General features: G+C 48.1%; 1 protein-coding gene across 1 annotated transcript; it reads left to right on the forward strand.

Moving 5' to 3' along the window:
* The first annotated feature begins 33256 nt into the window (after positions 1 to 33256).
* On the forward strand, positions 33257 to 57923 carry LOC119391583 (neuroligin-1). Its single transcript, XM_037659255.2, has 6 exons — positions 33257 to 33451; positions 40998 to 41373; positions 44893 to 45185; positions 53864 to 54136; positions 55385 to 55662; positions 57779 to 57923. Exons 1-6 carry the CDS (start codon positions 33257 to 33259, stop codon positions 57915 to 57917), a joined length of 1554 nt encoding a protein of 517 aa, XP_037515183.2. The 3' UTR covers positions 57918 to 57923.
* The last annotated feature ends 14166 nt before the right edge of the window (positions 57924 to 72089 follow it).

The raw sequence follows: 72089 nt of genomic DNA on the forward strand, positions 1-72089 counted from the left end.
GCTCGAGATCGCGGTCTATCCTACTCAACAAAATATCACTGAGAACAGGGGCAACTCTTGAGCCTATGCAGACACCCGAGGCCTGAACAAACAAATCCCCTTGCCATGATACAAATGCAGAATCAAGATAGAAACGGAGAAGTTCAAGAAAACTTTGCACTGATATACCACATTTATTAACAAACCGCGTCTCGTCATTTAGTTCAGTTATGGTTTCCTTAACACACTGAAACAGAAAATTATGCGGTAAAGAATAAAACAAGTCTTGGATATCAACACTGAAGGCAGTCATTTTTTAGGGGCGAAGCTCCTTAAGGCGGCACCCGTTCGTCCCTCGTAGTCGTAGTCGTAGTCCGTAACCAGTCTTACGTCTTGACCTCCAAGGTGGTGCCGGTGGGAGATTTTTCCTGTGCGTTGTTGAACAATAAAAAATTCGCAGCGGTAGCTAAAAGCCGACTTCTTCTGTCTCTCATTCCCATTAGCAGCCATTCTTTACCTCCAAGGTAGTGCCTGGTGAGATTTCTCCTGTGCGTGATTAATCAATAACAATTTTGTTCAAAACGCTGTTGATTGATGAAATAAACCAACGAAAGACGCCAGATGTTTTGTAAAAGCAAAACGGAAGAACGCCAGATGTTTCTAAAGCAAGAGGAAAAGACGCCAGATGTTTTCTAAAGCAATGGTTTTCTACACAATGAAAATTCACAGCGTACATGTAAAATTAAAGTGAGCTGCAAGTCGTGATAACTCATCGAACCTTTAGTATAAACGCGCCCTATCTCACGTCGGTGATGATGTACTGGGCAGAATTCACGGAAGATTCGCGGTTTACCGATGAACCTCCGCAGCTTCGCCCACTCATCATCATTCACTCCGTGGATATGCTGTGATTTTTTTGTTCTTACTGCCCAGGAAATCAACAACCTTTTGCGAGTTGCTAACCAAGAACGGATCTACAACAGTTAACGAGCTTAGGTGGGTCTGTAGATAGCCCGAGATAACATGCTGCCATGAGCCATGCTCCGACACGATTGCCCGAAAAGGAATTTCAGGTTTGTGTGTCTTGGCGGTGAAGAAAACCTGCAAGTGCAGGCTTTTGGAATTCTTCACCAAGGGGACCGCAGCCGTTCAAGCTTGAGTTCCGACAACAAAGCAAGTGCCTGCTTTTTGACAGATCCCGGCTTGCAGGCGACTGGTTTGAAGTTTTTTTGAATTGCGAGGACAGCCTTATCCTGAAACATGCCCGCAGGCATCACAACGGATGGCAGCCGGCTTCCCCACTTCTTTTCTGGCAACTACCTATGAGCGTTTGCTAAAGAGAATAAAATCTAATGCGCAATCTGACAACAAGATACCAACTTCACAATGCGACCGAAAACGGTTTGCTGTGATTCCGTATGTACATTCCATTTCGCATAGATTAAAGAAACTTGCGGGTCAGTATGAGGTTGATGTTGTTTTTTCGGGTGGCATCAAATTGGGCAGCCTGTGTGGCAAGATTGAAAGACGCGCAAATGGGGTTGCAAGGGCAGGTGATAATGCCTGCTCAATCAGACATGTTAAGAAGTACACCGCGTGTTCAGAAGGGGTGGTATATAAGATTCCTTGTACCTGTGGGTCTGTCTACATCGGACAGACTGCCAGATGTATAAATGTTCGGCTGCGCGAGCATGCGAATTCTTTGAAGGGGGGTGTTTCGTCTCACCTCGCCAGCCACTGCCGGGATTGCGGGTGCATGCCTTCCTTTGAGCAAACGTCCATCATCACTCGCCATCATAATCAACGCACATGTGAGATTTCAGAGGCGTACCACATGGCTAAGTGCGATGGTGTTTGTATAAGTCAGCCATCAGTCTTATTATCGGAGCAAGAAATCCGTTTCATTGATCGAGTGTAATCTTGCGTGGCACGTGTGTTTCTATATATATATATATATATATATTTGTCTTTTCAAATAAAATCTTTCAGTTGAAGATCAGCGCTTGTCCCGTCCTCTTCTCTTGTGTCCTTGTCAATTTCGTGCGCTGCGCAAGGATGGATAAGTTCCAACTCGCCCGCCTATCAATCCTACCATACCCGAGACTCTTGAAACTGGCTATGTAAAACTCCATGTCCGACCGTTCATTCCAAACCCGAGGCGTTGTTTCAAATGTCAGCGATTTGGCTATGCATCCCAGAGCTGCCGAGGGCAGCTGACGTGTGCTAAGTGTTGCACAACCGGTCACAGTGCTGATGACTGCAGCCATGACAAGGTCCTCTGTGCAAACTGCGAAGGTTGTCACCCCGCATATTCCAGAGCGTGCCCAGCCTGGATGAAAGAAAAAGAAATAATAACTATAAAAGTTAAGGAAAATATTACATTCAGAGAAGCCATACAACGGATCCCTTCATCATTCGCACTAAAAATATCTTTCGCCGAAGTGGTGTAACGAGGGGCGGCACCACAAAGGCCCCTGGCAGTTGCCCGGACCACCCCTAGCGTGGCGAGGCTATCGCCACTAGCCCCTACGGTGGGAGCAGCCAGCGCTGCCCTGCCCACATCCAACCTGTCCACACCAGTGGCCTCCACAAGCTCTGGCAGAAGCCAAGGCGATCACGAGGCCAAGGGGGTCATATCGACCTCCAGCTCGGGGGACAAAGACTTCGTCGACCGAGGCGAAGTCTCAGCGACGCACAGCTCGCTCTGTGGACCGGGCGTCCAGTGCCTCGCAAGAGGCTATGGACATCACTTCATAGCCAAACGGCGCTTCTTGCGCCGTTTGGCTACGACCGCTCCACCGACGCAATTACAACGGCAACGGCCGCCAATTGCTACTAGTAATACCCCGCAGTCTGCGTTATGACATATGCGAGTCGTTCCACTATGATCCGCAGTGTGCACACTCTGGGGTATCGAAAACCTACCACCGCATTCGCCAACGTTACTTTTGGCGAAAGATGTACCGCTACGTGGAGAAGTTCGTTCGCTCCTGCATCGATTGTCAGCGCCGCAAAACTTCAACGCACCTGTCGCAAGCAGGTCTGCAACCTCTACCTTGCCCTGGCCGACCGTTTGGGCGCGTTGGCATCGATTTATATGGGCCACTTCCCCTGACGTCCGCTGGTAACCGCTGGGCCATCGTCGCTGTAGACCACCTCACGCGATACGCTGAAACTGCTGCCCTCCCTGTGGCTACAGCGAGCGATGTGGCCTCCTTCCTGCTCCACCGATTCATGCTGCGTCACGGTCCACCCCAGGAGCTGCTCAGTGATCGAGGCCGTGTCTTCTTGTCGGAAGTCGTCGAAGCCATTCTCAAAGAGTGCAACGTTGTTCACCGCAAAACTACTGCTTACCACCCGCAGACGAATGGCCTCAACGAACGCTTCAACCGCACGCTAGGCGACATGCTCTCGATGTACATCACCGCCGACCACACGAATTGGGATGTCGTTCTGCCCTTCGTCACGTACGCCTACAATACCGCTCCTCAGAGCACTACTGGTTTCTCACCATTTTTCTTATTGTATGGCAGGCACCCGTCGCACACCATCGACACAATCCTTCCCTACAAGCCGGATCGATCTGAATGTGCGCCTATTTCTGCCACAGCCAGACTTGCTGAGGAGTGTCGCGAGCTCTCCAAGACCTTTACTACGCATAACCAAGAGCGGCAGAAAAGCATTCGCGGTGACACCACCAGTTCTGCGCCCACGTTCCTTCCTGGAGCGCTCGTATGGCTCTCGGTCCCTAACTGCACCTGGCCTCTCTTCCAAACTACTGCCCAAATACGAAGGTCCCTACCGTGTCATCGAACGCACATCCCCGCTGAACTACCTGATCGAACCCATCGACCCATCTTCGGATATGCGCCGTCGAGGGCGCGACATTGTCAATATGGCGCGTCTGAAGCCCTACCATGACCCGCTCATAGTGACAAGTTGCTAGGTCGCCAGGCGGCTCCCTTTTCGTAGCCGGGGTAATAGTAGCGAAGCGTTCCTACTCAGTAATGGGTCGTCCTCTCGAGCGCCTTCCAGTGGGTCGGTGTCTTCTCTGAGAGCACGCCCCTCGTGCGAAGAGTCGGCCCCGCTTTGACTGTCGCTGCAGTGCGCCGTCGCTGAGTGCCCGTTAATAAACGTCTTGACAATATATATATATATATATATATACCCTTGCTGCAGGCCGGCTGTTCTATTCTCCCCGTCGTCTTTCTCTTCTTCCCACTAGCTGAGCATCAGGCCCAAGCTACGTTGGCGCTTATCGTCATTATACACTCGGCCATGACTGCGAATGAGCAAAGCTGCCGAAGATGACTCTGGTGGTCGGTGTTGGCTCTGTCGCTGTGGACGCTGGGGCTTGGCTTTACTCTTTGCCGAGGATGGCTCTGGTGGACGACATTGGCTGTGCCGCGGCGGTCGTCCTGGGCAACGCTGCGATTTTGCTTGGAAAGTTGCCTCATTCTCCTCTCGCGGACAAAATTGGCGGCTTCGTTGTAGTCGTAGTTCCAGGTCGTGATGATACTTCACCTGAAATTTCTTTAGCGACGGTTCTGGCGGGCGGCCTTGACTACTTCGACATGGTCGCAGGGCCACCCCAAAGTGCTGAGCTATGTCCCGTCGCCGTTCTGAAAATAGCAGAACACGCGGAACTGATGAAGACACAAGATGTGCAAATTGCGGAAGTGTCGAATGGCGGATTACTTGGAATTGATTGCACTCTTCACGGTTGGTCGAGCTGCACCAATGTGTACAGCGAGGCTTCTGCGTCAGCAAGTGCGGGATTTCTCGAGGCGAGCTGCGACGCAGCCTATGGTCTCGCAGCATTGTCGCTGTAGTGCTATTTAAGGTGGTCGAGCTGGCGAGTCTTGATGTGCCGCGTGCATTCCAGCTGTCCCGCTAGAAAGCAGTGTTGCCAGCAGGAGATTTGGTCTGGCCGGACAAGTCATCGATGACTGTAACCTCAACCGGGATAGGCACCTCTAAGGAGACATCGTTCAGTAAATGATGAGCGTCCGCGCGCTCGTCCAATAACTGCGACGTTTGGACATATGGCTGATACTGGTCAGGGCCGACCTTGTTGGCATCACTGGAGAGGTCTCCTTTGTGGAGCGGTCCAGCGTAAGCCTTGCTGTTACAGGCATTCGTAGACTGGAGAGGTCCGTGGATTCGTGGCTTGTCCTGCACGACAGGGGCCAACGCCTCCATGTGCCCAAGTGCTGTCGAGCTTGGAGGCGGCATCGCCAACTGCTGTGTCTTCAGTTTGGTGTTGTAGTCTGTCATGGGGCTGGAGGGAACTGATGAATCATCGACGTGTCGCCCGAAATGAGCTCTACCTCCGAGAGTGGGCACGTTGTTTACCACGGGCACAACAGCACCGTGCCCTTCACGATCTCGGTCACCGAGAGAGGGCAGGGTGGTGGGGGCCCAAGCTACATCGTCGGGATTGTGCGTCTCACAGCTTCCATCCGCGGTAGACAGTAGGCAGGGGGTCGCAGGCATCAAAAAACGCCAGGCCTGCGCTGTCGTTATAGCTCACAGGATGTCGGAACGAAATGTTTTTCGTTTCGATTTTAGTTTCGTTCCACCACAAAAATTTCCGTTCCGTTTCTGTTCCGGAACGAAAAAAAAATGTTCCGTAACGGTTCGTAACGTTTTTTTTATATGCAAAAATTTGAAGTTAAGTTCATCATAACAACATTGCATTTGTGTTGCAGTTACTTGCCCTCCTCTTAAGAAAGTGGGACAAGGGTAAACCACGTTCTTTAGAGGAGCGGAAGTAACTGTGCCACGAATTCCTACCAACTAGCACAAACAAGTATACCTTTCAAAGTCATAGTATTTATTTTCTCAAAAGTCAATTAGATTTTTTTTAGTGGGCTTTGTGCTTTGTGTCAAGGCCGTGAGCACGACCTCAGAAGCAGCACGTCATTGAGTGTACTCTTTTATGTACAAGACCGCTGTTCTGATGAAGAAATCGCCAGGCCTGCGCGGAACACGCAGCACAGTCACAGCGAAAGCTGGAAGAGCGGACTTTGTAAAGCCCGTTGTAGAGTCTCTTGGGACAACTAGTACAAGTACACATGCAAGGTACCCACTACGCCGTAAATCATCGTAATTTTTCTGAAGTAGCGAAGGTCCCACTATGCCATTTTTCGTCATTCTTCGGAGAATCGTGGTACCCGCTGCACATCTGTAAGGCACTATGCGCACTTTGCGATGTGGCTGATAATGATGAATTATGGCTGAGCACTTTGCAGTGGGTGGGAAGCAGTGTTGCGGAATGGGCGCCTCCATTCCATTCCAATTCTATACCGGAGAATTAGAACTTCACGCAATTCTATTCCTTTCAATTCCTATGAATGAACAAAGTTAGGTTCTTCTTGTTGTTTCTTCCACTCGCCTCGCTGGTTGCGCGACATTTGCTGCTGCCGCCAAGGAAGCTGAAGACGAGAACTTTTCATCTGCTGGCACCTTGAGGAAACGACCGCTCCGACATCATCTGGATAGAGACGTTTATTCGTTTCTCTTCTCCCCTTTACTGTCGCTGCACCCCTCGTTTTATTCCCTGTCTCCCCATTCGAACACTTTACAGTCCAATCGGAAAGCAGGAATAACTCTCTCCTTGTCTCCCGGTCGGCTGCCGCTGAAAACACCAGGCCCGGATTCCTTCTCTCCACCTCCTCGCAGGAATCACCGCCTCTCGCCCGCTCGTCGGTTCGCCGCCGCCGCTCAGCTCCATTCCACCCCGGTTTCCAGAATGTTCGGCCTCAGGCGTTGACGGGTCGTCAATACAATAGGCCCGTGCCTCATTGCCGCTACCTTTGGCTGTCACAGCGAAGGCGCAAGTGTACCTTCCGTCCCTGTAGCCCGGCTCGGCCACGGTCTCCTGTAAGGCACCATAATTGAACCCCTCGGGAGACGTGAGTCCTTGCATCCTTTGTGACCAGCAGACAGTATTCGTTCCACCAACCGGAACTACCGCTTCCGTGTTGGCGCGGGCACGCCGGCCGCGGGGCGGGTAACAATATGAAGGTATTCGGCGAACGTACGAAGTTCGGCCCCAACACCTACCCTCCAACTGTGTTGCACTGTATCTATGACATGCGACACACACACAACCGCATATTCACACATGTTCACTGACTCGACACGTGAGGCACCACTGTCACTCGTACCCCATTGACTCTGCCCAGCGCACGCGCTGACAAAGCATGTACCCCCCCCCTTAACTCGCTGTCCCTTTTATGCATCATCGTTAGGAGTCACCAACCGCGACATTGCGTCAGCATTAGCGTTTAGACACCCCTTTTTGTGTTCAGTTTCCAGGTTAAACTTCTGTAACGCCAACGCCCAGCGTGTCAGCCTCGCGCTCTGCGGAGTGGTTAGAGTCAGAAATTTGAGTGGGTTGTGATCGGTAATCACCTCGATTTTAGCGCCAAAAAGCCAAGCGTCCAACTTCCCCAGTGCCCAAATGATTGCATAAGCTTCCTTTTCTATGGTGGCCCATCGGGTCTGAGTCGGGCTAAGCTTCTTGCTCAGAAAAGCGATAGGGCGCTCCTTGCCCTCCAGATCCTGCTGTGCCAGGCACGCACCAACCGCGTAATCGGACGCATCTGTGGCGAGGATAAATTCTTTCCTCGGATCTGGGGCTTGCAACGCCGACGCCTGCACTAGACAGTTTTTCACCTTGTCAAAAGCTTCCTGCGTCTCTGTATTCCAAGGTAATTTCTGCGGAATACGTCGGCCAGTTAGGTTGGTCAGAGGCATAACGACTTTGGAGTAGTCGGGCACGTAGTCCCTATAATAGTTGGCTAGCCCTAAGAAACTCCGAAGTTGTCCCTTCGTTTCGGGAGCCGGGATCTCCTTTATCGCCCGAACCTTCTCTGGATCGGCCCCGTGCCTGCCTGATCCCACAATATGCCCCAAGAATTTCACTTCTTGTTGTGCAAACCGACATTTGCTTACGTTTAGCGTCAACCGTGCCTTCGCCAGTGACGCAAGCACCTTGTCCAAATGTTCCAGGTGCTCGTTCCAGTTCTCAGAGTATATCGCTACATCGTCAATGTAAGCGCAAGCGTAATGTCTATGCGGAGCCAGTACACCATTGATGACTCTCTCTGTGGGCTCCAGATGAGCTATTTCATCAGGCTGCAGCGTCGCCTGCGCCTCTAGCCCGCATGGTGGGACCGGAACCTCTCGAAATTCCTGATCGCCCTCGAATATCACTCCTACTGCAGTTACTCGGGTGTGGTATGAGCGAAGCTTGTTCGCGTGAATGGTTCTGCGTGCACCGTCATCGAGCTCAACTAAATAACTGTACGGTCGCAGTTTTCCGACTACAGTCATCGGTCCCTTCCACTTTGCCACTAGCTTCCCCTCTCCTTCCTTCTCGAGCCATAATACTTGGTCCCCTGTGACAAACTGTTTGTCTGTGGCCCTCAAGTTATAGCGTCCTACATACTCCTTCTGACTGACTTCACTCTGACGGGCGGCTCCTTCGCTCGCTTCTTTCAACCTACTTCGGGGCTTGGCAAGATATTCCGCTGCTGACATACCCAACGATTCCGGAACTTCCCAGTCTCCTGACCAAGTCCTTTTTAGAATGGATAGGGGACTGTTCGGCACTCGCCCGTACATGAGCTCGAACGGTGACCGCCCTGTAATCACGTGTGGAACCTCACGATATGCCCATAACAAAAACGGAATCATCCTATCCCACTCGCGTCCTACGTACTCCTTCACGCCTCGCGACACCTGCGGCCAGTAAAATGAGCTTTTCACCCGTTGTAGTGTTTTCCGCCCTCCTAAATGACCTGCCCATGGTGAGTCATGAGCCATTTTCAGCACTTCTTTGTGCCTGTGCGATGGTAGCACTAGCTGTTTGCAGGTGCGACCCGCGAGGTGTTCCTGATGATATAATAGCTCGTCCTGAACGAGCATACCATGCGTTCCGGCCTTTGCCTGCGCCCAAGCGTCTCGCAAAGCCGGGTCTGCTTCCTGAGTCTCACGAAACTCCTGTCGTTTGCTTTTGATCGGCTCGGATCCTTCGCTGTTGCTCTCCGCGGTTATGACGCCCACCATCGCCCGTTGCTCCTCGCATGCCCCATCTGACAGCTCTACTACGGTTTCGGTCTCCTCGACTGCTGAACACTCGTCTGACACTATGTCACGTTTAACCCTTTCCTCGAGAAGTTGAGCGTAATCGTTGGGCGTGATCAGCGCGTCCGTGCCGTCTAGCAGCTCATCTGTGATTGCACAAAGCACGGCAGACTGCACCGCCTCGTACATCACGTAAGGACTTACTTCAGTAGCTATATAAGCGGCACGTAAGCCAACTCAGCGGTTACCTGTTGCCCGAACGCTCCCGTCAACTTTATCTGCGAACCCGTACCATTGTACTGAGGTAGCACTGCCTTTCTAATGACGCTCACTTCTGCTCCTGAGTCTACCACGGCGTTTAATGAACGACCTGAGCTCTTATGCTTTATGGTTTCCAGTGAGGGTTGTTTCTGCTCTTTACACTGCCACAACCTGCCTGTCGTTGCTATTCCTAATCCGAATGCAGAAGCCGTCACTCTCGCGACCACTGGACCGTTTTGTTGTCGTCCTGCTGGCCCAGTACCTTGCCTTGCACCTAAGCCCTTACTTGGGCAATTCCTGGCAATGTGGTCGGCTCCTTTGCACTCAAAACATCGCCTTTTCCACTTTCCGTCCGTGGGTGTATCTACAGATGTTTTAGCTTTCTTTTGCCACTCCTCGACATTCGCCTTCTTTTGTGCTGCCTTGCACTTTTCACTCTCCTCGAATCTCTCCGCGAGCCTAGCCACACCACTGGGTAGCAAAAAGGCCTCCTGTTGATTACAAACGACGTGCGCTCTCGCTTCCGGGCTCAAACATTCTTTCAAGCGATCCACGACAACTAGCTGCTTGAGTTCCTCGAACGTGCCTACCTTTGAACTTTGGACATATTAGTCGAAATAATTCTCAAGGCGCACGGCGAACTGATCCCAGGATTCCTTTTCTCCCTTTTTCGATCCCGCAAATAGCCTCTTGTACTCCGCCGCCGAAAGCCTGAGACCCTCCAAAATGCTTGACTTAAGCTTAACGTAAGCTTTTCGCTCTTCTGCTGTCAGCCTGCACAGCAGCCCACGCGCCCTTTCGCTCAACTGTGGCAAAACTAGCCCGGCCCACCATTCGCTCACAACTTCATACGACTCGAGCGTTGCCTCAACGTCCTCGAACCACATTGGCGCAAGTGCCTCTTGGTTCGGCATTGGTGCCAGTACACCCTTTAACAAGCTTGCAAATTTTAGTCGCCTGTCTTCCTCCAACCTTCCGCCGAGCGATAGGCTGTCATCGCCCTCGTTGGACTCCGCCCGAACACGGGCTCGTAGCCGCTGGCTCTCCAGCATCAAGCGCTGCTTCTCAGTTTCCGCCTCAGCAATTTTCAATTGAAGCTGTAGCAGCGCTAGCTGCTGTTCCGACGCCGTATCTGACGTGCCACTACCATGACCCCCCGTGCCGCTGTCGGTGACTCCCAACGCCTGCAAGTTTCCTGCCCCGTCCCCGTTCATTTCTGAGTTGTCCCTTTCTCTGTCTCGCAAGTTGTAATGCTTTGTCATCGCCTGCGCCCAACAGAAAATCAAGAGGTACCCGCCTGCAGTAGCCTTGCGGTGCGCTCTTCCTCCTCGGAATCCGGTGGACTAGCCTTGCTTCGTTGATCCCGCAGCGCGGTAGTCAGTTGAAGGTGGTTGTCGTCAGTCTCGGCCGATGTCGCTCCCCGCTGGCCTCCTCAGTTCAGCCATGCAGATCCTGTGGACTGCGCCAGTTAGGTTCTTCTTCTTGTTTCTTCCACTCGGCCTCGCTGGTTGCGCGACATTTGCTGCTGCCGCCAAGGAAGCTGAAGACGAGAACTTTTCATCTGCTGGCACCTTGAGGAAACGACCGCTCCGACATCATCTGGATAGAGACGTTTATTCGTTTCTCTTTTCCCCTTTACTGTCGCTGCACCCCTCGTTTCAAATCAAATCAAATCAAACTTTATTCATCTTTCGAAAAAGGAAAGATAGGAGCTGTCACAAAAAGCTACTACAGTGAGTAGCTTGACGAGGTGACAGCCCCTCCTTGATAGGACAGCAGCAGGCAGTGAACGGGACAAATAATAATAACATGGAACAGATCAGAATGCAAAGGTACACAATAGTTATTGATACATATAAGCGGAAACTGTAGAACACTGGTATAACATGATAGAACGAAGAAAAGAAAAAAAAAACCCAAGTGCGAATTGGTGTTGGCTAGGTGAAAAAAAACAGCATTCAAAAAGAAAAAAAACAACGAGATAAGGTAACATGTATACTCATCGCGAACCATGTAAGGATGTATACAAATAAGGTGTCTAATAATATGAACAATATTTTGGCTTATTTATATACATATATCGCGGAGCTCTTTCATTGTCAACTTTTCAATATCGACGCCATTTGTTTTCTGCAAGTGGTTTAACAGTGAAGGTAGCTGGTAACGGACCATTTGCTTCCCATAGTTTGTGCGACATCGTGCCACTTCCCACTAATCTGGGTTACGGGTGTTGTATGCCACTGCATTTGTTTTTAGGTTGGCTAAGTTTTTCAAGGCATTGTCTTGGTTTTTTGTGCATAGTTTGTAATAACGACACATCTTATATTCGTATAATGATGTAACTCTAACGATACGCAATTTGGCAAACAATTGAGCTGTATGTGACAAATAGGGCACCTTACAAGTTAGTCTAATAATTCGCTTTTGTAATAAAAATAATTTCATGATATTGGCATTTGTGGTTGTGCCCCACACAAGAGCACCATAGTTCAAAGTCGAAGAGAAAAGCGAGTTGTAGAGGAGTAGATTTACTGCAACCGGAAACGTTGAACTGTTTCGCTGCAAAAGTCCTATAGTACGAGAAAGTTTTTTAACCAGGAAGTCAACGTGTGCATCCCATGACATTGTAGCGGAAAAATAGATGCCTAGGGTTTTGAAAGACTTAACGTATTCAACTGATGCACCATTAATAAATAGCGGATACGTAAGACATTCCTTATGACGAGGGTGAAACATCAAGGCTTTAGTTTTTGCAACATTCAAACCGAGGTGATTATCTATGGACCATTGCTGAATTAACTCAAGTGTGGCGTTGGCATGGTCCGCTAAATCACGAGCGGAGCGACCAGCGAAGAAAATGCTCGTATCATCAGCGTAGATGACATGCCGTCTGATCAACGCTGACAATGTCATTAATATACAAAAGAAATAAAAACGGGCCTAGGATGCTTCCTCGAGGTACACCTAATTTAACCTTTCTTGTAGAAGATGCGTGTCCATTAATTTCTACATACTGTGAGCGGTGTTGTAGGTACGATGATATTAAGGAGTGGGCATTACCCCTAATACCATAGTGATTAAGCTTCTGCAGAAGAATGTGATGGCTAAGGCTATCAAATGCCTTCGTGAAATCTAAAAAGACACCTAATACGAGGTTGTGAGTTTCGAAATTTTCAAGTATATATTCTTTTTGTGCAAGAAGGGCAAGCTCTGTTGATTTATTTTTTTTTGGAAGCCATATTGTACTGGCTTTAGAATCTTATAACGGTCGACGAAGGATGTGAGTCGTTTAAGTATTATTTTCTCTAGTCCTTTGGAAAAGACTGGCAGGATGGAAATAGGACGATAATTCCCATTCAAACACTTTACAGTCCAATCGGAAAGCAGGAATAACTCTCTCCTTGTCTCCCGGTCGGCTGCCGCTGAAAACACCAGGCCCGGATTCCTTCTCGCCACCTCCTCGCAGGAATCACCGCCTCTCGCCCGCTCGTCGGTTCGCCGCCGCCGCTCAGCTCCATTCCACCCCGGTTTCCAGAATGTTCGGCCTCATGCGTTGACGGGTCGTCAATACAATAGGCCCGTGCATCATTGCCGCTAACTTTGGCTGTCACAGCGAAGGCGCAAGTGTACCTTCCGTCCCTGTAGCCCGGCTAGGCCACGGTCTCCTGTAAGGCACCATAATTGAACCCCTCGGGAGACGTGAGTCCTTGCATCCTTTGTGACCAGCAGACAGTATTCGTTCCACCAACCGGAACTACCGCTTCCGTGTTGGCGCGGGCACGCCGGCCGCGCGGCGGGTAACAATATGAAGGTATTCGGCGAACGTGCGAAGTTCGGCCCCAACAAACAAATTTTGTCCATTGCCACTCAGGCAATGGCCGGGCAGTTCATTTCCATTTCTGTAATTCCCCAACTTAGGAAAGGCATATTGATAGTTTTATTGAGTTAAGAATGAACGGTGGGTTGAGCTATTCCCTTAAGGAACTAACCAACCACCCTTAAAGGTAATGTCATCGGATGCATTATAAGAACTGCAAAAGTACGCAAAACACGTTACCAAGGTCGAGGGACAGTAGCCTAATGACATATCTCGTGCAGTACAGCCACCCAACTAATCCCATAGGGGCAGTTCTCCCGCTACCTATAGTATTTGCATGGTCAGCATGTTTGAACGAATGGTGATGTTTTATTATTGGTTAAATTTAAACGTGGTAATGCTAAAATGACGGCATAGCGTATCTTTATGCTGACAAAAGTAGTATTCAAGAAGACTAAGCAGTTTTGCCACGCCTCTGGAGCGGTCGTGGTTATGGAGAAAACTAAGATTTGGTTAATGGGGAACAATACCCTCTATATCTATTGGTATTAGTTGGAACAGTGCACCGCTCGGGCACCTTGTGCCTTTGCATCGAATACGGAACACTGGGCCGCACTGATCGCCAGCACTCACGCTTGTCAATGGCGTCTCGCAAGCATGGATGGGGTGAGGAGAACTTTCTGTGTTGCCTGTGCGCAGGTATGCAATGTCTTCCTTGTCGCAACGGTTATTTACGTGTGTCAGGTACTAAACTGCTCGTGAGATAAAGATCAGGCTGTGCATAGAGTATTCGCCACTTTCTTGTGGGGGTATCAATGGGAACCAACGCGCAGGGGTAATTTGTTTCTCCCTTCAGTATCTGCTAGGATAATGCATTTGTTTGTACACTAACTTATACCTCGACTTGTTGTAGGCGCGTTGCTTATAAATGTACCGTGCTTGTAATCAGCCAAGTGATTTTAAAAATACCGCTTTATTGGTAATTTCGAGGCTCTAACTAATGTTCAATGTTCGAAAAACAGCACGTAGATGGAAATGTTCTCTATTTTAGGAAGAAGACGTAATTCCATTCTGATTCCAGTCCCTGCAAAAGGCGCTTAATTCTATTTCCATTCCATTCCGGAGTCGCGAAAATGTGGAATGATTCCGGAGTCATTTCAATTCTGGAGTGACAACTCCGCTACACTGGTGGGAAGCACTAAACCACACACTCTTTGCGCAGTTAGCATTGTGTGATGACTGGTTGTTATTTTACTCTTCTACCACGCTATATTGCATATGTTAACACGATTCCTTGTCCGACATGTCGCCTGTATAGAGTATTTTTGCGAAGGAGTTACAAGCCCCATCGTGACACTGTGGTTGAAGATCCGACTGCAACGCAGAGGGCGCGGGATTGAATCCCATCCGATCCTAGAAATTTGTTTCTCATTTCATTTTTTTCTTATTTCATGCGATAGCGATCACGGACACCAGCGGCGGCGGAAAACTATAGCGCCAAAATCAGCTGTTGTGGTCTCATAACAGCTTTCACAGTAACAAACTTCAGCGCCGACAATGGCCTTAATATAATATAAACATCTCTGGTTGCCACTCTTTTCGTTTTTTCGCACAATTTCAACATATCTTTGCTTTGGAATTCCTGCCTGAGGCACGCGCTAATATACCCTGAGATATGCTCACATTGCATGAGCACAGCTGTTCCGGATTGCGAAGTCTTCTCGTGAACCAAAAAACGATTAAAAAATTTCACCATCTCCCACAAAAGGAACCATGTGGGGATGCGAAGGAGCGCATGGGTCGATTTAAAGTTCCGTTCATCACGGGCACCTTGCCCGATGTTAACGCGTCCTTGCAAGTGGAGCACACCATAAATTCACTTTAATTGATGTTGTTGTTACTCGTCCCGAACTGCTGTTGGAGCACAACACGCGGGTTCATCGCGCGTCTGCAGAGTCTCGTTCCCCGACGCCATTCCATGATTGCAGAGAGAGTGTAAGGGGGAGAGGCCACAGCGTCTTACCCAGCCCCAGCCCCTTACACAGGCCCGAACGCGCTAGCGTGTGCCAGCACACGTGGTTTTGTCTGCGTTACGCCAAGCTAGGACAGCATACGGCAGCCCGGGCTCCTAAAGTGCTCTCGTATTTGATACACAAATTTTAATCCCTACACCCATCAGGAATAAATCTAGCTCGTGGTAATTTGGAATCGTTAAAAGCCATAGCATGATTAAGTACGCTCAGCTTTCAAAAACCTTAACCTATTCGCAAAATAAAATCCCGACCAGCTCCCATAATAGACTATCAATATTCTTTTTTAATATCTCTTAACCTTGCATGTATAAATGTGCACATACGTGTAGATATTATCCTCTTAAGATGTTTTCATATTCTAGTGAATTCGAACCACGGTTTCCTTCCCCCTTTCCGCGCTCCAAAGGCCGCTTCTGGCCAGCATTGTCACAGCCCTCGCTTTCTCAGGAAGTTCTACGAGTCTTATTCCGATTGTTCCCCCCCCCCCCCCGGCCGCCCCTCGTTCCTTTCAACTTTTTTTTTCTTCCTTTTCCCCCCTCTTAGTTGACGGGCGCCCAATTTTTGGAAGCCACCGACGACACTGGATGCATATGCCAGCCAATTACTTCACCCATTAAGCAGGAGCTTGCTTTTCAGGCAACCCTTTCAACATCACTTAAAGTAGGCAGGCGGCATTTTAAACGTTCGCCGCCCGAGTACCTTTTTTTTTTTTTAACGTCTGTAGCTGCCTTCCCCACCACCTTCTGCAGCTCCTTGGCGGACATTTAAACGTAAGCCGCCCGGTTTTTCTCCCCGCCTGTAGTTTCCTTCCTCATCACCTTCTGCAGCTCTTTGTGATGGCTGCACTCGCCCTCTCGCTTGGTTGTACCCGCCCCCCCCCCCCCACTTTTTTTTTTTTTTTTTTGCAGCTACCTTTAACTCTGACATGGCAGACCCGAACGTGTTTGCAACTCTCTTGAAATGTGGCAAGGGCTACACTCCTCTGCTTTCGAGTTTCTCTCTTTCCAGGCAGAAATTACCAACAGCAACAGACGCGCCGCCGCTGGACATGACGTCATCACTAACCCCATAAAACTAACACGCCAGGGATGACAAGGCGCCTTTGACAAAGATAGGTCCCCTATCGAAACGTCGGCCAGCCTGATCTGAGGCACTTTCTCCTGTTTTGAAATCTATAACGTGTATCCATCCGTCGGCTCCCTTCTTGATCTTGCACGTATCAAGGCGCTCGAAGAACAAGACGAAGGAGACTTCTCCTTGGCGCGAGCGCGCGCTCTGCACGTATCATCATCAAGGCGGTCGAAGAACAAGACCAAGAAGACTTCTCCAAGGCGCGAGCGCGCGCTCAACATGTTAGAGATGGCTATGGTAGGTTTTAGAAAGCGGACGGTCGCCAATGGAACTACGGACGAAGCCCAGCGCAAAAGCTGCTTCGCAACTAAAAATTTCGGTTTTACTCCGGAATGAAATAATAGATAAAGTTTCAGTTACGTTCTCGTTCCGGTCAAAAATATCGTTTTACAGCGAAAGCTGTTATGAGATCATTTCACCGGCCGTTTTTGGCGCCGTAGTTGTCCGTCGCCGCCGCCGCCGCTGCCGCCGCCGGTGTCCCTAACCACTATCGCTCAAAATAAGAAAAAAAAAACGAAATAAGAAAAAATTCCAGGATGCAACGAGGTTCGAACCTGGGCCCTCTGCGTGGGAGCCCAGTATTCAACCTCTGAGCCATGCCGGTGCTTGAAACTGCTTTGCAAAAAGGTCCTATACAGGCTTCATGTCGGGAAGGAACCACATTAACATATGCAATATAGCGTGGTAGAAGAGTGAAATAAACACCAAGTGTCGCACAACGCGAATTCTGTAATCAGGCGTCACACAATGCGTATTGCGCAGCGAGAAGTTTGTTGAATACTCCCAACCCATTACAAAAGGCTCCGCCATAATTCTTCGTCGTCATCAGGCCAAGCATGATCAAAGTGCGCATAATGCCTTACATGCGTTTAGCAGGTACGACGGCTCTCCGTAGAATGACGAAAAATGTCATAATGCCTGCTTTCCTACTTCTGAAAAATTACAATGATTTATAGCAGAGTGGGTTCCTCGCAAGGGCACTTGTATTAGTTGCCAAGAAGCCTATAAGGGCATGATCCATTTCCTCGGGGTCTCAGTAAAGTTCTTCGCCCCCCCTCCCCCTCTCTCTCCCACGTAAACGTATGTTATACAGCATGGCGGGAGAGGGACATAGCGACCGGGCGTCGCCTAATGCAAATTACATAACTGGTGGGCCGTTTAAAAAGGCCAACTCCGGCGATTTTTTGGCCATGTCAAAGTAATGGTGCTCTTATGTTCCTGAGATGCTCCTGTTACGGGCCCGATAGCAGAAATACTCGGCAAATTGGAGAATAATTTTAAATAAGCAAAAAAGCGCAACACCGAAACCGAAACCCAACCAAGTGTACTGCCTACGTATGACGTAGACGTTGTTACGAACGAACCGGTAGTCGTGCAAGGCATGCCGGTCACGCCGGCGCGGAGTATGAAAACTGTGACAGCCGGGACGACCAGCGAAGCGTCGGCCAAACCAACGCTGTCTGTCGCCTTGTGCACAGCAGACGCTCGCTGTAGCGGCCGAAGCGCCGAAGTTAGCGGTGCCCTCGGCTGCGTCACTTCCGCCTTCTTCCCAATACTGACGTCACAGACGCAATGTTGCCAATAATTTGTGGGAAGCCAGGAGGGCGTTTGCAGCCAATCTTTAAAATTCATTTGCAAACAATCTGCGCATGTCTCAAGCCTGTAATTTGGCATAAATGACGGAAACCTGCAAAGGAACGTACCCAGCGAATTTCATTAAGATCCATCGACCTCGAAACATCGCCGGAATTGGCCTTTAAAGCTTCCAACCCATTACAAAGGGCTGAGCCATAATTCTTCATCGTCATCAGTCGCCGCGTCAACAAAGTGTACATAATACTTACAAGAATGACGGATAATGGCTTAGTAGGTGATTCCGAACTTCACAAAATGTGTGATTTATGGCGTAGTGGGTACCTTGCTAGTGTACTTGTATTAGTAGCCCCAAGAGATCTTACAACGGTGCTTTAGAAACGCCGCTCTTCCAGCTTTCGCTGTGACTGTGCTGCGGTTTCAGCGCAGGCCTGGCGTTTTCTTTTTTCGTTTTTCGTTTTCGGTTTTCGTTCTGTTCCGACACACTGATAGCTCAGTCAACCAACTTTATGCACGCCATTACTTCATTACAGGCAGTGGCAACTAGGACTATGGACTGGTTTTCTGCTAATTAAATTTAAATTAATACGTCTAAGACAAAACTGATTTGTTTTGACAATCCTTTGAAAAAATTAGATATCAGTTATTCGTTTGTATTACACGATTCAAAATACTCTCCTTGTTTGTGTAATTCCGTAAACTACGTGGCTACTGTAAAGTACCTTGGTCTATATTTCGACAGCGATCTTTCTTGGAAATCTCATATAGACTATGTATGCAAACGTCTTCGTGCTGTATCATGTATGCTGTACAATTCGATACATTATATGCCCCTCTCTGTTCGAAAACTTGTTATACATGCGTTGGGCTACAGGGTAGTAAGGTACGGTAGTAACAGTATATGGTCATTATGCAACGCGCTGGCAAATCAGGTAAACACTGTTCTTCCTCATGTTAAAAAACGTCAACTGCAATGCTAAAAATAATGTTTTCAAAACTTTATGTATGCCGCACTTTACTCACTTACTGATGTAAAGTGGCAGCAATTAGGCACTTTTGGAAAAATACCTTCAAATTAAGTATGTTCCTGCTCGTTGTTGGCGTCCCAAGGATCCATTCCTAGTACCCAGGCGTCACACAAGGTATGGAAAAAGAACACGTGAATGCTACGTTCCTCATTATTTTAAAAAGTTGGCCCCCGAGTGTACAAAACATAAGTTAAAAAACGTTCTCAGACAAGTTATTTATTTATCGCCTTAAGAAAGTTGGTTGTTCTCTCTCCTGTGCTGTTTGTTTTTATTCAAATGCATAACTTTAAGCTACTGCTGTTTTCCGCTGCTGCCAGGCACTGCCGCTCAAACCCTATGTGGCTTTGGCATTTTCTTTGGAAATGAGAAATAAAGATTATTATTATTATTATTATTATTATTATTATTATTATTATTATTATTATTATTATTATTATTATTATTATTATTATTATTATTATTATACCTGTAATCTTGGAAGAATGCTAACATCATCTTAATCCATAAGAAAGGGGACGTCAAGGACTTGAAAAATTACAGGCCCAACAGCTTACTGTCCGTTGTCTACAGGCTGTTTACAAATATGGTAACTAATAGAATTTAGACAACATTAGAATTCAATGAACCAAACGACCAAGCAGGATTTCGTGCAGGCTACTCGACAATAGACTACATTCACACTATTAGTCAGGTGATAGAGAAATACGCGGATTATAACCAACCCCTATATAGGCTTCATAGATTACGAGAATGCATTTGATTCGGTCGACATATCAGCAGTCATGCAGGCACTACGGAATCTGGGTGTCAAGGAACCATATATAAAATACTGGAATAAATCTATAGCGGCTCCACAGCCACCGTAGTCCTTCACAAAGAAAGCGACAAAATCCCAATAAAGAAGGGTGTAAAGCAGGGAAACACGACCTCCCCAATGCTATTCACCGCATGCTTACAGGAGGCTTTCAAGGCCCTAGATTGGGAAGAGTTGGGGATACGAGTTAATGGAGAATACCTTAGTAACCTGCGATTTGCTGATGACATTGCATCGATGAATAACTCAGGGGACGAATTACAACTCATGACTGCTGGTTTGGACAATGAAAGCAAAACGGTAGGTCTGAAAATTAATGTGCAGAAAACTAAGGTAATGTGCATCAGTCTCGGAAGAGAACAGTGCTTTGCGATAGGTAGGTAGGCTCTGGAATTCATAAATACGTCTACTTAGGACAGGCAGTAACCGCGGAGCTGAACAATGAGAGTGAAGTAACTAGGAGAATAAGGATGGGATGGAGCACATTCGGCAAGCACTATCAAATCATGAATGGTAGTTTACCACTATCACTCAAGAGGATCTATCTATCTATCCAGCCGCCCAGGTCTGGGTGCTCTCATGATCGCCTTCTTAACTTGGTGTAGACCAAAGTTGGCATGGGATGGTAAGAGGATTTGACGAATATGACTGTCGGTTAATGACATGAATAACGTGAAAATCCTGTCGCGTACGTCGTCAAACCCTTTCCTCCACACACGTGTGGCACATACCCGTTTAACACGGGCCGCGGTGCACGGGTATGCGCCGCAGGTGATTGACAGTTTTTATCTACCCAGGTACGATTAGAACAGACATTGGTAATTTAATGCGAGAGCGTTAAGAAAAGCCGACATCGGCAGCGTTGACCCGATGAATGCAAAGAATAAAACTACCAGTTGTTCCGTGTACGAATACAAACGATGAGCGAAGCTCCTTAGAAATGGGACGCAAACGACTATGCGTCTGATCTCGCTGCTGACTTTCATGAAGGCGCAAGGGTGGGTAGCGGGTGGGAAGAGCGTCTTCTGCGCTCGGTAGCGGGAACGACTGAGCGAGTGAGTGCGGCGCGCGCAGCGCAAGGAAAGGAAGACAGGTGGGAGAGGGGTGCGAGCAGTGATTCGGCGGGGAGCTTCGACGGCGGCGACGGAACGCCACGCACGGTGTTGAGCGCTCGCAGCGTTTCATTGTCTTTTCGGTGGGGAGAGCGTCTGCTACAACCTTCAACAAAGCGCCCGTAGTGCGCTAGAATGATGGTTGTCATTTGACAATCCACGATAAAGGTGATGAAGACGACCATTATAACCAGTTGTGCACAGAGGTTATTTGTTTTCAACTCGAATTTCTGGTGTGCTAGAACCAAACCGCTCAAGGCCTAAACATTTCCTCATATATCACCGGCCACTGCAACCCAAAGCGATGCTTAAGATAAGGGAGCTTCAACGGTGACGGCGGGGTGCGACTCCTAATAAAAATTAGGATCCCAGCAAGAATCGAACCCAAGCATTCTGCGCGCCAGTCAGCTATACTACCACAGAGCCACGTCAAGTCATTACGCCATGCAGGTGTAATGTCGGTGCAACGTCAATTGTGGTTGTGGTGCTGGCTACCTAATTGTACAAGAAAGCAATAAACAGTACATTTGTACTCCTACGATACAGGCGTCATATCAGCTTAACCTCTGTGGTTCCAGTGTTGGCTCCACTTTTATAGCAGTCTAATAAACATTTTGTATTCCTATGGTTCAGCAAGCTATACTGAAGCATTGCTCGACCCCAGACGGATACATTAACGTAAGTTACGTATGATATTCACATGAGTGCACCATAAAGTGCACTTAGTTTGGATAATACTGACGTATGTTCTCTAACGTGAGTGCTGACGTTAAGTCACACCATAAGTTACCCTTTAAATGACAGTGTTGTCGAGGTGCCAGGTAAGACCACAAGGTGCAGGCGGCTACTACACTTACAAAAACACATCGATTCACCTCGTAACGCTTGGCTCAAAGCCATAAAATACAGCATAGGAGGACTCGCTGACTGCTTCGCATGAAACCGATTCCCACAACGCGTGGGATCTTCCGAATTTTTTTAGAAAACAATATGCTTTTTCAGAAAAAGCATTCTCTTCAAGATTACTTTGTTCGAATATTATTTGAATAGAACTTACACATTTCCATGCCTCAGTTTTTGTTTTAAGTTTTATTGACCTTCCGTCGCCTGGAGACGGCTCCAGACGAACATCTTAGCTAATCTGCGCCACCTGAAACGAACTGTCCCACATAAGCATCATTAGGACACGTGCATATTGTGCCAATAATGGCCATGAACACTGAAACACATGTTTTGGGGCTCAAAAAAGGAAGGTATTGGGTACGTTAATTGTACTGTTTTACCTGTATTGTAATAATTAGGATTACTGGACGAGAGGACAACCGCCGCCGTAGCTCAATTTGTACAGCATCGGGCGCGTTATCCGAAGGTCGTAGGTTCGGTCGCTGCCGGCAGCAAGTTGTCTTTTCGTTCACTTTATTTCTTTGAAATTATATCTTAATACTACAATGCAGTAAAACAGCACAACTAATGTCCCCTGTGTCTTCCTTGGCTTCATTATCTGTTGGCTTTCATTAAGGTTGTGTCAACAAGAATACGAGCGCTTCAAATTCCCTTCTTTCGTTGATGCTGTAGGAGTGGAATATAATTATAGGAATGGTGGCAGTTACTGCGGAGACCCTGTAGTCGAGGTGCGTCACTGCTCAGCGCAGCTCAGACCTGGGCGTCCAGACGTGAGCAGCCCAGCAAGGCTTGGGCGTTTTTCCGCGGAAGACATACGCTCGAATCGCGTTAAACCTTGCCGCACGTTCAATAAAGTTTTATCCATCCGTCCATTCCGTCTGAGCACCGGCTTTTTAGCGAATGCCCGTAGTGGGTAAGCTCCTCACTGCGAGAAGCAAGCACTCAACGCTCGTGCATCCGCCAGGCCCGTGACTTCCATGCGACACGTACCGCGAGCCCTTCTTTCTGCAAGCTTGCGTACAGGCGCTCGTCGCCACTGTTCTCGGATCGAGGCATCCCACTGGTCTTGAGCGGCATGGATTCAGCGAACAAGATGGACAAGGAGCCTCCCACGGCACCCTCAAGTGCCGACACCACTACCACAGCGCTAGGCGGCACGAAGCGCCGCAAGAAGCACAAGTCGCGGGATGGCAAGCACCGGCGTCCGTCAACCGCCGACGAGGACGGAAAGTGAGTCGCCGCGAGATCGGGCTACAGGTGGCAGCACCGTAGCCCGATCAAACGTGCACAACAGCGCTTCGTTGTGAGCGATGTGACCCGATTTCCGGCAAACGAAATGCGTTGACTGCAACTTTGTGGTAATATGTGCGCTCTTCACTCCCGAATTAATGCACGAAGCGCGCCGAACGTTACAATTACTTGTGAGAGAAGCGCATTCTGCCAGCGAACGGGTCGCTCGCCTTCGGCGAGAGTCGGCGTTTACGCAATGGGTGACGTTTTCTTGTTGTTTTATTTGTACATTTTTAGCTTATTTTCCACCTGCTACGCACTGCTGTATCGCGCGACTGAATTAACTATTTACTACTTGTTCATTTGGATGCCCCTCAACAAAAAGAAATCCCGTATTACTGCACGATGAACTGAAATAGCACTTAGTGCACTGCGTGCTCAAATGTTCATTCGCATTTCTTATTCAGTTCTCCATAAAATGTAGGACAGTTTATAGCTTTACTGAGAAAAGCTACGTGGCTGACAGCGCTTTAGCGCTACGGAGACGTTTAACACGCACACGCTTGTTTTAATTCCAGTAACAGTACGCAAAGGTAACTGTACAGCACGGAAATTTCTTCGATTGATAAATTGCACGACAGTAATGGAACAAAGATCCGGTTATTTCACGGGACCAAAGTACGTTCTTTCTTGCGAATAATGTCCACTGCCTTCCGTAAATCTATAACAACGCTACACAATGCTCAAGATAATGTAAAGAAAAAAAGATGTGGCTTCGCGTGAAATTACTACGACATAAATGTAAACTACGCCGTTTGGATTAATTTTGACCATCAGCGCTCTTTAAAACGCAGCTTAATCTAAGTGCACGGGTGTTTTTGTATAAATTTCGCCACAAGTTTAAATTGCGCAAGGCAACTCAGTTTTGTGATTTCCGTGTCATTTCATTTTCTGTTCTTTTAAATGGACAATTTAAGTACCGAAGTGTTAGACGTGACTTAACAGAAATATTTCTCTCTAGTGAGACCAGGACCGTACACAACTAAAGCTCGTCGTGTAACGTATAAACAACACCTAACCACAATGCTCAAGTACATGCGAGCCTTTTTTTTACCACCGCGCCGCTAAAAGGCTATATTCACATGAGATTTAATACTTCTCATCTTTAGGGCAACGCCAAGTGCACTTTGCAATGCGCTTGAACCACAGAGCGGCACCTACACTGATATGACTCTCGTGAACGGAGGGTACGACGACCACACACAGCACTCTCAGCAAGTGCACTCTCTGATCTTATTACAGTACATATACAGCCGATCAAGGCCAAATGCTTCTTTACATCGTGTTAGGCATACGTACGAGTGGTTAAAGTTGTACTAACGGAACGGAACAAACCACCTTTTGAGGATCTGCATGACGTATGCGCACACGCAAACACAACGGGGCTAGCAGACGACTCCCGGAGCAATCCACACTAGGCGCGGTTCAGACAAAAGCCGCTAGGCGGCGACTCCGCTCGAGCGAACTACTGGATGTAGCGCCGCTGTGCTTTATTGCGCGTAGTAGTGGTGGCTACCGCACGCTTCACAAGTGCTTCTGGTGGCCAGCGACGGCTTTGTCGATCAACTCGGTTTGATCGACAGGGAACGCAGAGCGGCAACTGCGTGCGGCGCTCCGTAGTGGGCACTGAGGGCATCCTGCATTGCTAGATGGGATCTGCGGACCAAGCTGCAGCCCCACATCGCGAACCCTTTCTTTCTTGTGAATGCTTTTGCTTCTCCTCCTCGTGGAACAGAATCGCGAGTTATGGAATTACTTGCTGTTCCAGTAGGCGTCCGAGTATTTACTCAAATGTATCTGCCCCTTTTGAGCCGGTAGTTGTCGATGCCCCATGATTCCTGACGGTTATAATCTGTGGATAACGACAGCGGTAACCGCCTGCCTAGGTTTTGGAATAGTACGACATGCTTAGTGACCTAGCCGTGTTTAATTAGCTTTAAGAAAACCTTGTCGGCAGTTCTTTGCAAGCCAACAACGTAGCCGCGTATTTGCATTCCGCCGTCAGCATTCCCGACAGAGATGCTCTGGAAATTTACGACACCAGTGAGCGCATCGTTGCAGTACAGTGTTCCGCACCTTCAACAGACTCTCTGAAGTCATATTACAGAAACGGAAATACGGCGCGGACATTGTGTTGAGAATCATTGAACTTTTTTCATCGAAACAGACAATTTCTTAAGTGCATAAATTTCCACCGATCGAAACGACATGAGCGGCATGCAATGTAATTTTAATTCTCTATAGTGAAGGCGATCAAGATTATTATGTGTAAGATGAATGGCTACAGCACAGAAGTATGCTAGCTAAATTCCAGAACCCTCTGCTTGTTTTCATCGTGTAAATTCTCGAGTGTTCGCTTGCAGTACCTTTGTCACCACCACAATTCGAATAATGCCTCGTGCATTTCTACCTGGAACGCAATGTGTCTCACCATCCAATGCGCTTAAGCACATAAGTGTGCGCACGGGGGGGGGGGCACCCCCCCCCCTAGTCGCCTAAGAGGGGCTGGGCGCAAGTCTGCCCCATACATTGACTTAATAGGGAGGGGGGGTGCTGCGAAGAACCTTCGCCCACCTTCGCCCCTCCAGAAGGCGAACCCTGCGCACGCCTATGCTTACGCAGAATGAAGAGGGCCGACAGTTTGCATAACTGCAGACATATGGCGATTATAGTGCGCCATAGTACACCGTAAGTCAGGGGTTGGCAACCTGCGGCCCGCAGGGCAATAAAATGCGCCCGCTGGCACGACATCGGAAGACCCCCTCCCCCCTAACTAACCGACGAACACCTCCACGACTTTCTGCGTCTGTCGGTTTGCGACAGATGAAAGGCGCAATGTCAATATTTGCGACATTGCGCAACGCCACAGTAGCGCGCGCCGTCGTGCGTCCGCTGTTGTGGAACGCGGCCATGAGCTGCCTCCCGCAGTCTCCCGATTAGCGAGGCAGCCGCGCTACGCTCCGTCTGCGGCGGCTGATGTGAAATGGGCTGCACGAAATTGTCTGCACCAGTCACGCTACTCACGTCATTTTCTTCTCAATGTAAACCTGCCTACCTATCGATAGAAGATAGTCTCAGCCAGTTCTTTCTGAACTATGAGCGACGCAACTGATGGAAGTGCGTCGTCTGCCGCTGCTGCTAAACGAGCTGCCAGAGCCGGGGCTCAACGCCGCCGACACCAGAATCCAGAGGTGCGCGCCCCCGAAGCAAAAGCACTTGCCTCAACTTATCACAAAATCAAAGCACCTAAACAGCTGCGCTCAGAATTCGCATTAGGCAGTATCGTTATCGTCAGTACATTTTCCTTTTTTGCTTCGAACCTATGTTGATAAAATGCAACCTCGACATGCGTGCTGAAAATAAAGAGGATTTCTGTCCCAGTTTTTATGTTATTAATTCCAATGGATTTCCCCCCCCGCCCCCCGTATTTACCGTGCGGCCCCCGCCGTGTTATGCAACATGGCCCTCCGGCTCAAAAGGTTGCCGACACTTGCCATAAATTTGACATTTTCCAACATACCAAATGTATGTTATATCATATCAAATGTTATGTCATTCCAATATCAGATTTCTTACGGAATCCATGTATAGTCCATATGTTTGCCATATATTTCCGTAATATTCTTACGAAACATGGAATTATTGGAATGGCTTTCGGAAAGCTTCAGTATGAATAGAAGTTCACATGACATGTTGCTAGCACTGAAAACCTTCTGCCGACTGCGCATCAAAAGTTCCGAGCTCGGTAAAACATAGCCATTTTCTGCGAGACTGGGCTCTTCCACGCTAGTGTGGAGCGTTTTCTGCATAGTATCAAAACCAATTAGGCCTCGAACATCATGCCTGCAGGAGACCTATAGCAATGGCGCATCAAAGAGCTTACTTCATTTGCAAGATTGCGCACAGGTTTTACGGCTCTCGGACAAAGTAACCGGTGATTCATGCTCAACTCATCGTCGTGCTACTACATATACATCTCAACATTTGCAAGTGTTTTCACGAGAGGCCCACTATTGTAAACTGTTGCTTCATATCTCCATGCTCGTATGCGTCTCGGTTTTTAGTGGTACAAGCAGCACACTCTTTCCTTAAGCAGCAACTTCCAGTCGACCACCAACTTCCGGTTTGCGTTAAACTGATAAAGATGTTTCGAAATTCAATTGTTGAAAATCAAAACTAAACAAAATCATAGTGAAACACACAGCGCAAAACTACGACGGGGACACAGGAAGGTGTCCCCGTCGTAGTTTTGCTCTGTGTGTTTCACTATGCTACACCAGCATGCCCAAATTCGCTCTATTGCTAAACAAAATAGACGGTTCTGGTTCAGGTTAAAAGAGTTATATAGGATAGATGTGATGTCAGAGCATATGTTAACTTAAGGTAATGGCAAATAATTATCAAGGGTAATTAATGCGAGATTACCCTTGATATTAGTGAATTTTGGGTGTCATTCTACCGCATAATAATAATCTTCAGTACCATTCCTTGCCTTATCGCCGTGCGCCCTGTACTTCCCGGTCACAAAGGGCGCACGCGATATCTGCGTTACACGGCATTCTCGAGAGGAAATTGCCGACCAGCGCAGTTCTCGAGAAAAATACGCCAGCAGGCCGGATTGTAATTATTAGTGTAGGGCAGAAAGACTCCTGAAATACACCCTGTTTTTCCAAGTTTGGTAGAATGTAAGAAAATATGGTAGTTAAGGTCACGTGACTGAGTAAGACACTGTCTTAGACCGCAGTGCCATGAGAAACGGCCCATCCCTTTTTGTCAAATCAGACACCGTCCCTCGTTGCAGAGTGCTGATGGAAGGGGTCAAGGAGGATATTGTCTTCGAAAAGAAATAGGTGTTTAACGTGCGCGCTATACTGGTCTACCTGCAACCCGCAGGAGTCCCGAGTCCGCTGTGTCCACATCGGAGAGCACCGCCAAGACACGCAAGCACTCGAAGAAAAGCCACGAGGCTCACGACGACGATAGCACCAGAGAGACGAAGAAGACTCCGGAAATGGTTTCTACGCCCGACGCTCCTCGTCCACCAAAGAAGGAAGATGCTGACCATGGGACGCTGCCTTCCACTTCCACGGGCCCGATGCCATCGAGCATGATACCGCCGCAGCCTAGTGCCGCAGTTAGTGTAAGATGTCCTGGCTGTGAGCTTTCTCATATCTAATAATTTTTCTCGTCAATTAGATCAGGCTTTAGCGCAGCGGATAACAGAAAGAAGGGGCAAAAATCAGAGACAGCTGCTTGTGATAAAGGTGAAGAATACGCGTATTTGAATAAATTAACTGTGCTGTTAGGTTACTCGCCATGTAGGAGACGAGCTATGACTTCTAACAATTTCTCTTGTTGCACAGACGACAGCGCTAGCGAATAACGCGTAGCGAGGCCCGACGGAGGCGCTAAAGACTGTGCCACAGTGCCGTGGCTTTAGTTGGAAAGCTCGAGCATACGCAGGCGCAGTATCGTGGGTCGTGGCCACAATCATGATAAGTAGTAGTGCACGTATTAGTAATTAAAACGTAAATGATAGCATGAAAGCTATGCTGTAGCTTCGTTGCAGTGTACTTGATATGAGCAACATGTTCTGCTGCAGACTAGCCTCCGAAGTTCTTTGAATACGGCCGTCGCTGAAACTTTTGGGCAGCCAGATTTGAGCATCAGGCCGAATTTGCACAAGTTTCCACTTTAATGGAGTATGAGGGTTCGAACCTTATTTTATTCACGTCATTAGTCCTGAAGTGGTAGGTCGCAGAAAAAATCCATTTTGAAAGGCGAAGCATTTTTAGCGAGCTTCTGCGACTGAGCATGTCTATCTATCTATCTATCTATCTATCTATCTATCTATCTATCTATCTATCTATCTATCTATCTATCTATCTAATAATAATAATATCTGGGGTTTAACGTCCCAAAACCACCATATGATTATGAGAGACGCCGTAGTGGACGGCTCCGGAAATTTCGACCACCTGGGGTTCTTTAACGTGCACCTAAATCTAAGTACACGGGCCTCAGACATTTTCGCCTCCATCGAAAATGCAGCCGCCGCGGCCGGGATTCGATCCCGCGACCTTCGGGTCAGCAGCCGAGTGCCATAACCACTAGACCACCGTGGCGGGGCTATCTATCTATCTATCTATCTATCTATCTATCTATCTATCTATCTATCTATCTATCTATCTATCTATCTATCTATCTATCTATCTATCTATCTATCTATCTATCTATCTATCTATCTATCTAGTCGCGTACGACTTTGTGCCCTCCTGGCCGTTTAGTTAATGGGATGTATGCCAAAATGGTATGGCATAACGTAACTATATGAAGAACCGAAATGACAGGTCATAAAATGAAAATGATGATGTTCACGTCATGAACGGCATGATTTACAAGTCACGTTCTTGGTTCTCTTGCGGCCGTTTCGTTAACTTTATATATATATATATATATATATATATATATATATATATATATATATATATATATATATATATATAGACAAGAGTGTTTGACGAACATAAGTGACAGGTACAGACTTAATGAGAACTAACAGACAAAACGAGCCCTTAAAAGTAATCCTCTTTCCTAGGTCCAGACTTGCAAATCATGACACGCATGTCATGTCGAACATGATTTACATCACATAGTCTCAGGGCGCTCGCGGCCGTTTAATTAAATTGATACATACCAAAACTCGTATGACGAGACCTTTCTGTATGACGAACATAAATGACAGATGGTAGCATGAAAACTGTGACATGCATGTTACGTACGGCATGACTTACTTGCAACGCTGGCTGGTTCGCTAGCTTGATATAAACCAAAATTGGTATTGTGCGACGTTGACTGTATGACGAACATAAATGATAGGCCCTAACATGCAAACCATGAAGTGTATGTCATGTACGGCATGATTTAAATGAGACTGTCGTCGTGCGCTTCCGGCCGTCTTGTTATCCGGATATATACCGAAATTGGTATGGCATGACATGAGTATGTGACGAACATAAACGACAGGACATGCATTGTATATACCAGAATGTACGTTTCATTAACATGGTATATACCAGATTGTACATGCACGCATGCATCACAAACATGCGATATATAGTGAACCAGATGTCATGACATGAATGACTTCATTTGCCTCGAAGAAAAACTAGGCGATGTATGCAGCTCCTTACTGGCTGCTTCGCATTATATCGATTCCTGCGGAGCGTGGGATCTGCCAGATTTTTTCTACGGCGCTACTTATAACTTATAAGGGTACTTGTTAGGGCCGTTGGTATGTATTCATTTACGCTATTTTGCACCGTATAAAGGCATCATGTGTCCGTCCAATAAGTTCAGTTGAAAGTTTGCGCTAGTGTTCGTCCTCAAAGCGGTGTGCAATAGCGTAATAATGAATAGCTACTTAACAACAGTGACGTAGAAAAACTTCAAGATTGGGGTGAAACTTTCTTTTTACCCTCCGCGGTGGTGTATTGGTTATGGTGCTTGACTGCTGACCCGAAGGTCGCGGTATTGAATGCCAGTCGCGGCGGCTGCATTCCGATGGAGGTGGAATGGTACATGCCCGTGTGCTTAGATTGAAGTGCCCGTTAAAGAACTCCAGGTGGTTGAGATTTCCGGAGCCCTCCACTACGGCGCCTCTCATAATCATATCGTTATTATTATTCATGATATCGTAATTATTATTTATTATTACTCATATTCTTACGAAAACATGCACTCTTAATTATGCTACATCGCTATTACGACAGCTGCCAACTATTGACTGTGCCACTGCGCTAAGCAAACTGAATGTTTGGCGCTACCGGCATGAGGGAAATTCTGCATTCAGGGAAGCAAGCAGCAAGGAGCATTCTTAGTGAATTTCGCTATATTTGTAGGCATGACAAAATGAAATAATACAACGGTTGATATTAATGGGCAAAAAAAAAAAACATTTCTTTTGCTTTACACTGTCTTTCAAAGCTACCTGTAACTCGAAAGCGATAAGCGGCATGGACGTCGGCAGGATTTTTTTTCTAGGGGGCGGAAATGATGCGCTCTCCTCAATCAGGGTAGCTATAAATAAGCGTCGATTTTTTTCTTCGATGTCTTATTTGCATTGATAGTGCCTTTACAGCCACATCCGCTACAGTCTCTTGTTTATTTATTTTTTCATTCAGCGACCGTCTCCAGCACGGCACGAGCCTCCGGCACAGAAAGATGGCGCTGCTGTTCCGGCTACCGAAGAGAGGACACCAGACGAGTGAGTCCGTTTGAGACTTCCTTCAAAGCGAAAATGCTTGAGGCCCGTGTACTGAGATTTAAATTCACGTTAAAGAACCCCATGTGGTCGAAGTTTCCCTCGCTCCGCAACGCGCCGCTTTAAGCAACACGGCCGCGCCCCGCCGGTTTGTTTAGGATAATAACTACGAGCTATTTATATACACTATTTAACGCTTGCGGCACGCAGAGCTCGGAGGTGCTTCAGCGTGCGCAACATCACCCGCGAGATTGCCCGAAGGGCGCGTTTTAAAGGAACGCTCCTACATTTTCCTTCCGTTTGAAAACTGCCCTTTAGACGCGCACTAAAAAGTGGCACATTTCTGTACCTACTCGCGATGTGGATCGCCAGTTAAACAATAGAGTTACTGTATATGCAATATATACAGTAGTATACAGTATATGCTACCTAAAGGTAGCATATACAGTGACTTTAGTTAAAGAATGCGTCGAACGCGACCTCGCGGCAGCGCGGTGGCGGTCGACGTAACAACTGTGACTGTTGTTAGTTCGCGCTCGTCCTGTGTATACCTCTGCGTTCTTTTCGAGCGTCCTTCCTTGTGTTTGAGTAGCGCGCTGCAAGTGTCCAGCTGTGACCGTTGTTAGTTTGCAGTCGTCCTGTGTGTGTGCTTTTCGTGAGTCCTTGCCGTTTGAGCGGCGCGCTGCAAGTTTCGAGCTGCTTGCTGTTCTTCGTGTGATATTCTCATTTATTGCCATCGCATTCATTGCTTCGCCGTTGCGGCGAAACTGTGACTTTTTATTAAATATCACAACTATCGACCGATTAAGATTGTGAAATCGCTCTTCTCGAACATTTCCGCACATAGTAATAGCAATGGATGCGTACGCATGTGATTGTTCTTTGTATTTATTCCTTCCGGTTTGCAAATAAACTCTTGATATGTTAGTGCAGAGCCTTGCTATGTGATCTTATGTGTTACGTTGCCGTCTTTTTCGTTGCCTTTAATATGCGCAAGTTGGTACATTTTCGACTTAACAAAAAACAATGCAAAACAGAGACAATGACTGAATCTTGGAAAACACGACAAAAGAAAGCTCTAACTTGTAACTGACATTTATTTGAAACAACAAAACTCGTAATATGTGTTAACTGCGCGACGCATAAGCACAAAATACAAGTGCATAGAAAGCAGACATCACAAACCCAGTGAGTATTCTGCAGACAAAGAAATAGAAAATAACATGGTCTCTCATCAAGCAGTAAGTCCACTTCTAATTTACCTATGGACGATTTTATCTAAATAATAGCATCTACATAACAATCGATATAATAATGGCTGCCGGAAAAAATAATTTCATACTTATATTCATATTACAGAGATTGTATTGGTGCTTCGAATATTATGTAACAAAGTATGAGATTTATTGAGCGCTAACAGACAATAATGCCAAGGAAAGTAATGCCAAGGAAAGTACTTTCCTTGGCATTATTGTCCGTTAGTGCTCATTAATATTGTATATAACAAAGAAAAAACGAGCCCTTAAAGTTAACACTTCTTTCTTTCAAAGTAGGAGATTTACCATTCTATTCCTACTGTGTATTCCCTGTCGTAGTACGTCGTGAAGTGGCACTTTATCATTTTTACTACCGCTCCGACTAGTTCCTTTCCTCTTTTTGTCTTGTTTATATACGAAGCTGTGAACTAGACAACTTGTTTTAAAGACTGTTTTTTGTCACAATCCTTCTTTCTGCATCTCAGAGTGAAAATAAACTTGCTTTCAATTGATATGATTTGATAGTTCTCTATAGAGTGGTGCGAGGGACGATTGAGTGACGTATTTTCATCCAACATTTCTAATTAGAGGGTTCAATTACTTGGCGAAAAACTGGTCTGGATGCCAGAACACAAACGTAGTGTGAGCGACGACCGTTGCTTGGTTGATACGTGGTTGGGATGATAAGGTCCCAGCTAAAGACGTTTCTCGTGCCTCCCATGCGCAGCGTCTTCCTGGTGTCCGCTGTGGCCTGCGTCGTGATTATGGCGGGCCTCGCTCTGGCGCTGGTGGGCATCATCCTGGGAACGATGATACCTGCCCGCGAACACAGTTGCCCACCGCTGGACAAGCCGCTCGAAGAGAGCAACATCATGGTGCGCCCAAGGCTCTTTAATATTACGCGGCAGGACAGTAGTAGAATTACATCAAGCGCCAAAACATGTGAATTGCGCAACGAGTGGTTGGTTTAAAGACCCTCCAATTACAATGCACACAGACACAATTGCTTACCATTATCAACAACAGCATCAACAACGTGTGCAGCTGCGCAGTTGCATGTGCTGCCTTACGGACGCGTAGTGGGTACCTCGCCAACTCGCAAAAGGAAGAATTATGGCGCAGTGGGCACTACGCAGCTGTACCTGCAGTAGGCAGGACAGCTTCAAAGGGCCAATTCACCGGCACACAGGCATTCCTTTCCTTGCGGCAATGTTTAGGCGTCCACACAGAAGCGAAGCCAGGCTAGCGATTGTTAAGGTGATGGCAACAGAGTCCGATTACTCTATCACGTTCTACCCTTGAAGGCGACGCTCAAGCGTCCTCGAAGTTTTACCTGTGACGTCACCAGGCAGCATAGTATATGCACGTACGTTGCTTATCACGCTGACGTGCCCCGCTACGCAGCACTTCTACACTTACATTTCTACACATTTATGTTGGGATATGCAAGCACACACCATTCCCACCTGCTTTGATACAAGGGACCGTATTCTGCATCACTGCCGAATGTGCCACCACTATATTACACTTGTAGGTACGTCAAATATGTAATTAAGGCAAGTTACTGAGTATTTTACGAAGAAAATGTGCTTTATTAGAGCCCTAAATACTCGGAAAAAGTACATCGTTACCTTGAGGATACACCCGAGATACATTTTCTTGCACAATCTGAAACGAAGTGCGACGAGTCCATATACTGCCGAAGAGCACCAGTGGCTGTAAGATGAGTTGCCTCTCAAACAGCTTACTCCAGATCTTGCCGATGTTTTACTTGAAAAGATGACTTGCAGGTATGAAAAGGTGCTCCACGGATGCACTCGAAGCGATAGCTACATTGCAATTTAAGGAAGGTTCGTAAAGGTTGGAGTATTTTAAAACAGCTGCCATTTCCCTGGCCTTATTTTCGCAAAGGTACACAAGAGAAATTAGAGCAGCTACCACCAAGTTACGCAAAGCTGTGTCACAGCAGAGCTGGTGGGCACCTAGCTGGTACTGGTGTGGCTTGGCCAAACCCTCTGACCTCTCTCACCTTTACCCTCTGACCTCTCCATTCCCCACCCCTTGCTGTACTATATAAACCCTCTGACCTCTCTCACCTTTACCCTCTGACCTCTCCATTCCCCACCCCTTGCTGTACTAGATATACTGTACAGTGCTATGCTTGCTCTTCTTTCTTTTTTTTTTGTATGTTTGTCTATTTTTTTCAATCTATCTCTCTCATAGAAAAGCCGCATTAGTGCCGCTGTTCTCCCTCATCCACCTCCATTTACCACAATGTGTACATGTGTGTTTAAATGAAAATCAGTAAATCAGTACATCAATATCTCTTTCTCGCTTTTTCCTTTATTTCTTTGTCTTTCTTTCCTTTCTTTCTCTCTCTTTATTTCTCTTTCTCTCTTCCTTTGATCATTTCCTTCTGTGAGCATCTCTCTTTCTTTTTCTTTCTTCCGTTTGCTCTGTATTTCTCCTTCTTTCTATGCTAGGCCTTACACTCTCCCCTCCTCCTTTCCCTCCTCCTCATTCTCACATCTATTCTCCTCCACAACCATTCCCTTTCCCACCCCCTTGCTATAATTTAATATGGAAGGCTATGCTACGCTCTGCTAGCGTGCCTGAATAGCCGAGTGGTTAAGATGCTCGCCATCGGATCGTGGGTACCAAGGTTCGAATCTCGCCTCGCCTAGAATTTCTTTTTTATTATTTCTTTATTTCTCTCTCCTTCTCCCTGTGCTCGTCTATTTCGCCCATCAGAGTTATTGCATCTCACACCGGACTAATCGGCACACGTGTTCGGGAAGCGAAGCAGGAGAGGAAGAAGAGGATGCCGATGTAGAAGAGGATGAAGAGAGCGCGTACCAGTTCATGGCGATAATTTTCTACCTACGACAAACGGCAAACTTCGACCATAACAGCTCTGCTGTAATAGTACGTGGGCAGCTTAAACTCTGTTGTGTTCGACAGGCGCCGACTCCGTGAAGGAATGAAAAAATCGGCCTGCTCTTTTGGTGAATATTGCTGTCCTTTCGATGTCGCGAGGGTGGTTGTGCAGTGTTATTTTATTCGTCACGAACTCGGTGGCTTTCTCTCTTTTGCTTATTTTAAATGTTCAATTTTGACCATAGTCTAACTTTGTGTACGCAATACCGGGCGACCTAGAGTGTTACCAGCATTACAGCCGCCTTATGTGTAACAAAACTGCCTGTAGCATCCGTGTAGGTATGCCCTCATTGTGCCGAGTGACCGCATTTTCCTTCCAAATACTTCAAATATTATGTACAGCATACTCTCAAATGCATTCAAGAGCAAAAATACCAAACGGTCACACTATTTTCGAGATACCAAATTGCCCGAAAACTATTTAAAATTGATTAACTTCAGTATAGTATTTCAGATAGCTTCACGTCTGCGCTTGTCATGAGTAAATGGGCACGGGGCGCGCGCCGGACAGCACAAGGCGTCGATGGTGTGCGGGGAATGGAAAAATACCCGATGGTGTGCACCCCCCGCCACGTCGACGCAAGCCATTGGCCGGCGAAAGGCGCGTGCCACGCGACCCGAACTGAGGTGCGGAACCCCGGAGGGAGGAGCAGGCATTGTTCGGTGGAGTCGTCGAGGAGCAAGGTGGTGCAGGCCAGCGTCGCGTCCGCGGCGGGAACAGCAGGGCTGAGTTCTGGAGGCAGCGTTTTGCATGCCCCGGGAGGGTGGCCGTCGACCTTGGTGTCTACCGAGCGAGGCGTCCCGGGCTTGCGGCAGCCTCATCACGCAGTTCTCATGGCACCTGCGGCACTACCCCAGCTCGACGAGACGGCAACCCACCGACAATCCCCGGAGAGCCACGTCGACAGTTCGAGCAAGTGGCACTGAGGAGAGGCCGAGAGTAGGCCTAACCGGGAAAGACCGTTGTTCTCGACGGGGAACGAGGCATCGGCAAAGAGGAAGACTAGCGACGCAGCGGATCGACGACGACGACCCCAAGACGTCGACAGCAGCGGCGACGACTGGGCAGGGCGTCGAGCTTCGCATCGAATCGAGGCGACGGGCAACACGAACCGTAAGAACGTTCGATTCGCGTAGCGAGACTGAGGCGCCATAGTGGCCAGACTTTGGAGTGTGTAGAAGTTAAGCATAGCTTGTAGGCTTTGCGATTTGTTAGAGATTGCGCGCTAGAGCATCACGTTTTCTAACGTTACTTTTTGATGTAAATTTTTTGGTGTTAACTTCTTGTTTGCAGTGTTGTGTTATATAAAGTTTGTTTGGCGTGACGCCACGGTCACCTGCCTGTCTTTCTCTCCCGATTCTATTCCGCTTTGCAAGCGCTCCCGAGATACGTGACATAATAAGTGGCGAGCCTGTGACAGGATTTTTCCAGCGTTTGGCCCAGTTACGTATCGTCGGGGGTTGCAAGGATGGATTGGGAGAAGTTGGCGGCCGTGGCCAAGGACGTAGGGATGGATAAGGAGGAGACGAAGAGGTTTTTTGAGGTCGCTCAGAAGGAGCATGACAAGGAGCTCGCGCTGCAAGAACGGGCACGCGAAGCGGAGTACGAGCGCGAGAAGGAGCGTGCGCGTGAAGAGCACGAGCGCGAAAGGGAACGGGCGCGCGAACAGCACGAGCGCGAGAAGGAGATCCTCGAGCTTAAGCTGAAGCTAGCCGAGGTGAACGCTTGTCCGCGCAGCGACCCTAGTAACGCGAGTACTCCCACGTCAGCGTCGGCCAACTCGCCCAGGCCGAGACAAATTTGCCCGCGTAAACTGATGGCGCCCTTCGATGAGCGAAGGGACGATCTTGATGCATATTTGCATCGATTCGAAAGGATCGCTATTGGGCAAGGCTGTGAGAAGGGCGAGTGGGCAAACGCCCTGAGTTTGTGTCTCGTGGGAGAGGCGTTGAGTGTGTTTGGTCGCATGCCAGCACACGAGTCTCTGGACTACGACATTGTGAAAAAGACTTTATTGGAGAGGTTCCGGCTAACAGCCGAGGGTTTTCGCGAAAAGTTCCGAACATGTAGGCCCGAGGATTCAGAAACTGGCAAGCAGTTTGCGTGTCGGCTAGCTAACTATTTTGATCGCTGGATAGAGCTGTCCGAGACAGAAAAGACATATGAAGGGGTCCGCGATAGAATGGTTGCTGAGCAATTCCTCAACAGGTGCAGCAAAAGCTTAGCAGTATTTTTGAAAGAGAGGAAGCTAAGCACAGTAGAGGAGATGGCAAAGCAAGCGGACCAGTTCGTGGAGGCTCAGGGTCTAAGGAACTTAGAAAAAGGCGACAGAGGCGATCACAACGAAGAAGAGAGCAACAGTGAGGTCCCAATGGGTAAACAAAGGGCACAGCAGCGGTGTTTCTTGTGTAATCGACTAGGGCATATAGCTATGAACTGCCGCACTAGCACTAGTCAACAAGAATCCCACGTTACCTGCCAATTGTGTCAGAAAAGAGGGCACAAAGCGAACGAGTGTAGGAATAGACCGGTAGAGCATAGTGCGTGTGCAGTGAAGTCAGAAGAGAAGGAAGAGGTAGTGAGTGCAGTGCTAGATAGGTCGGAAGGTGTTAATATGCCAGTTGTGGAAGGTAAAGTAAACGGCAAACGGGTAACGGTGCTGAGGGACTCAGGAGCGGATACTGTGTTAGTGAGGAGAAGTCTGGTGAATAAAAAGGATTTCACGGGGAGAATAGGCACAGTGGTCTTTGTAGATGGATCTAAGAAGGAGTTACCCGAGGCGAAAATAAGGTTAGATACTCCTTATTTCGTAGGCGTACTCACAGCAAAGTGTATGGAAGATCCCATCTATGATGTGATATTGGGAAATAGGCCAGGGGTAAGAAGGGTGGATGATCCAGTACAGCGAGAGAAATATGCTAAACAAAGGAAACAGGTAACTGGAAGCCCCGAGAGCATTGAAGCTAGTAGGGGAAGTGGGAATAGCGGGGCACGAGGCAAGGATAAAGTGCCAATGTTGGAGTGGGTAGGTGTAACCTCTGAGGAGTTCTCAAATGAACAGAGGAGGGACAGAACTCTGAGGCACGCGATAGATAGAATTGGCCGTGAACCAACAAGAGAGGGATGTATAGACGGAGTGTCCTACGAATCACTCAAGGAGTTAATTTTCCGTAAGTTTTGGAAAAGAGGGACACTAATTAGACAACTGATGGTGCCCGCACGTTATAGACAGGTCATTTTAGAGCATTGGTACGCGAATGGGTTCAGAGATACACAGAACCTGCGTAGGGAAGTGACGAAGGAGGCATTTTGGCCAGGTATGCAGAAAGATGTCAAACACTTTGTGAAGAGTCACCAATGAAGCGACCGATTGTGACATTGGGTAGTATCGCACCTGGTAGATTATAGTGTTCTGGACAATGAACATGTGGTGTGTAGGTCTAATGATAGTTGTGTTGTATGAACTATGTGCGGTGAAGTAAAGTGTGAGTGAAAGTGCGTGACAAAGTGGGGAAGTGAAGGTGTGCATAGGTCAAGCAAGGAAAGAGGAGCACAAGCTACAAGACACTATCAGAAGAGCAGAGGGCCATAACCCTGAAGAGGAGGACCAAAGCAGTTTTTTAAGAAAAAAACTCTTCAAAAGGGGGCCCAATGTCATGAGTAAATGGGCACGGGGCGCGCGCCGGACAGCACAAGGCGTCGATGGTGTGCGGGGAATGGAAAAATACCCGATGGTGTGCACCCCCCGCCACGTCGACGCAAGCCATTGGCCGGCGAAAGGCGCGTGCCACGCGACCCGAACTGAGGTGCGGAACCCCGGAGGGAGGAGCAGGCATTGTTCGGTGGAGTCGTCGAGGAGCAAGGTGGTGCAGGCCAGCGTCGCGTCCGCGGCGGGAACAGCAGGGCTGAGTTCTGGAGGCAGCGTTTTGCATGCCCCGGGAGGGTGGCCGTCGACCTTGGTGTCTACCGAGCGAGGCGTCCCGGGCTTGCGGCAGCCTCATCACGCAGTTCTCATGGCACCTGCGGCACTACCCCAGCTCGACGAGACGGCAACCCACCGACAATCCCCGGAGAGCCACGTCGACAGTTCGAGCAAGTGGCACTGAGGAGAGGCCGAGAGTAGGCCTAACCGGGAAAGACCGTTGTTCTCGACGGGGAACGAGGCATCGGCAAAGAGGAAGACTAGCGACGCAGCGGATCGACGACGACGACCCCAAGACGTCGACAGCAGCGGCGACGACTGGGCAGGGCGTCGAGCTTCGCATCGAATCGAGGCGACGGGCAACACGAACCGTAAGAACGTTCGATTCGCGTAGCGAGACTGAGGCGCCATAGTGGCCAGACTTTGGAGTGTGTAGAAGTTAAGCATAGCTTGTAGGCTTTGCGATTTGTTAGAGATTGCGCGCTAGAGCATCACGTTTTCTAACGTTACTTTTTGATGTAAATTTTTTGGTGTTAACTTCTTGTTTGCAGTGTTGTGTTATATAAAGTTTGTTTGGCGTGACGCCACGGTCACCTGCCTGTCTTTCTCTCCCGATTCTATTCCGCTTTGCAAGCGCTCCCGAGATACGTGACAGCGCTGTACTCATATTTATTCTGCAAGATCGCGCGCGGTATTATCACGTTGTTTCATGCATAAAGTAAAGCCTAAATACTTCAAATGGGGATACATTATTGTACACAATACTCGGCCCCTTCCCCGAGTTCTACGGGGGCGAAATGTCTTTCCCTAGCGTCATAACATAGCAGACTCAATTACGGGCTGTATTTTATCCTCGATATCTAGTATACTGCTGTAGTTATCGCTACTTAAAGAAGTTTCCAAATTATAAGCAAAATAGCGGATTTATTTCGCTCGCCTCTTTCATTGTACCGTTGGTGCAGCTCAACCCCGCTGCACCCGTCGGGTCGGGCGACGTCATATGAATAAATCAACCAATAAATCTGCCTTCTTCCGTCTTACGTGTCTTCGAGACAGTACACCTCCCTCTCAGGAAAATGGGAAACCTACGCATCTTGCTGTCGCTATCGGTGCTTCCCGTCTCGGGCGAAAGTACGACTCCTCTGTTTTATTAAGCGCGAACCTTTCAAGGTGACAAGTAATGAAGAGATGATGACAAGAGCCAACTTTTAAGTTCTCAGATGTTTGCATTCATTACTGTGGGAATCGTCTTGTTTCGTTTCATACTTCATTAATTCATAGAGACACGCTCGCTTTCAAAGCTCCTTCCTCCGTGGGAACGAGACGACCTTGTGTCATGTGGCTAGTTTAGACTCCGTTTACAATATACATCTCATTCTGTGTCACCATCAGATCAGCGGCAGCCTGAATACGCCCATTGCAGGGCAAAGGCGTCTCCTACTTTCTGCAATCGTCCCGGTTTTGTGCCTGCTGCGGCCATATTATCCATGTAATCTTGATCTCTTTGTATCAGCGCCGCGGTCTATTGTCCCCTTGGATGACGCCGCCGCCTCGGGCGCAGGTGGAGACCAAGTCTGGCCGCCTGATTGGCACCTTGGTGACCGTGCACGGCGTGAAGCTCGCGGGATTCCTGGGCGTCCCGTTCGCTCAGAGCACGGCGGGCGAGCGCCGATTCATGGCACCGTTGCCGCTGCCCGCCTCTAGAGACGCGTGCGTCGTGCAGGAATACCTCCAGCAGCGACCGCCTTGTGCCCAGCTGAGAAACGGCACTGTCGTCGGCACCGAGGACTGTCTCCACGTGAACGTCTGGACGCCCGCAGCCGCACTCGAACTCCACGGCGACGGCATGGGCAGGCCCTTCGTGGTGGCCGTCTCCGGCAGTTGGTTCGAGACGGGCTCCAACGACGATTCCGACTGGCCGATGCTGGCCGCCAAGGGTGCGTTCGCACTGCATTGTGACCAAACTGAGGTCAATGAAATACTTCAGTTGAATGCGCGCGATTCACAAACGGACATTACGTTAGAGTGTACTAGAACAGCCTATGGGAGTGCTCGGAACGGCCGCAGCACCAATGTACAGAAAGTGAAGCCCAAACAGGGTCAACGCCTGACAGGGTCAATCCGCCTGTGGCGCTGCGATCGGTAGTCTGCTGTGTCACGGCCGCTGGATGCTTTTTCATCCAGCGGCCGTGGCTGTGTATTCATTTAAGAGTTGCGCGCGGCTCCGCTAAAGTGGTGCAGGAGTAGAACGCCCGCTTCCCACTCTAAAGGCCCGGGTTCGAATTGCTGCTGTAGATAGTGGGTTTTTATTCTTAGTGTCACCTTTTATAGCTGTATTGGTTTTCCTTAGTTTCTTCAAACTATCTTCAGTTGCTGCGTGTTGCTTCAAAAAGTAACGTAAAATGTGAAATCTCGTTTCTAGCCTCGTATTCGCGAAAATCTCGGAGGCCATACTTTACATTATTCTTCAATCCCGGGCGGTAGCGCTGCAAATAACCGTGCTCACTGTCGAATTTCGCCTATTTTACTTGTTACATTTTGAAGCAACACGTAGCCACAGAAGCTACTTTTAATCAACAAAGGAAAACCAATACAGCTATAAAAGGTGACACTAAGAATAAAAACCCACCATTTGCAGCTGCGATTCGAACCCGGGCCTTTTGAGTGGGAATCGAGCATTCTATGTCTGCACCACTTCGGCGGAGCCGCGCGCAACTCTTAAACAACGACGCATTGCAGACTACCGATCGCAGCACCGCAAGCGGATGGACCCTGTTTGGGCTTAGCTTTTCGAAGCCCGTTCCGAGCACTCCCCTGTTCTAGTAAACTCAAATTACGTTAAACAGCCACGGTAAAGTGCAACATCCGAAGCACCAAAACTGTGAGTTCTAGACAAGGTTTGCGCGTACGTTTGCCAGATTCGAAATACTAAAATGACCCTAATGCAAGACTTGGGAGTCTGGCACTAGCGCTCGGTCCGGTTGCTGCGTAAACTTGGGTAAACTGGGTAAACTTTGGTAGACATTGTCTTTCGTGCGCTACCGAAGACGCGTACAATGAAGCGCGTGGTTGAGATCTGGTCCAGAGTCTGGGTCCGAGCTGGTTTGTAAAGTGACTTATTCAAACCGGCAAGCGCCCCAAGACAAGGACAACGAAAACTAACTCGCAAAGAATCTGTCCGATCTGATCCGTCAGGTGAAGCAACGAACCCCATCCGGTGGATTTCTGAGATGCGATTGCTTCTTACACTAATTTCTAGTAATCGTCACTCCAATATTACCTTAAGACATACCGTAGTGTCTGCTCCTTTATTTGCAACCCTTAGCTTAACCCGTTCCGTCTCTTTTATATACCTTTTTTATTAAATGCGAAGCATTTCTCAGCGAACTTCTGCGACTTTGAGCATATCTATCTATCTATCTGTCTATCTATCTATCTATCTATCTATCTATCTATCTATCTATCTATCTATCTATCTATCTATCTATCTATCTATCTATCTATCTATCTATCTATCTATCTATCTAGCCGCCTACGACTTTGTGCTCTCGTTCTCGTGTCGTTAATCGAATGTACACCAAAATTGGTGTGGCATAACATGACTGTATGACGAACATGAATGACGAGTCATAACATGAAAATCATGACATGCATGCCATGAACGACATGATATACATGCCACAGTCTTGGTGCTCTTACGGCCGTTTCCTTAACTTGATATATACCAAAATTGATACGGCGTGACAAGAGTGCATGGCGAACATAACTGACAGGTCCTAACGTGCAAATCATGACACGCATTTCATGTACAGCATCATATACATGCCACGCTCGCGGCCGTTTCTCTAGCTCGATATATGCCAAAATTGGTATGTTGCGACATGACTGTATGACGAACATAAATAGCACGAGTTAACATGAAAACCATGACTCGCCTGTCATGTACAGCATGACTTATGTGCCACGCTCATGGTGCGCTGGCGGCCGTTTTACTGGCTGGTTCTACCACGAACTTGGTATTGCGGGACGTTACTGTGTAACGAACATAAATAACACGAGTTCACATGAAAATCATGACGCGCATGTCATGTACAGCATGACTTACCTGCCGCGCTCATGGTGCGTTGGCGGCAGTTTCGCTAGCTTGATCTACCCCGAAATTGGCATTGCGTGACGTGACTCTGTGACGAGCATAAATACCACGACTTCACATGAAAATCATGACACGCATGTCATGTACAGCATCACTTACGTGCCGCGCTCATAGTGCGCTGGCGGCCGTTTCGCTAGCTTGATATACACCAAAATTGGTATTGCGCAACGCGACTGTGTGACGAACATAAATAGCAAGACTTAACATGAAAATCATGACAAGCATGTCATGTACAGCATGAGTTACGTGCCGAGCTCATGGTGCGCTGGCGGCCGTTGCGCTAGCTTGATCTACCCCGGAATTGGTATTGCGCGACGTGACTGTGTGACGAACATAAATAATACGACTTAACATGAAAATCATGACAAGCATGTCATGTATACAGCATGACCGCAAGATAGGAGAGCGTGTCCACCCGTTGCTCGTGTCACTAAAGAAAGCCCATAAACAAAAGCTAGACGCCACAGAGAAACTCGCCGTGGCAGCTTGGTGGTTTGAGCGGCTAAGCCCCGTGGCGCTGGTTTGATGCCCGGCCACGGAAACTTATATATATACGCGCAGAAAACGTGGCTGTACCCCCCCCCCCTGCCCAAGGCAAGACGAGCTTGTTAAATGAACCCATGCGTGCGCCGTTGATGAGTTGTATGCCTCACGCGCAAAAGAAACAGCGGTATTATTGAGTATATGTTTCCTTATTCACTCAGTATAGTCAATAATCGTAGTATAGAAATTCACTATAGCAATATTCACTCTACCAGACCCACCAAAGTCGCAGCTTCGCAGGCTTCCGAATTCACAGTAGTGGACGGGCTCTTAATATTTACACAAGAATTGCGTACGTCGGCCTCAGGCAGCGCCTGAATAAAGTTCAGGGGAACATGGAAGGAGGGCTTGAGCAGCTTTAACCACTGCCTACTCAATGCGTTCTAAATGCGAAATACAAATAACGAATGAAACCAACCTGCGGTTTGCGATTGCTGCTTGGCCTGCGCTTACCTCCAGATAGCATAGACTGAATCCGGGTTTTCGCTGGTTCGCGTGCATTCGCTTTATCGCGAACGTACGAACAGACTGGCAATCGTTGTAGGGGTTGGTTTCTTTGCTGGACGCAACCATATCAATCCAACAGACAACTTAGCCAAGGGAAGCATAGGAGACATTATTCATTGTTTTTTAGCTATAGTATGGTAATTATTAGGTCATTAATTGAAATGAATTAAAGCGGACTTCAGAGCCGCCAGTGTGCCGCGTTTTTCGCTTGGCAGCGCGTCACCAACACCGTGAGCCGGGGATATCTGCGCAGGAGACGTGGTCGTGATGGTGCCCAACCACCGGCAAGGCGTGCTGGGATTCCTCCACCCGTCCAACGTGGCTGGTGTGGACGTTGACGTGGCCGTCAGCGACGTCTGGAGCGCAGTGCAGTGGGCACGTGACCACGCAACCTTCTTCGGTGGCGACCCTAAGCAGCTGGCGCTCGTCGGTTACGGATCGGGCGCCTACCTGCTTTCCTTGATCGCGCAAAACATGAGCAAGGATACGGCCCGCCGGGCGTTCTACCACGGCGGGGTCTTCGGATCGCTGCTGCCATTTAATCCGGTGGGTTTAACAATAGCGCCTCTTAGCAGTGCCACTTTACCGTACGGTTAGTACGGAAGTACTTTACAGTCGTGGTCGGCACGTAGCTTTCTTTAGGAGCGGAGCTCCTTATAGCATCACCTGGTCGGTCGTCGCTCCATGCGGCGTGTCCCCGCCGTCGCGTCTCCCGTATCATTCAATAGATGGCGCTGTCCCATACAGATGCATGCAAACTGCAGTTGGGTGACGATATACTAGATTGCGCTGTCCCATAGAGATAGAAAAAATGAAATAAAAAATAAAATAAAAAATAAAATAAAAATATAATAAATAAAAATAAAAAAATGCAAAAATAAAGAATAAAAGAATAAAAAATAAACAACATAAAAAAAGAAGAAAATGAAAAATGAAAAATAATCAAAGCGGCGTATCACTTTGATTACTGCTGGGCGAAACCACTGAACATTTCACGGTGTAACCATCATTGCGTCAGGAGCTTCGCCCAAGCTCTTCATCATTCACCCGTGGATATACTGTATTTTTTTTTAATCTGCAAGACCTCTAACATCGATCATCGCATCTCGTTACCGCACGTAATGGGCAACTCGCGCGCCTGAAAAGAGTTTTAAAAACAAGTGCCCATCACGATCGTACGGTATTTCCTTGCTTATCGCACGGCAAACCAATGTAAAAGGACAGCCGAAACGGACTTAGGAACTCTGGCAGGCGTTCATTATCGTCCGCATGAGCCCAGAACGTCGAAGATGACTCCTTGGTTCCTGGTCGAACGCGCTCACGCTCTCGCTGGCACAGAGCTTGTCTTCTTCTAGAACACAGAAGGCGTGAAATTTAGCACCTGTACTGCTAAAGCACTGTGTCGTCTAGTCACGCATCACGCTACTGAAGATTTTGGCATGAAATCGTCAATGGCATGCGAGGGTCGGTATAGGCGCGCCTCCGGAACAGTTTTTCACGAGTCACTTTTAGGTGCGAAGTGTCTTATGGCGGAGTTTAATCCGGTGGTGGTGGTGGTGGTGGTGTGCGGCGTGACCGCCCTCACTGCGGATACCCTCTCCCCTCCCCTCTCCACACTCCCTCTCTCCCCTCCCCACTTTCCCTCTCCCCTCCCCCTCTCCGCTTTCACTCTACACTTTCCGTCTTCACTTCCCCTTTCCACTTCCCCTCTCCACTTTCCCTCTCTCCTTCCCTCTCCACTTTCCCTCTCCCCTCCCCCTTTCCGCTCTTCCTCTGAAACGCGGGCTAGACATGCCGAAATTCTCTCCTGCGCAACGCCGCGATGAGCACCAGCGCATGCGCGTCCCCTCCCGCTCTCTCTCCTCTCCTACGCTGCCCCCCTCTCGCACGCCTGCCGACTCGAGGTCGGTAGCATGCCCAAAGAACGCCAACGGAACGCGAACGTGCAAGTGCTCCGGCTTCGCATCGCCTCATGGTCCCCTTTAGCGGGAAATGGTGTAATTTTTTCATCAGGGAGCACTGAGAAACACTTGCACTACGCACAACTAAAGAACTCGAATGCATATAATTGTGGAGCTCGCCCACATCACCGCATGGCCATGTATACAGGACAATGTTTCATGCAACGGCTGTAGCTCTGTCGTAGCAACAATCACGTGGCTCCGCAGATCAGGCCCGTAGCCAGGAATTATTTTCGGGGGGGGGGGGGGGGGGCACGTTGCAGCGCGACCTCCTCATTGAATTCTTCGAACGACTAAGTATATGAATCACATGTATTACCAGTGACAATTAATTTGCATTAGGTGCTGCAAATCACTCCTTGAATGCTGCGTACAACGAGTAAGAAATGTGTTTTTTCATAAAATATTATCTTGGCATGCCCGCAAAATCTTTCCGGGAATAACTGTCTTCAATCTTTTCATTTTTTTGTGTAAAAGGTGCGGCGAATATCACGTAAATTTTGGAACTGCATCAGTTTTAAACTGAAGAAGCGCCCGATAACAAATGAAATGAAGTCCACAAAATAACCAGGACGACATCGAAAATTATAATGCAGATTGTTTACGCAAAATGTTCATCTTTTTGCACAAATTATGCGGCCAGAGAAAAACAAGAATGGGAAAGTACACCTCGAATACGGGCAAAACATAAGCCACCGGAAACAGTGTGCAGTATGCTTACACAAAACATCATAAATGCATATTTAAATATGCAATCAACATATGGAACTAAGCAATGATCGCTATACATAATGCCCGAAATAAGGCGAAAGAACATGCTCCACAATCACAAAACAGATATTTCCTTGGGCCATACTGCTCTGTCAGACGCACCATGTGGACAGAACTATAAAGGAAGAGCGCTGACATAACGATAGGAACTATTTCAAAGCTGTTTTAAAAGTGCGGACCATTATTGTGCACTCGATATAAAAGGAGGGTTGTCGCTCCTAGTTCAAAAAGCAATGAAGAAGAAAAACGACAAATGAAAGTAACAATGCCGCTAGTACGGCTTCCTAATAGCTGAATTTGTTTGGTAACGGCGCGTATGCCGACCTGTCAGTGAACAAGGTGCAGCTGTCGCTTGCCTGCTAATGTCCACCTGATGCCCGTATTCGTATGTTTATATTAGGTCACCGTTTTAACTGCTAAAAGGTACAAAATCCTCACGGCTTTAAAAGGCGGTGAACAATATTATTGCGTCAGAATTACGGGCTCATTGACCTGAACTCTGGAACAGAAGTGTCTTTTCTTTAGCAGCCCGAAGCGTCTTCTAGAACATGTAATACATATACCATTCTCGTCGTCACTTCAGTCGACCTCCGTAATCTTTCTTGATACATATTTCACTACGAGTTTGTCAGCACACCACTTATCGTCTATAATGACTCTATTCGCAATGCCCACGAACTATAGGTGGCGCGTCGTGCTTTTCAAGATGGCGCCAGGAGGAGGGTCAACCCGTTTGTTAGCATAGGAACAGATAGTACGTGCGGACGTACGGCCGTGCCACTTTCACCGGATGAAGTCATGAGCTGTGCTGAATTGGATATGAGACTAAGCTACTTTCCCAAACCATGGAAAGTGCTAAGTACTCGCCACCTAATTATTTGCTGTGGTGTGAAAGGTTATATTTCAGCTCCGTTACCGTGCATAACGATGCTTTGCGAAATCCTGTGCGTGCCACATAAAACTGCATGAACTAAAATTGACGTATGAGCAGAACGGCACTCCGAGGTAGTACGTACCGAGCCAACGTTTATGGATACGTTGTACCGAGCCTAGCTTACGGATTTGCCGCAGTAGTAGGCCGCCAGCGAGTAGCGCCATCGCTGCTGCACGGGACCGCACGTTTAACGTGGTGATGGTTTGCAAACATAATACGCCGTCGTCATTACTCGTGCAGTCGGGAACGCGGAGTTACATCTTCAACGGAGCACAAGCATTTAACTTCCCATTCAGTAGCGCTTGTGTCACAGCCATGCTGAGACTGTAGCCGTGTGCAATTCACTTCACTCGCATGTTGCAGGCTCGATCAGCACGGTCGAAACACGAATATCGAAAAGAATGCACACGTATCCTTTTCGCAACGTCGAAGAAGTTAGCCGAGAGGCGTGGATTGTGGCTGTGACTGCACGTTCCAACGCTCTAACCATTTCGCTTCTCTGGTCGAGCTCGAGCGTGTTGACGGCATGCGGCGCTCCTTAATATCCACAATAATTGATACATGCAATGCACAAGAGGAACTATGCTTTTATTTTGATCTCGCTCAAGGATATTATACATTAAATACAATCAAAGTGACTTACGAGCATGAAAGAACATTAACGCACGAGGACGTGAAGTGCAACTCGCTCCTCGTGAGTTAGCAGCTGATCGTTCACCGTCGCTGTCACTCTCGGTGCCTTCACAGTCTTCTACGTCCAGTGAAAAATCCTCGTCGTCAAGATGGTTTCTTTCAACATCACTGCTGCTGAAAGCAATCTGAAGAGTTTCTTCCGCCGAACAACTTCGACCACTCCGCGTCACCACGTTTACAATTACAGATACCTCTGGGCGGTGAGAACATCTCGCTCTCAGATCGGTCAACGAGCAAATCGCTTTCAGTGTGCTGCCACCTATCAACAAACGTACAAAAACAAACGGCGCAGCGCTGGCTATGAAACCAACACACTGGCGAAGGACGGCGTGGAAAGCGTTCGCTCCACCAGAGGCGTGGAGCGGACGCGTCCTCGAATGATTGAAACGTCGCTCGCACGATTAGTAACAGCGCTTTGCTGACAAAGCATAGAGGCATATTTTAATGTATCGACAACTTGAGATCGCTCAGTTTTACAAGAGCACATCGCGAGCCGGCGCGACCTCCCGCGTACAGTGTTATGGGATTCATGCACAAGAAACACTGACCAATGCTATATACAAGTGAAACAGGGTGAGCTTCAACTGAATATGTCAGACGATAACATTTAACTAACCTACGTGGCTACAGAAAGCCTCGCGAAGCTTATAGTATGCGTACGCTGTGGGCTAGCATTGAAAGCGCGAGTAGCCACGTATTTTCACGAAAACATCGCGCCTCGCAAGAACGAGTCAGATTTCTCGTGTCATGGAGGGCCTGGTTTGTTCACTGATGCAGGGAACATGCCAAGTCATAGTGTTCCTTCCTTGCCAACGCGTTAACACTGAGGTTAGCACAGCCGAACAAGGGAGCGACTACGTAGTGCTGCCATTTTGTCGTCTACTAACCCTCCTCGAGAGGACGCTCCTGAATTCCGCTTGGCGGCGCGACAGTCTATGGGCATTGCCAATAGTCCTTTCTCGTGTCAGCTGGTTTCTGGTCGAAGCGTAAGTTCTCTCAGCCAACGTAACTATAGACCTTTTCACAGACGGCTACCTGGGCGCCGCCATAATCCTCTCTGGGCTGCGCTAAATACGTGTGACCTCCCAAAGATGCACTGCCGAGGCTGTGACGTCAGCCTTTGTAATCCAGCGCGCAGCCCAGCATGGCGGCGTTTTTTTCTCTCCTGTGAAAAATGTCTATACTAGGCGCGCTGCACTTATTATAGTTATGAAAGTGGTGTATACTAGGCGCACAGCGCCTGGTGTAGCAACTGTCATTTTCCAATGCCGCATTGGAAAATGGAAGTTGCTCGTTTTTTCGAAAAATGGTTGTTTTGGCTGAGTACTGGTTCCAGAATCTCTAACAAAGTTTACCGGGACACTGAAGTTTTCGATCCCAAAACCAGGCAACCAAAAGGTATATCTGTAGAAGCCGCAGAAGCGCTTGATGAACTTAATTGGATATATCGATTGAGCAAGCTGTCTTTGAGTGGGACAGCGCTAAATGACTGCGGGTGGTGCCTGTATTTTGTTTTATATGCGAAGCAGCTTTTGCTCGGTGCTGTGTCCGTCCGTCCATTGGGGACCGTCCGCTCGGGGACCATGCGTTCTGCCACGCGCTAGCGCGTTCGGGCCTGTGTAAGGGGCTGGATAAGACGCTGTGGCCTCTCCCCCTTACACTCTCCCAGCAATCATGTGATGGCGTCGGGGAACGAGATTCTGCAGACGCGCGATGAACCAACGCGTTGTATCCTAGTCAGAACGCGCTGGCATGCGCCAGCGCGTTCGGGCCCGTGTAAGGGGCTGGTTAAGACGCTGTGGCCTCTCCCCCTTACAATCTCTCAGCAGTCACGTGATGGCGTCGGGGAACGATATTCTACAGACGCACGATGAGCCCACGTGCTCCCGCGTGGCGTGGCGTGGAGATGAACCCGCGTGCCAGGCTCCAGCAATTGGGACGAGTAACAGCAACTACAGTGAATTCAAGGTGTGTTCCACTTGCAAGGACGCGTTAACATCAAGCAATGTGCCCGTGATGAACGGAATTTTAACCCGTATATGCCCAAACTCAGAAAAAGCGACAAAACAATTTCTTTTTCTCAGAAAAAGTACACAATTCTACCCTCAAAAGAAAGCACAAGTTCTTTATTTACTGCCAGGTAAACGCAACACTGTTTTTCAAGCCGTCCTATACACATAGGTCACTGGGCATAGGCCTCCAACGCTCAAGTTTGCGCAGCGCCGTCCGCCGCCCCCGCGGAGAGAGGGGAAAACTCCGGTAGCTGGGACGGGTCGCTCTTGCTTGGTTTTCCCACCGCGCGCGCGGAGAACGTGCTCCCCGGGGCTTTTATCTCGCATTTTTCACGCTATGGGTGCCGTTCCTTCGTCGTACTCGAAAGCAGGCACGCAGTCCTGCTGCATTGTGAACTGTCACAAAAGTTTAAAAATGTCGAAGAGCCGAAAACTTCCTGTCATGTTCTACCGTTTCCAATGCAAGCAGTCCGAGGAGCAGAGGCGTCAAGAGTGGATTATGGCAGTTCGCCGCGATGCTTTCGCGGTCTTGTCACCTTGAAGCAGTTTTTGTCGTACACAGTGTTACGAACTATTAACGGGGAGAAACGCGATGATCGTGCTCATTTGAAAGGGAAGTGCGTTTGTGAACCGAAGTTACAACAAATAGACAGCCGCTGTACGTTTCGAGATTGCGCGCTGGCTTTCCGAGTCAACCATTTGTAATGTTACAGCAGCGGAGCATTTGGGCTTATTACACCACAGTTTAAATAACGTACCGTGAGTACTAAGTGTTTAATTCAGCTGATTGCGGTACATTTCCCGTCGCGGCTCCCTGTAAACAGAATTAAGCTGTATGTTTGCACTGAGCGTTTATATTGGCCTTGCATGCGACACGCCGTGATTGCTTAGAAGGCTGAAGTGTTGCGCTGCTAAAATCGTGGTCATGGGTTCGATTCACGCATACAGCAGCTGCATTTCGATGGGAGCGAAATGCACTAACACCGGCGTACTTAGATTTACGTACACGTTAAAGAAACCCAGGTGGCCGAAATTAATCCGAATTAATCCACCACGGCGTGCCTCGTATTAATGTCATGCGTTCGGCACGTAATAAAAAGCTTGCATGCCGCTTTGGAAACGAGCTGAAAAAAGAACCAAGGTGGCAATTAAATTTTCGATGGCTTCGCGAATTCAGATGCGCTTATTATTGGGCACAAATCTCGGCATAATCATACACATGCGCGATCCCAGTGGGTATTGTATAGTATCAGGGGCGTAGCCAGAAATTTTTTTTTTTTTTTTTTTGGGGGGGGGGTCCAACCATACTTTATGTATGTTTGTTCGTGCGTTTGTATGTGTGCGTGTACATATACGCAAGCAAAATTGAAAATTTTCGGGGAGGGTTTGACCCCCCCCCCCTGGCTACGCCCCTGTATAATATGATGCTGACCAAGCGAGCTCTCGAAACAACCAAAGCGACATTCGAATAAGCGAACACGGTGCGTGATGAGGCGTCGATATTATTCGAAATGAAACACGCCTCTGCAAGAAACATGCATCGTCGAAGTGGGCATGAAATATTTATTTATTTTTTGTTTGCGTATATCATTATGATGTCAAAGGGAGCTCTAAAAAAATCCAAGGCGACATTAAACTTGCGATCCGATGTTGTTATCATTCGATGCAAACCTCGGCAAAAGTGAAACTCCCACGAAACTGAACACTGCGCATTGCGATGCAGCCAGTGACTCAACAGGGCAGATGTAAATTTGTGCTCTTCACACTGAGCTCATAATAAATTTAAAGCCGCACGACAAACTTGGCATCTAAGCAATTGAAAAGTTATCAATAGAAAACGCACTCGAAAGCGTGCTGGTTGGTTGCTGACAGCTCCGAGTATACACGACTGCCGCAACGAATGTGCGTTTTACCGGTAACATAATTACAGAACTCGCGCAGTCACCTCCCTACTCATGTCAAAGAAATGTGCCCGTTCAGCATCTGCACGCACGTAGCGCTCGCACAAACAGCATCGCCCTTGACGACCTGCTCGGTCCCGAAAAGGTGGTCGATCAACCGTCCTCCTCTGGTAAGATTCCCACCGTTAAAACGTTTTTTTCCATCTCTGGGATCTTTCTAAACCTTCAGAGCAAGCGACACGTGAAGCTGCACGTGCACGGCGAGCAGAGAACAGCGCGTGCAGGGTGCCTGAACGTGCGGAGACAGCGCAGTCAAAAGGCAGGCGCGGAGAGGGGAGCGACCGGTTTTCGCTAGAAAGGCGGCGAAACGCGTGCGCCGCAGCGCCCCCTGGCCGAGCTTGGGAGGCCTATTAGGGGTGGCGTCTGCGGGTGTGGTAAGCCTTGAAGCATTTCACGTGCACACCGACATTGCACTTCTTCCTATCCATGACGTATTTCATACAAAGCACGCGTTTGCCCGGTGAAAGCGGTCGGCACGTGGCAGCATGAAAAGCTAGCAATGTCTAGGCTTGCACACGTTGAGAATGTGGCCTGCTTGACATGCTGTAGGAAGCGCTAGTCATCTGCTAAAGAAATAGCAATGTTAGAGTGCATCAAAGAAGCGTCCTATATGTAGGACGCTGGGCGTATATCGGTTAAGTCAACCCATTCGCTGCTTCGCACCCCCGCATGGTTCCCTTTAGTGGGAGATGGCGTACTTTTTTTGTTTTTTCTTCTTTTGTAACGGTGGCCGACTTGGGCTCCGCTCTTGCTCTGAACCGCTTTGGCAGAGCGTTGCGAGTGCGCCCGCCATGACGCATTGAACATGTTTGTGTCGGTACGCATTGCGACGTTGACGGGAATCGCACTAAACTCGCACTAAACTTCGTGTGTCGTACCGACGGACGCACAGGTGATGCCTTACCGGAGCTTGGCTGTGGCGCTGCGTTGCAACGACTCGGACTTGTCGGTGTCGGCGTGGTTGCCATGCTTCCGTGCCGCACCCGTCGACGAGCTGTTGCAGGCCGCGCGAGCGTCCTCCGAGTGGCCTTTGCAGTTTGCGCCCCACGTGGACATTCGGACGCTGCAGACCGCGCCAGCGTCCAACCCGCATACCGTCGTCGCTGGGGTGGACGCGGCCGATGACAAGACCCTCTTCATGGATCGCATCTTGCCGCTCGCAAAGGTACATACAGCACGAAACAAGAGGCACGTGGAAACAACGCGACTGCAATTGATGCTGCAGCGCACAAAATACACCTTCATGCGCACATAAAGAAACAAAACTGGCAGAACTGAGAGCTCTTGAAGAGATTCTGCTGCTAACGAGGAATGGGTGCAGATTCGCTCCAGCAGAGTCTAAAACTGGGCAAGTTGGTCAATTTTCATTGTAAAACTAGTGCACAATACACAGTAAAGTGCACATGGGCTGGAGCGGAGAGCGCCTAGCTGTTCGCCTCTATGCCTTGCAAATGAGTTCTGCGGAATCCCGCGAGGTGGCAGAGGGCTGTGAAAAGGATAATTGACAGGGGTCGTTGACTTTATGCCTTGTGTTCCCTTTGTTGATTAGAAGCTTCAAAATTGTTCCAGCAGTTTAGCACCAAGTCATACCTGATCGAGCTATCTTTTATCGGCGTCCACGGCAAATCGAGCAGTCGTGCCGCACATGCGTTCTACACTCAACCCCGAAGAGCCTGAACACAATTCCACAAATTGAAAAGTGTACCAGAAACACTTTCCCGCGTTAACTGTCTCCCTTGGTAACGGCAACTTCGTCTCATTGAGCTCTTCGTTATGGACTTCATGCAATCTCCCACTAAGTGTGCACATGCGGCGAATGCTTAGGAGCCCAACCTCCCTGTCTTTCCTTGCTTCTCTCTCTCTCTCTCTCTCCAGCATCGAAGCTGGCGGCACCGCAGAAAGCCTTTGGGATTTGTAGCGACGGTTGACTTAACTGCTGCCACGTTGCTTTGGGGTATTTTAAAGAGTTTGCAGCGCAAGCACGTAAGTGATGCAAGAAAAGCGACGCAGTGAAGTCAGGAAAGCAAAGAGGGACGCACACGAGGGTTACATCACGTCGTTGCGCTGCAGACTCTTTAAAATGTACATTAACCAACTCGCCCACGTCGCCGCGTTCTTTTTCAACACGTTACTTTGTGAAATCGTAGCAAACAGTGAATCGCCGTGAAATCTTGTTTTCTGCTTGGCAACATGACAGCGGGAACATTTCAAATACCACATTCATGGAGGGTGGTTTCGTTAGCTCGAGGACAGCGAACAAGCGTTAGTCTATTTCTGCCGACCTCCAACCGGCGTACCAACGAAATTGTTGAGAAGACTCGGCATAAATCATTGAAAGTCATTGCTACACCTACACGGAGCTTACAAACGGGATGCATACATCGCCTGGCTCTCTTATCTGTCACTTGCGCAGCGGGACGGGAGCGCGTCGACAACAAAGGCCTTGCTGGAGTACACGTTGAACGTGTTCAACGTGCCCCTGGGCGTGAAGCCCTTCATCAGGGGCCTGTTCAAAGCAGAGTCCGCGGACGGCATCGCAGACACGTTGTCGATGATCTCCACGTGCGCCTCCCTCAAGGTCGCCAAGGCGGTTGCCGAAGGCTACCACTACCAGATGGACTCGACCGCGGTTAGCGGACTGCTGCAGCCACCGCTGGGCATCAGCGAGCTAGCGCAGTTCGCAGCGTATGGGTGGGTAGAGCCTGAAGGCGAGGTTTCACTAAAATATAAGTTATTCTACGACTTTCGTTGTTTCATTTCTATTATCCAACGCCCTTGTCTTTTTTGGTCCTCCCTGGGAAAATATCGCAATCGAGAGGCCCGATTATTACTAGTCATGCTATCAGTCGACGAATCCACGAAAAGCATCGGGGATCTTTTATTATTAATATTGAAATGTACAAAAGGGAGAAAAGGAAAGGTAGTGACGTATGAAAGTTGCACGAAAAAACACATCGCCGGCGCCTGATGCCGAAGCCACAGCCTATGTGTGAAGCGTACGTTGCTCTATACAATTGGGTTATGCTTACGGCAGTTCCCACGTTCACTTTCTCTGGTATTTCCGTGTGTCTACATTTCCAAGCAGATATTCAGTTACTGAGCTCTTTCGATCTGATGTTCACAGATTCTTTACTTTAGTCCGTGTATACTTTTCGTCATGTTTATTACGGCAATCAAATGACAAGTTCGATTTCGCAAGTAAAATGGTTCGATAACTGTCGCACACCACCCGCCACGGCGGTCTAGTGGATATGGTGCCCGACGGTTGACCTGGAGGTCGCGTGATAAAATCCCGGCGGCCGCATTTTCGATGGAGGCAAAAATGCTTGTACTTCGATTTAGGTGCACGTTAAAGAAGCTCAGGTGGTCGAAATTCCCGAGGACCTCCACAACGTCGTCCCTCATAATCATGTCGTTGTTTTAAGACGTTAAAACCCCAAACAATTATTAATTGTCGCACACCGTAAACCAACCACCTGCGTCCCTGCACATGTTACCTCGTCTTCGTTACACTCTTGCTAAGGTGGCATGTATGTTAACTAATCGTCCAATTATTATTCTTGACCCCTTCCAAGAAGGCGGCTTACAGAGCCGTGTCACGATTCGGGGCGTTATAGGCACTAAAGATGACGGAGTGAACACGAATTACTCACTCAGCCTAACCTCCCGTAGCCTAACTTTTCGTTATGTTCAATTTGTTTGAGGCCTTGTGACTTAAGGAAACGCGCAAGAAATGAATGAGGCGTGGCGGTGCTATATATCTGTCCCCATTCCAATTCGTCCAAATATGACAAGTTCAGGGGTATATGGAGGCTTCGATAATATTAATAATAATTGTTGGAGGTTAGCATTAGAGTAATTACTTTCCTCAGCTGAAAACTCAGCATTTCTTAGTCGCACTTTGTTTTGTGTGCCTTCGGCGCGAATGACTTTCATTTTACGCTTTTATTGAGTTGGACCGTCGTCGGCGTTGGATCTGTGAAGCGAAATTTAAAAAAGCATGTTCGGGCTTAATTTACAAAAAGAAAATTTTTCAGTGCATACACGCTTCATTCGTACAAAGTGCGCCCCACCACACCGTAACGCCCATCGGCTCCCGCCATATCCAAAATTAAGTTTATCACAAAGCCACCTCAGCAGGTGTCGCCGCTGCTCTCTTATTGGCACAAGATATTGCAACTTTCTTGTCCGCTACGTCAGAACTACAATGGCTCGTACTTGAGAAGAACAAACGCGAGTCCTACATGTTAAATTGGTCCTGAAAAATCCATGCCTTACATGTGTACGTCATGTCATTCATTTCGTGTGACGTCTGTAGTTTTATTCGTGACATGCATTTCAGGCCAAATCATGCATTCATGTGCCCCACGATATCGGGCATGTCATTTACATCAAAGTGGCCCCCTGAACTACTTTTCGTGTACTTGCAGCGCGAAGGAGCCGCTTCACCGCACAACATTCGGTCAAGGGATGACACACCTTCGCGCAACTGTGGCTGCTTTTGAGAGCCATATGCAGTAACTGTAGCCGGTGCAATGGAGGAGCTTTCAGACTCACGAATACAGAGGAAGAAAAAGAATGCATAGCCCATTAATCTTCACAGTTGTTTCCTTCTCTAACGACATTTTCCGTTGTCCGCTCTTTATTACATACAAAAACTGTATCATTTTTGTAAAGATGAGCGTCCAAGTGATCAAAAATAAGACACGTTGACAGGTCACTTCCGTGCCACTTCAGCGATGCGATGATTATATTTCGCCGTCACTTATCGTAAATATCATTTTTATCTTTCATGACGTGCGTCTAGCACGGTGCCTCCGTTGGCCGACAAGAGTCCGTGGCCTCCGTTGACGCAGGCGCTGAAGACCCGAGTGTTCAACGGAGATGGCAGCGAGAATTTCACCAGCTACTTTGCCGAATGCAGAAAATATAATGTGTATATTTGAATAACTTATTTTAAAAATATGTCAAACTAATTGTTGTTGAAGTATTCTTTCTTTCCACCTGCATTTTCAAGTGCAGCCGCCCAAATCTTCAACTAGCCTGCGCGAGCGCCGACTTTTCTGTGCGTCAGCGCCGTACGACGGAGCGAAGTTGCAAACAGGGTAAGCAAATGCTCACACAGCGTGTTCAGCTGGGCCCATCGTCTCCTTGGCTGTTCTTATGGGCGTCACCCCATGTTATCGCAGTTCAGGCGAACAGGCAAGCGTGAGTAGGCGAATGGTTTTGCTCGTGTTTTATGCTCAGAAGATCATGCTCGTGTTTTATGTTCAGAGTTGCAGCAAGCAATCGAGGAAAAAATGTAACGATTCGCTACACGCCCCCCACTCATGAGATAACCCGAAGGAAATCGTTCGTCAGAAGTGCTCTCATGTGCTTAAAAAGGAACGTCCTATCAGACGGTGGGCCCACTTGAGCGAGCTTTGTGGGCATGCGCAGGTCCTGCATTACGTATGCGTAGTAACAGCTTGTCATGTGCCTGAATTCTGCAGACTGCTGAGCCGAAGGTCGCGGGATCGAATCCCGGCAGCGGCGCCTGCATTTTCGATGGAGGTGAAAATGTTTGAGGCCCGTGTACTTTGATTTAGGTGCACGTTAAAAAACCCCAGGTGGCCGAAATTTCCGGAGCCCTCCATATACTGCGTCTCTCATAATCGTATCGTGGTTTTGGGACGTTAAACCCCAGATATTATTATTATTATTATTATTATTATTATTATTATTATTATTATTATTATTCTGATATTATTATTATTATTATTATTATTCTGAATTGTGCAACCTGCCATATTCTTATTCGAGCTTGTAGCTGTAAGTCAACAATGGATATTCTAAACAAGTATCAGCTACTGGCCGGATCATCAGCCATCTTTCGTGATCTAGGCGTACTTGCGAACCACCCATGTTGTGCTGCCGTTGCCGGCGACTCGTCATGCAACTTCCACTGTCATGAAAGTCGTAATTGTAGAGCGATATTAAATGTGCCCTCACGAGCAGCGTAAGCCACGCCTACTGTGTTTTTGGTGCTTGTGTATCCGTTTAGAAGGCATTCTCCTGAAATACCGTTTTGAAACTGAAGCATTCTGCCAAGCCTGTTTGGATGCTTGGACATCGGCCATCGGGTTAGGTACAGAAAATAATTGCTCCTACTGTTAACAAAATGGCTGAAAAGAAAAAAAAACGCACGGTTAAAAGGAGAAAGAGTCATTTATATTCAATTAGCAAAACTCATCGCTCACACGCACACCTGTTCGGTTAGCACACACTTCGCACTCTCTTGGTCGCTCGCTCTGCTAGGTCAGGCCTTCCCGCATTTTTCGCTCTTTCCAGGTCACATGTCTGGACACTCATACACGCACGTTGACACACACACGAACAATTCGTGTGCGCTTGAACTGTTATCGCAACGCTGTCGCTTCGTGGAAAACGTGCATCCACATGCGGAGTCCGGTCTCGCTACTCGAGCTGACCACCAGTGGTGTCGAACGGTGGCTGTAGGCCAGGCCCCAGTGCACGGGTCTGGGCAGCTGGCGAGGATCCGAGCATAGACGTCCTGTCGCCCGAAGACACATAGCGCTGTGGCCTGAGGCCATACTTCCACGTCTTCAGGGAAACTCGGTGCCGAGGCAGGGTACGAAGGCGCGCACGCATAGTGTCATATTTCAGCTCCGGTACCAGGGACACCGGCGCTGTTTCGAGCAATTCCAAGCCACGCTGATACAGCAGAGCGCGCCCTCACGCTTTTCTTCTCGCAGTAAAGTCATTTATTCTCTCCCGGCGCCCCAGAGCGAAGGGAGGCTCGCCGATCTGAACAGTCCCAAAACGAGGAAGGGGCTCCTTATACCTACGAACTGCAGGGGTCGCTCCGGTCGTTTCAAGATTGATGAACTGACGCTGATGGATGCTCCGCTATAACTAACGCGTCTCGAAGAGCGCACAGATTACGAGCCATTCGTGTCACTGGAAGCATTTTACATCTCGGAAAATACTCGACGGTGTGCTCAACGGTGATGCATTTAATGCCGGCCACATCGTGCGTAACAGTGTTGCGGTGTTACGGAGTGCGCAGAGAACATGGCCCACGTTCAGGCTTCAGACGAGCGTTGGCAAATGCGCCAACTATGCACCAGATGTAGCTATGCACCAACTGGCCCAACACGGCGTATTGTTATCAAAGGCCCGACGCCCACTGCCAAGATGTCAAAAAAAGCTCACCTTGCTGACTTCCGAACCCCTTTGATGGACTTTTACGAGAATTCAGGGACGTGGCAAAATATATACGTATTGGTAGCTATGCGGGCCATGCCAGGCTGTCTGCACTCCCCCTTTAAAGGGACACTAAAGGCAAATATTAAGTCGACGTTGATTGTTGAAATAGCGGTCCAGAAACCTCGTAGCGCTGCTTTTGTGCCAAGGAAGTGCTTATTTTGAAATAAAATCACGTTTTTAGTGGTCCGCATTGCGTTAGCGCGCTTCAAATCTCCCGCCTGAAAATACGACTCTCATACGTCACTGCTGCCGTGCCCAACGTTGCCCGCTTTTACTGCGCGGCCGCCGACACTAGTGGCAGCCGAGCGGAAGTAGCGGGACCCACAGTAGCAACAACGGCGCTGCGGCAAAGACTTGCTCGGATGGGCACATTCAAAGCCGTCACCAAGTTGCGGTTGGTCTCGTAATCCTCAGTACGAAAGTGCAGCGAGCACACACGCAGAGGTTTTGACTGTTTAGCACACTGGCGCAATGGCATGACACTAAGCCACTTCGAGCGTAAGGGTTCATTCCGCGGCACCCAGTGAAAAGACACATCGGTTTCTTTGCTGCAGCACTGGCGTTGTGCACCATTCGGGCATCCGGCAATATCACACGCATGCGGCATTTTGTCGAACTTTCTGTCAGAGCGACTTTCACGAGCGCGCAAAACACGCACGGTAGTACGCGATCCCGAAACTACCACTGAGACGGGCGAGGCACAGTTCGGCGAAAACGGAACCTTTGAACCACGCGCGCCGTTCCCCATGGCAACGCCACGGAGGTTTTGTTTTCCATGAATCAAGCGGAAACGAACAAACAGCATTTTATTACGTCTTTTAATGCTCGGAATGTTCTTTTTTTACTGCTGCTAGTTTGACTACTAGTGATTTATTGTAGGCCGACTTCCCTACGTCGTCGGGATCACTTCGAAAATGTCCCACTCGTGGCGCTCATCATGTGATACATTTAGCTTAATTTCTCGGTAAGTAGGGCACTGCTGTTGATAATATTGCCATTTTAGAAGTTGTCATACACTGGGCTTTCACTCTGACATAAATTGTTATTTGCCTTTAGTGTCCCTTTAATTAGAACAAATGAAATGTGTTACATTGACGCGGGAGATCGTTGAGGCGTCTGGAGAATCGCCTGGGGGAACTGCGTTAGTGTGGCTTCTTTTGGGCTATTGCAGAAAAGAGATTATCTTTATGGGACATGGAAAGCTGGGCGATAGGCGCACGTTTCTTCGGTGTGTGCAGCTTTTTATAGCGAAGCTGTAACTGGGCCGTTCGCAACTCCGCAAACAGTCACCTACTCGGCAGAAAATTATCATCATCGTGAACGGCAGTTACCTTCAAATTTTAAAACGGCAGCTGGTTGACGTGACTGCGACCCTCAGGGTAATAGGAAAAATAAACATGCCGTAACTCCGCGAATAGCTACGTAGTCAACAATTACCTGCTCAGCAGAAAATCCTTAGTAGCTATGTGAATCAGAAATTGGGCAAACCCCACTAGCCACCACTGGTTCACTGAAAGTGAAGATCGCAAGTGCGCCAAACACCAGCGATATCGTTTGCATGGGTAGGAAAGAAAAAAAAACACAAAAAAGTACCTCAGATAATCAAAAATTAATCCGTAGTTACCCGCTACGGTGTGCCTCATAACCATATCGCGATTTCGGCGTGGTTCCCATGAATAGGCATCCTTCGTGATCTGTGAGATACTGAGTATTATGTGCGCCAACAAGCCTGTTCACTGCGAAAGGGAATTTAAAAAATTCGGCAGATCCCACGCCTTGTGGGAATCGGTTTCGTGCGAAACAGTCAGCAAGTAGCTGCCTATGCTGCATTTTTCTTGGCTATGAGCCAAGCTTCACGAGGTGGATCGACTTTTTTTTTTTTTGTAAATGGAGTAGTTGTGTGCGCATCGTGCGCTTACCAGGCACGCCGACTACACTGACGCTTAAAGGGTAACTTATGGTATGACGTAACGTCAGCACTCATGTTAGAGCACAGACGCCACTTTTAATTAAACGAAGCGCACGCTACGGCGCGATTCATATTTCGCGTGCAATGCTGGGAATATCGCATGTAGAATTCGTTAGTGTGTTGCTCCGGGGCCGAGCAGCGCTTGAATATAACTTGCTGGGTCATAGCGGAGCCAACACTGGAACCGAAATCGACGTTAACCCGCGACATGACGCTTGTGTCATAGGAGTACTACATAAGTAATGTTGATTACCTTGTTATAAAATTACATAGCCTGCATTGCAACTACAACTGACGTTGCACCGACGTGACGCCTGCATAGGATATTTTCCAAAGCAGTTTCAAAACCTGGCGTGGCTCTGTGGTAGAATTCATGAGGTTCACTCAGAATGCCTGGGTTTAGTTCCTGCTGGGATCCTGATTTTTATTCTTTGCATTCATCGGGTCAACGCTGCCGATGTCGGTTTTTATTAACGCTTTCGCATGTAAATTACCAATGTCTTTTCTCGCCGTTCCTGGGTAGATATAAACTAAGAATCACCTGTGGCGCATACCCGCATTCCGCGGCCCGTGAAATAAGGGTATGCGCCACACGTGGCTGGAGGAAAGGGTTTCATGAAGCACAAGCCAGGATTTTCGAGTTATTGACGTCATCACCAGACAGTCATGTCCGCCATACCTTCGTACGTTCCTGTGTCAATTTTGGTCAATGCCGAGCTATTGACCGCGACCACGAGATAGCCCAGACGTAGGTGGCGATAGATAGATAGATAGATAGATAGATAGATAGATAGATAGATAGATAGATAGATAGATAGATAGATAGATAGATAGATAGATAGATAGATAGATAGATAGATAGATAGATAGATAGATAGATAGATAGATAGATAGATAGATAGATAGATAGATAGATAGATAGATAGATAGATAGATAGATAGATAGAAACGCTCAAAGTGCCTTTGGTTCACTAAGAAATGCTTCTCATTTAATAATAATAATTGTTAGGGTTTAACGTCCCACATCCCTCATATGGTTATGAGGGATGCCGTAGTGGACGGCTCCGGAAATTTCGACCGCCTGGGGTTCTTTAAACTGTGGAAGGGAACTCTCCCGACTTGAAGATAACAAAATTCAAATTCTTTTTAGCCTGGTGATGTATAAGAATCCTTCACCAGGCTAAAGAGAATGTCACCTTTGTTATTCAGTGCTCGATTTTCACTTACATATGATTTCTATGATTCCATTGTTAAGTCATAAAATCTAATAAAGCTCCAAATGGTATTGGAACAGAAACCCTCTTCGAACGGAATACGAATATCCTGGAAAAGCAGCCCCCATGTCGCACTTCGACAATTGTTTCACTGCTAAACCAACGTCAAATACGACGTCGGCACGGAGATTTGTTTAGTTCATCAAGAAAAAAAAAAACATCAGGCTTACGTGTACTGCGCCTTTCACGTCAGAATAACCAAACTACAAAAAAAAATGAAAAAGAGCGTCGTATGCCGCTTACGAATGAGGCCATCAGAATGTCATTCGTAGCCGTATTGAGCTGCTCTGGCTGAGCTATAAATGCGCCGAGTATCAGGCAACTGTTTGCGGGCAAAAGCTGTATTTGTCACGTAAAGCACACATAGAAACAACCAAATAAGTTGTTCCAATCAAGTTCTCTTTTACGAGGCTCTGATTGCTCGGTTGCGCAAAGGTCCGCGACGTGTGAAAGAAATGACGCGTGCAACGCCCTCACTTGCAAGCTTGCCTGCGTGCGTGCGTTTGTGGCCTCCCAAGCTCGGCCAGGGGCCGCTGCGTCGCACGCGTTTCGCCGCCTTTCTTGCAAAAACCGGTCGCTCCTCTCCACGCAGCTGCCTTTTGACTTCGCTGTCTCAGCACGTTCACGCACCCAGCACGCGCTGTCCTCTTCTCGCCGTGCACGTGCAGCTTCACTTGTCGCTTGCTCTGAAGGTTTAGAAAGATCGCAGAGATGGAAAAAAACGTTTTCACGGTGGGAATCTCGGGAGAGGAAGGTGGTTGATCGACCACCTTTGCGGGACCGAGCAGGTCGTCAAGGACGATACTGTTTGTGCGAGCGCTACGTGCGTGCCGATGCTGAACGGGCACATTTTATTTGACATGAATAGGGAGGTGACTGCGCGAGTTCTGTAATTATGTTACTGGTAAAATGCAGCTTCGTTGCGGCAGTCGTGTCTACTCGGAGCTGTCAGCAAACATCCACCACGCTTTCGCGTGCGTTTTCTGTTGCTAACTTCTCGATTGCTTGGATGCCAAGTTTGTCGTGCGGCTTTAAATTTATTATGAGCTCAGTGTGAAGAGCATAAATTTACATCTGCCCTGTTGAGTCACTGGCTGCATTGCAATGCCTTGTGTTCAGTTTCGTAGCAGTTTCAGTTTTGCCGAGGTTTGCATTTTGAAAACTTTTTCAGCGCGAACGGGACGGAGCACAAAGAAGAGGACACAAGGCGAGCGCTGTCTAACAACTGAAGTTTATTGAAAGAAAAATTCAAACACGTGACAACCAACAACGCATGCGCAAAAGTTACCTGTAGTCAAAGAACTCATTAAGCTTATGTAGTTCACAATCGAAAAGGCAAACGGACGGCTCAGATATGCAGACATCTCCCGCATCTTTAATGAAGTACGCTTCCACGAGTTCCCGTGCCCTTTTATCTCTATGTTTGTGCAAGATGACAGTGTTGTCGAAGAACGGTTTACAACCACATACCCTACAATGTGTCGAAAGGTGTGACGTCGGCTTTCCCCTTAAAGTGCTATATTATGCTGGCGGAGTCTTTCATTGATACATTTACCCTACTGGCCTATATACACCTTGCCGCAGGAGAGGGGGATCCTATAGACCACACCAACAACGCATGACACGGGGCTGTTGCGATGCTTCACCGTGCAACCCACACCCGAAGTTCCTCTAGCCTTGTTTGCAATCGCAGCACAAGCTTTACCAACTTTTTGGTTTGACGAAAAACGAACATCGACGTCAAAATTTTTTGCTATCTTCTTAAAACGACGAGACAGCCGGTGCACGTAAGGCATGACAGCGTATCTCCTGGGCTTCTCGTATGGTTCACCGGTTACAACTAAAAGATTTTTCCCCGTTCTTCTTAAGTAGCGAAAACCATTGATGCGCCGTCGGCGAATGTGATTGGGTGCTGCTCGTTTCCGGTTAAAAACAGCTTCCGATAGCCATGTTCTTCTTAACGCTGGTCCGCCCGTTTGCCTCGTGCAGTAGAGTCGGTAGAGTCGCGGACCTCGCTGCAGCATACACGCTGCAGCGCGGGGATAGCGCATGCTTTTTCCCGCTGTCTTCTGCCTGTGCAAAGGATTTGCTGCGGTCGACACGAGCATTCTCGTAAATGCCTGCTTGTTGCGCCTACGGGTGCTCCACCCAGTCGGGAAAAGGGTTGGCGCTCTTTTCTGTGCCTCTTGGAAAGCACGACAGGACAAGGCGTAAAGCGTGGCTGCACAGAATAGGGCAGAAGAACTTCAAGCCTACGAAGTCCAGCAAGCTGTGCGAGGTAAGTTACCTGTTTTCCGGTCCACAGGTGAGACAGCGTTCTGTTTCGGCCGTTCGCACTCCCGTGTAAGCGCCTCAGTTTTGACACATTTAAGATCGTTGATTATGCATATCTATTGCGACCGCTTTTAACGCGACAGCGTTAAAGAGCTCGTATCGCAGAAATTCCGCCGTCGGCAGCGTTAGTTGTGAGCGAAAAATCATATTGTCCGTGACCGAAAAATCGAAAAAGCTACAAATAAAATAATAAAAATGTTGGGTCCGAGTGAGAATCGAACCCAGGCCGTCTGCGTGGCAAGCAGGTGTTCTACCACACAGCCATGCCTCTTTTTTTTTTCTTTATTACCGGTTTCATAACACGGCACAGGAATAACAGCAGAAAATACAAAAATTGGGGGACGCTTAAGCTTCGCCTTTAAGAGCTGAACGCGATAGCGATATTCTGTTCCTAGTGCACAGTTCGAACACTACGAGGGTTTAACAGAATGCGGCCACTAAGGCGTGTGCCTTATGTAATGGGTAGCATGCTTTAAACCAAGAGCAATAATGCGCGAGAAACTTCTTCGAAGTTGCCTTTTGTAATTGGTGGCTGTCTTTAAACCACGAAGTCGTTATGATATTGGCATGGTGTGACGCCCTATGGCAATGTACACTTGTACCACGCAATACTACTGCGATATTACATCTCGTACTGTGACACCTGTATACAGGACGCGTATTTTTGGGAAGCATGAAAGTTACTTTCAGTGCAGCTCCAAGCAGAGGCGTGGCTGTGTGGTAGAACACCTGCTTCCCACGCAGACGGCCTGGGTTCGATTCTCATTCGGACCCAACATTTTTATTATTTATTTTATTTGCAGCTTTTTCGATTTTTCGGTCACGGACATGATGATGATTTTTCGCTCACAACCAACGGCCCCGACGCCGACAGCGCAATTTCTGCGATACGAGCTCTTTAACGCTATCGCGTTAACAATAGACACAACTGACGCAATGTCAAAGCAGTGCACACCTATGATTATTTACATGCCTAAAATTCCTTTAGGTAAGCCAGGGGCTCATTACTCAAACAAGACTTTGTCCCTCACACAGCCACGCCTCTGCTTGGAGCTGCACTGAAATTAACTTTCATGCTTCACAAACATACGCGTCCTGTATACGGGTGTCACAGTACGAGATATAATATCGCAGTAATATTGCGTGGTACAAGCGTACATTGCCATCGGGCGTCACACCACGTCAATATCATAACGACTTGGTGGTTTAAAGACAGCCACCCATTACAAAAGGCACACACATTACTGCGCATATTCCCCTTAAGACCACGTAGTGGGTGCATCGCAACTTCGAAAAAGTTTCTCGCGCATAATTGCTCCTGGCTTAGAGCATGTTACCCATTACGTAAGGCACACACCTTAGTGCGCGCATTCTGTTAAACACTCGTAGTGGTCGAAGTATGCACTAGGGGCAGGATATCGCTATCGCGTTCAACTCTTAAAGGCGAAGCTTAAGCGTCCCCCAATTTTTTTTAGAAAGTATTAGCGCGAAGCATATTTTCCATCTTCAGCACATAGATGCCTATATTCCGCTAAAGCTCGTGCTAGATTCAGGCCACTGTGGCAGACTGCCGGTAGAAGCTCAGTGGGATTAATTAAAAAAAACAAAAAAACTTTGTGCTCTACTTTATCCGCGCACGTCAAAGGATACCATGTGGCCGAAATTAATACAGTGTTCACCTCTATCCATTACGGCATAAATAATAGCGCGACTGTCGCTTCGGGCGATCTGCATTTCATAGCTAGCACCGTGGTCTATCCTTCGCGGTGCCTTCACAGCTCGCCTTGCAGGAAAAAAGATCTAGTGGCATTGTCTCTCACATTAGTAGTAATAAAGAATTGCCTCGTGTATTGGTATCATTTGCGCTTCTTAAACAATACGGCGCGTACCTTCCATCGCAGAATTGCAAGGATCTGCTTTCATGATATATGCAAAATCGATGTGAAAGCTATCCTGCAATAGCTCACAGTGAAAGTAGCCCTACGAACTTCATGTGTAAGTGTATCTGCAGTTTCTAAATGTACATACTATTTTTTATATATTGCTAACCACAAGCAGACAAAAATAACTGGCTCTCAGAAGATGGAAGCTGCTGTTACCCCGACCTCACTCAAACGAATGCGCAGTATTTTATATCGATGTACTGTAGAGTTACTTCCATGGCTACCGTAAACTAAAGTCCCCGCGAACAATCAACAAGGCGACTTTTACCTGCTCCTGATTATAACCTCAAAGTTTTAACAGTAAATACATAAGACTCTGAGTAGGTGTTAGTAATGTGTTCTTTGTGTGCCTGCTTTCAAATGTTTGGACTAAATATGAACTCCGAGGAGCTTCAAGGATAGGTTTTGTGGACCCCCAAAAAATGGCTTCGCGGTACACAATTTGAGAACCACTGATCCTGATTTAGAAAGCTTCCATATTCTCGTGATGGCTGAAAGCATCCTAAATACGTGCAGATAGCTGATCACGTTTTCGACGACCTTTTCAGCCACTATGAGCCGTAGGGTAAGAAAAGTAAGTAAATGGTGTTCACGTCTTCGCTTTGAAGAGCATGCATTTAAAAGTGCTAATATTTTTGCGCGTAAATTGCGTGCGAAGACTCGGGTCTTCTAAAACGTGCTAGCGCAATACATGCGTTGCTCTAATATTTGAGGTGGCGGAACGCACGTTTCTGCCATATGTGAAACACAGGGTGGCACATGGCCAATATAATGCAAATGCATCGCTCAGAAATCGCCACCTTTTACAGCCCGGTGCGATACAACGTAGCAGCTGTCACCAAAAAAAAAAAAAAAAATTGCGGAAGGTCTGGGTTAACGCCGACAAGCTGCGCGTTGAGCCCCAACAGTGCGGTATTCAGCCCCTTTGCGATCGTATTTGATTGGCTGCACTTATGCGGCCGTTAACAGTCGTGAACGGCTTAAGCCTGTTTCACATGCAGCGATTTTGCTCCAAGAGCGGAGCGGCTGCCGTCGCGGAAGCCCAAAAACAGGTTTTAAGGGCGACCAAAGGACGCTGCGATCTTGTTCGCTCCATTTGGAAAAATTCGCTCGCGGCAGCGCGTGTAGAGCGTCTGCCCAAGGTCAACCAATGGCGGAGCAGTGACGTGGGGGGCACGTGACTGTAGGGATGGAGACGAGAGCAGCCGTGCGCGCCGGGAGGAACTCGCTCCGACTCGGTTTCCTTGCAGACGACATTTGCTGTAACGAGCTGGCAGTGTAGAAAACGCCGTTCTTTTCCTTTTGTTGTTCTTTACTGCGCTTCCATCAAAGCAGACAAATCGTTTGCACGTGCCATTTTGTTCTTTTGTATTTTTATCTAATCGTGACACCAACATAGGTCCGGACAGGGGGAACCTACGACACTCCGCACTTGTTCGCAGCAGATGTTTCAGTTTTTTTTTTTTTTTACTACTCTGGTGCAGCACGTTCGAATAGTTTACTGCTTTCTTTTTCTTTTTTTTTAGTGGTCACGTACCCCGAAGACGACAAATGCCGCCGCCTCTTTACTGCAGAATGTCAATAGGCAAAAAAAAAAAAAAAGAGACGAGCTCCTTCACAAACCCACAATGTCGTTGACTGGGCCGCTTGCATCCGGTTGCCGGCCCATACGGCGCACCAACGCCTTGCGGCATTCGAGAGCAAAAGCCACCGAAAGCCCTGTGAAAGCTTAAAACCCCCAAAACAAATTCTTTCTTTTGCTTTTCTATGGCCAAGTGTATGGGCGTGCAACATGACTTGCGTGGTAAAAAAAGAAAGCTGGAACAGAAATAAACTTGACTACTGAAGGTGTTTAATTGCACTCTGATACACTGCACATTTTCATCATTCAAGGTTTAGGCGCGTGAAAATCGATCACCGAAGTAGAAGTCTCGTGAAACTTGCAACCCAAGCGCACCAAAACAAGCGAGCCCGGAGAAAGGAAACCCGCGGATAACGGGCGCTTCCCACAACCATCACTGCGCATCGCAGAGGCGCGCGCCGCGCAAAAGCGGTGCATGTGAAACGAAGCCGCGTCCGAGCGTCCTGCTGCCGCTCGATCGCTGCGGGCCCCGCCGCTCGGTCGCTCGCATGTGAAACAGGCTTTACGCTGTCGGCACTCAGCGGCCGTTAGCGGTCCGGCACTCTTTACGCGGTTTCTCCGTCCTCGGAGTTTAGGAAGAACATGGCGGCTGACGCCGACTGCGTGTGAGAGGGGGTTGAGAGAGGAGGCAGTTGTCGCTACTTAAGAAGAGCAGGGAAAATCTAGGGACTTTAGTTACAACTTGATGGGATTTGCACTTCTTGATTAATCTTTCCGAGGCTGACACAAGAACATGCGCGGGGAACCCAGCATTATTTAGTCGATCAACTTGCTGCCGAAAGCTATCCTGACATTTGTGTACGCAGGATTTTTTCAAGGCAGAATGTAAGGAATTCATTGCGATGGCATTCTTAATAATCTTGGAATGACTGGATGTGTAAGGAAGCAGAGATTTTTTGGAACGCGGTGAGAAACACCAGCAAACATGGTCACTTAGCAAAAACAAACGGAGGTCCATAAACTGCAAACAATTGTTACTCGGTAATTCACAGGTGAAATTCAGCCCAAAAGCATTTTCCTTAAATACCTTCATAATGTTAATGTGGTGAAAAGGGGAACAATCTTTCCGAAAAATAATAAGATAGTCATCGACGTAGCGAAACATTTTCACCACAAGATCACGTGCTTCACATTCTACAAGCCGCTCAACAGTACTCAGAAAAATATCGCTCAAAACAGGTGCCACCCTAGAGCCGATACATACACCAGACTTTTGTATGAACTGCTTCCCTTCCCACGTTACAAAGGTGGACTTTAGATAAAAGCTTAAAAGCTCCAAGAAAGCCTCAACAGAAACTAGGATACTATTGACAAAGGCCAGTTCTTCGTTATCCTCGGTGATGCAAAATTTCACGGATTTCATCAACTGGCCGTGTGGGAGTGAATAAAACAAATATTCCGCATCGAGACTAAACGCATTACAATGTCATCGATTATCGTTCGCTAAAAACTCCACAACAACACCGGAATTAGACACTCGAAAAGGGTCCATGACATGCAGTGTAGAAAGCTGCTTCAGCAGGTAGCCGGATACTTCGTGTTGCCAAGTGTGACGTTCGGACACAATACAGCGAAACGGGACTTCGAGCTTGTGCGTTTTTGCAGCAAAGAAAGCCTGAACATTGTCCATGCGTGCCTTTTCAACCGCTGAGGCGATGCGCTCAAGACCAAACTCATTCAGGAGGGAGACGGCTTGCTTTTTTACGCGGTTAGGCTTCAAAAGTGAAGGCTTGAAATTTTTCGAGACAGCGCTCATGGCTTTCTCCGAGAACGCCTTCTGATGATGCATCGCCTCAGCGGTGTGTATTTGTTGTAGCTTCGGTCCACAAATGCACTTCCTTTTCAAATGAGCACGATCATCGCGTTTCTCCCCTTTAATAGTTCGTAATACTGTGAACGACAAAAACTGCTTCAAAGGTGACAAGACCGCGAAAGCATCGCGGCGAACTGCCATAATCCACTCTTGACGCCTCTGCTCCTCGGACTGCTTGCGTAGGAATCGATAGAACTTGACGGGCAGTTTTCGGCTGTTATTCATTTTTAAACTTTTGTGACAGTTCACAATGCAGCAGGACTGCATGCCTGCTTTCGAGTACGACGAAGGAACGGCACCCATAGGAAAAGCTCAGTGAACAGGCGGCGCCACGGAGCAGTACTACTAGCGCCAATATGTGGCGGGAGCTCGAAACGGCGGGTCTGCCACGGAGTGGCGCGGCGTTTTGAGGCGGCGTATTTGAATGCAGCTGCCTGCATAGTTTCGGATGCCGCGAAATGTCAAAAATAGTTCTTTGCGGCTTCAAACCTGTGCAGCGCTTGGAGGAGTACTTCCGTCGGTCTGTGCTACTCAAAGGCGAGAAGTTGTACGATGCCGGACACGTTTATGACGTGAAGGAGACGGACGGCGTTGTTGTAAGCGCGCGATGCCATTCTCAACAAGGGAAACAACTATACGTCGTCTCTTTGCGGGTTAGTACAGCACGCTTCCATTTCAATCCAAAAGCAAACATTTGCCGTTTCTTCGCGCCTTGGTGAAATGACTTCGCTTCCATTTGTTAGACACGCCGTTGCACAAGATGAGCGGTCGCAGCCGTGTAGGCGACTGCGCCGCACCGCCGTCCTCGCGGGCTGGCAAAGGAATCAAGTTGGACGGTGTTCTGTGGTTCAAACGAACTCGCCCAAAATCGCGC

Source organism: Rhipicephalus sanguineus, chromosome 4 (assembly GCF_013339695.2).
Source record: "Rhipicephalus sanguineus isolate Rsan-2018 chromosome 4, BIME_Rsan_1.4, whole genome shotgun sequence".
In the NCBI taxonomy this organism is placed as follows: Eukaryota; Metazoa; Arthropoda; class Arachnida; order Ixodida; family Ixodidae; genus Rhipicephalus; species Rhipicephalus sanguineus.

Coding starts and splice junctions, on each gene's coding strand:
- LOC119391583 (XM_037659255.2), top strand. CDS start 33,257: ATGATAAGGTCCCAGCTAAAGACGTTTCTCGTGCCTCCCATGCGCAGC. Junction 41,374..44,892: donor GCCGATGCTGGCCGCCAAGG/GTGCGTTCGCAC, acceptor ATATCTGCGCAG/GAGACGTGGTCGTGATGGTG. Junction 45,186..53,863: donor CGCTGCTGCCATTTAATCCG/GTGGGTTTAACA, acceptor ACGGACGCACAG/GTGATGCCTTACCGGAGCTT.